Below are 72,089 nucleotides of genomic sequence, written 5' to 3'. Positions count from 1 at the left end.
AGCCACACCTCGACATCAAATAATGTTTATTATGTACACATCTAAAAACCGCTATCTTTCAAACATAATATTATTTTTATATTAATTAGGAATGCCAGAATTATTTCCCACAAAAAAGTTTGGCGATTTATAACAAACGGAGCCTTACAATAATTGATTTTTATTGACAATAACATGACTCAAAACAAACACAGGTGTTTAATATACTTTTAAAGGCGCAAACATAACTAAATCCATTTACGTCCCACTAAGGAATTAAAAAACGCTTAAGTATAAATTGCGCCGCTAAGCAGGATTTTCTATTTTCCTGGTAGAGCATTAATATTATAATAGCATTATGTTACGGTTCCGCCCAAGTCGTGTTCCTACAGGATATAAATAATTTAAAAATTTTATACATCGCGAAATATGACAAATCAAAATTCCTACAAACGTAATGAAACAACTGAACAGCCCGCCTAGCACGTGCGTCACGACAAAATTTTGTCGACTGTTTTTCTCGTGATTTTGTCATTTAACTCTATATGTCTACCGACACTATAACGTGCGTGCTCATTTTCTGGACTTGTCACGAGAAAAGTAGAGATTTTTTTTATTAATATGGTATTTTTGTCTACGAACCCGAACATGAACAAATAATGTTATCGTTTTTTAAAACACACGTAAACGAGATATTTGTCTTCCTTGATTTTGTACGAAGAGAAAAATTTAAACATTTCTCATTTCATAACGTCGATAAGTAAACGATGGCGGTACCATTTTATAATTACTCTTTATCGGTATACGACGAGCGAGAAGGGCGTAAAATTCAGAGAAGACGCATAAGGGATTTATGCGACCCCTTCGCCATGAGTAATGGTGAATTTAAATCGCTGTGGAGAATTTCAAAGCCAATGGCTTTTTATATCATGCAAAAACTGGACTCTATTTACAAAAGGTACTTATCAAGCCAACGTTGTTTTAAATTTAAACTAGGACTACAATGTTCACCTAGTTTTATAATATGACTTTTAGGCTCCTAGTCTAGTAGGTCCATTTCCCTGCCTCAGAACCAGCCCGGAAAAATGTGGCTTGTGCATTTCACGAAAAATTTAATGTACCTGGGGTATTGATTGCACCCACGTAAAGATATTTCCACCATGAGGTCCACAAGGAGCCCAATTCAACAATGGAAGGAAGGATTCTCACACTATCAATGTGCAACTGGTAATACATAATTAGTAGCCTTAATTTGCTATCCAATAGTTCAATCTCTTGCCCTTAATAAAAATAAAATTTGTTTGTGGAATAATTAGGTAGAGTGAATTACGGACTATCTAGTTATATTTTTTCTTAATTTGTGATTAAGTATAAAATATAGGCCACCTCTTTTTAGATTATAAATTTTATAATTCTTAAATAAATGTTGCAGATTGTAGATTTGAACTGCAGAATTTTAAACGTAAATGCCAGATATCCGGGAAGGGTACATAATGGCGCCATATGTACTTTCATATGGCGCCAATCCATGGTGCGAAATGAAATGAAAAGGCTGCATGACCAGAATATAGGAAATTACTTTCTCTTGGGTATGACAACTGTTTATTAATTTGCACTGACATAACACTATATATAAAAAAAAGGAAACAAATAAGTCTGTTATTTAAATATACTAATAAATCTATGTACAAGTCCACTTTCACTTATTTTTCTTTCTGTGATACACCACGCCTGTAAAAAGAAAGAAATTTTAATATTTTTTTATTTATATACAATATGTTTATTCTAGCAGGAGATTATGGTTATCCATTAGAACCATGGTTGATGACTCCAATTATACACACTCAACCAGATACGCCTGAGCAGCGTCTCTTTGGCATTGCCAAGTACGAAATGGAGTAGAACGCACAAATGGTTACTTGAAAGGTAGCCTAAGATGCTTAGGTAGTGACCGCGTTCTACATTATTGCCCCGACCAGGCTTATAGGTATATATATAGACCGAAATTATAGGCATATATGCTTGTTGCATTATTTATAATTTTATGAAACATTTTGGATATGTTGAAACAAATATTTAAAAGTTTTATACTTCTAAATTATATTAATCTTGCTATAATTCTACATTATAATTCAATTCTACAATATACTGTTGTTACATAACTATGGGTGCTGGAGTATTTTATGTTACAGTGTACTAATGGAAGAAACTACAATAAATGAGCAGCCAACAAATGATCACAGTGAAGATAAAGAATTTGCACCATTATCCATTTATACAAAAAGATCTCAAGCCAGACGGGCACATATAATATTAACAGATACTTTATTAATTAATTTTATCTGTTATGTGTGTAACGAAACACTATTTTATTAAATAAGTTTATTCAGCTTAGTAGCTGAAATCAACACTGATGCTTCACTTCTACCCATTTTAGTTGTAACTTTAATAATGAGAATCAAGTAAATGAGTATATACTCATGGGTATATATCCATACTAATACATGCCACTAATACACATATATATATATATATATATATATATATATATATATATATATATATATATATATATATATATATATATATATATATATATATATATAATTCAATTCAATATATATAATTTCAATTCCATATTACATTATACCTACATATTTATAATATAATAGTTTACACAGATTTCTACACTAAATTAGAGGTCAATAGAATATTTCAAAGTTTTTTTATACAACAAATTTACAGTAAACTACAGTAATATAAATAGTTACAAGAAACCAAGATGTTCCTTTCTTAATTCATTGCTTCGACATACTTCTGTTATTAATTCCTGGAATCATATTATGTTTTAAAAACTAATGGAATAGTAAAAATAAAGCATAATGTTGTCTCAACTATAAATAAGTACTTACTTTCAATAAATTATTTAACTCTAATTGAGCATTTAAAAATCGCTCTAGAGAGTGTTCGCCGAGCTCTCTGACCTGGTGCCAGGTGTTGGGATTGCTCAAGAACGGGTTGTTGTGGTGGGCATTGGGAAGTAGATGGTTGTGGTTCACTGGACTAAAATAAGGGAAAATGAAATTACAATATACTTCCTATTTTAGTAAACACTAATGGTAAAAAAACAATATTTACTACAAATAGGAACAACACATTGTGACTGCAAAACACAACTTAAAATATGCTAACTAGATTATTGTTTTTAACAATAAATTTACACCTATTGGCGATTCTTCAGGGCCAACATCTACTGCCATCTCCTTCCTAATTGCACCCAGAACGAGCTGTGGTTTCTGATATATTTGGCACTTAGACATTATTCCCAGTTGTGTTGTTGGCCTTTGTTATCAATGCCCCCTCGGCTCTGGCCTTCTTCGGATCGTGGCGATAATAGCCACATTTTTACTCGCCCATCATGGGTCATTTAAAATGACTCATTTTGAAGAGGAGGCATCAGAGATATTGTTAATTAAACAAGTGTTATTAGTTAGTAAGGTTTTATAGTTTCTTAAGTAAAGGACCAAAATGTTGATTATTTATTGTTAATTAAAAATGTGTGTTTAATTAGTTCTTAAGATATTATAGTTTTATGTCTTTGTTTTATACCTTTAGCATGCAAATGTGTAACAGTCATAGATCTTAAAAAAAATACTCTATAGGAGGGGACCAGTAGGCACTAAAAATATTACAGGGGATGAGTGGGTACAGGGCACGAACTTCAGGGGTCTAGTGGGTGCGGAGCCGTCAAAACCACTTTAATAAACAGATGAATCACTTACGAGTCTGTCGGGACAGAACAAGAAGTTTAAAGATTTCTTCAGATAGTTACAATTTATATTATATTTTATAATGATTTACGAGATATAAATTTTATTTAATAAACCTCGTAATAGATACTTTTAAATAATTGTTAATCTAGACTGCTTTAGAATGGCTATTCATAGGGTTCTAAAGGTAATAAATTAATAAATTAACGTGTCGTGAATACTCTGAAAATAATCCATTTTTTTTTTTTTCATATTATTCAGCACAACACCACTGAAATACAATCAAATCTTCGTAGCATTGCCTTAAGAGGGTCCGAGAGAGCCATTTATTAACTAACAAACACGTGAATAGATGGCACCACGATAGAATTTAATTGCGCTATGGTTTACACGACAGCGCGGATCTAAGTTCATGGCACGTTCTCTAAAAATGTGTCTTATTGTCACATATTATATATTATATATCTGCAGTAATAGGTACTATCTTAAAGATTATTCTTATCTTCAAGGGAATTTTTAGAAGTGACTCTCACGCTTATGCGTATGAGCCGCTCAATAATAACATAAAAATATTCCCGAAAAGATTTACTGCAAGTTGAAACTCTCGGGGTTTCATTAATCTCGTTTGGGTATTATCAATATGATGACGTTCTAAATATAAAATATTCGGAGTTAGTGTAAACTGTATTAATTTATGCTCGCGGCTAGATTATTATACTGCAAGCTAATACTTATACAAAAATCCTAGTGGCTCCTCACGAAGGAGGCCTTGCGTGTTTCGTATAAAGTGAACAAATACATAACGAGCAAAATAGGCCGGAGTTATTCTGAGGCCGGGTACGTAAAACTTCTCTTCTTGGTCGACATTATATCACAGATTTTTGTAGTCAATTAACTAGATATACTTACTAAAAAAAAAAATAGAATTTTTTAATCTATAAAAATGAATCCCTATTTCCCTTGGTAACGCCACCACGCGTAAACGGCTGGACCGATTTCACAATATTTTTTTTTGTTGAGTTTGTTATTGTCAAGAGACGGTTCTTATGAAAGAAAAAATTCAAAAAGAATCGCAGAAAATTAAAAAAATTTACGAAAATATTAATTTAATATAACTGTTAATTGTTTGAAATAATATCAGCGATTGACAGAATGCGCGCTGCAAATTCATAGTCAAGACAGGACAACGTCTATCGGGTCAGGTATTTTAACCATAAATATCGATATAAAATTTATATTATAATATCTATATTAATTACAAAGCTGTGGAGATTGAACGCGCTCATCTCATGTTCGAGAAAATTGATTTATTGTTCAGTGTTTCGAAGTATTTTCGTCCGTGAGGAAGAAATAATAATATGGCGAAATAATAATAATAATAAATAAGAATGTAAAAGCCGTAAAGAATGCAACAGGTGGCCTGCCACGTGTTTGAACTGCGCTTCTGTACCAGGACCGCATAGCAAGCAGAAAGTTCAACAACGACGCGAAACGACCTATTGCTGATCAATTAGCCACTCGAAACATATTTTTAATTTAAAGGCAAGTGTTCAACAATTAATTCATCTGTTAGGTGTGTTTTGGACTCACGAAAATCTAGATATTATGAATTATTTTATTTAAAATACTCATAATATGAAGCAGTAGTCACTTTGGTGGTATTCAAAAAGTGGGCTCACATATAAGTTTCGCCCCATCGCAATTCTTGAACAGAGCGCATGCGTATTGACGTGCATTTTTTTACAGTTGTGACGTCCACATAAAGTATTGAACGCATTCGAGCTACTCATTATTAGGAGATCATAACCTTAAGAAGTCATCTCCTTAAGGTTCTTGACGGCCTATATCATTGCTGATACCGATAGAGATTTTTAGCGATAATGAATCACTACAGTAGCTTTGGGGCTCAAAGCAATTTCCTAAGCAAAATGATAAATGATTTCTCTCAATAACTATTACTTTGTATGGTAGATGTTTATTCACGACTTTTATTCTCCCATTATTAAAAAAAAATTAACTGTTTTTTTGTAAAAAAAACTATACAAGTGATCATCACAGGAGTTTTGCCCTTGGTTTTTTAGAACTAACCTGATCTTTAAACTTCTGCCATAAATTGCCATCAGGTACAGTAAAAATAATTGAATTAAATAAATAAAACACAGTGTAGACTTTTGTATAAATATGTCTGCACATATTTTAAACGTGGCAAAATAAGTACCTTTAAATCTAGATGAAATAAAAAATCAATTCATTTAATTTTTAATACAGTATAATCCGTTTATTATGACTCTGCCTATATTGACCAACCTCTTATTATGACGTAATTACACTACAAAGTTTGGTTTTCATATAAGATTCTTTATAAAAAAGTCGAATATAATGACTTCCCTTACAGTGACATGTCGCTTATTGTGACCCTTTTTAATAAATTATGTCCGGTTATAATGACCGACATGATTCTTTACGCCCTCGGTAATGTTCCTTGATTCCCGACGACGTTCGGCACGTGGCTCGTTTTTGTTTTGAATCTCAGTGAGCAATTGACATAGCGATGTCTTCTATACACAATAGTATTAGAGACTGTTTTTACAATAAAATAAAAAAACAAAAGCAGACAAAAATTACAGATTACTTACATTAAAAAATACAACTTTTATGTAAATACATACATACATACATATGTACTTATTACGTGCAATTTTTATTTTATAAGTTACTATGTTTCTCTATTAAAGTACTTAAATACATGCATACTATTTACATAAAAAAAAAATTTTTTTCACATAACGCTTTGTATGACGTCCGCTTATTATGACGTGTTTGTCAATTCCTTTCGATGTCATTATAAACGGATTCGACTGTATTAAATTTTTTTGTTGTTTGTTTTGTTAATATTTTTTGTAATATCACTGCGAGGTTTTACCCTGATAGTAACAGTATATGTATATTTTATTATAAATATGCAGTCAGACTTTTTGTTCATACATAAATGACAAAGCCATACGAGTAAAATGTTCACAAAGCCTGGATTAAGGTTTGGGCACTATAGGAAGATAGACGTTTATCTATAATACAAATCGTCTTTAGAGACGACGAAATTCATAAGAACTGCATAACAAACAAACGACCCTTAAGTTAAAGATCTAAGACGTTACGATTTTACCGCACCACCGCAGCGTGGTTGATAAAAGGCGACAAAAAAAATGACGATTTTCAATGTTAAAAGAGCATTAGTGTTTTTGCTCGGTATCAATAAATTTTTTAGGTCCCAAATTTCTTTAGGCCTCTTTGTCGTGCCCTCAATAAAAACAATATAATATTTATTTCAAAAGGTCCGGGCGATGCAACAGGATGCGATGCAATCGAAACAACTAACAAATAGTTGTTTCGATTCGCTGTTTAACTTTCTGCTTGTTCTGTGCTGCTGGTCCAGAAGCGCAGTTCAAACACGTGGCAGGGCACCTGTTGCATCACCCGGACCTTTTGAAATAAATATTATATTGTTTTTATTGAGGGCACGACAAAGAGGCCTAAAGAAATTGTGTCTTGAGTGGATGATTATTCATCCACTCAAGACACAATTTTAGTTCAAAGACACATCCAGTGTTATTTCAAAAAATACTTTAGACGCAGTTTAAACCCATGTTTAGCTAAACAGTGTCTAATTCTAAACAACATGTTTAAAGTCTTGCCTAACTCCCTGCATTACAAAGCAATATTTTGACATTGTTTATCCAAACACCCGTTAAACTAAAAAAAAAAGTAATTGTAGCAACACTGCCAATTTTTTTATTGTCAGCTGTCAAATTAGTCTATTTTGCCTCTATGTGCCTTTCAATGTGAGTCAAAGTATTATTCGCTACTTTTATTGTGCTGCTATTGAACTCAAAAAAAAAAACAAAATTAGGTATTGTCGGGCCCAGCACCGCAATGCACATGCCACTTGTATTTGTGGATCTAGAGGTCCACCTCGGCGATTACAAGGAAGATCATTTTTATATCGAATATTTCGTTGGCAAAAGCTTTGCTGAATCTGTACTGTTTTTTTAAAGTTACATCATCTTAGTATTCGAATGGGTTCATTCTTTTATGGTTATATTAGTATCACGAAAGTTCTCCATGAAATCTAAATATTCCATAATATCAACAAAATCTATAAGATCCAATTATTACTTAAAGACTACCACCTACTGCCAGCACGAAAAGCAAAGTTTTGAGATTAAAAATGCGTTAGAACACATCGGCTTGTGCTTATATATAAACAATATGTAAACCTCGTCTAATTCTAACCAATGCTTAATCATGAATTTGTAACATGTTCATCGCGAGTTTAACTTTTTTGTAAATAACACATTGTATTCAACAATTTATTCATGCGTTGGGTGTGTTTGACTTATCAAAATCTAGATATTACTATTTATTTTATTTAAAATAGTAGCCGCATTTGTAGTATTCGACGAGTCGCATAGAAATTTCGTCTAATCCGTAGTTCTAGAAAATATAGATATTATGATGTATTTTATTTAAAATACTCATAATATCAAGCAGTAGTCACTTTGGTGGTATTCAACAAGTGGTCTCACATATAAATTTCGACCAATAGCAAATCTTGAATAGAGCGCATGCGTATTGACGTTTACTTTTTGTTCATTTGTGACGTACACATAAAGTATTGAACGTGCTCAAGCTGCTCATTACCAGGAGATCATAACCTTAAGGAGTCGCCTTCTTAAGGTTCTTGACGGCCTATGTAGCTGTAATGAAATGAAGTGAAATGTCTAAGCGGATATATAAGTAGTAATATTGTTGGTGTCAGGGTACGCCCCTCTCATTGACAAAACAAAAAGTAAATTATTCGAAATAATTGCAATATGTGAGGCACAACCTCAGAAGGATGATGAGTTGAGAAAGCTTGCTTGTTGAGAAAGAACAGCTTGAGAAACTAACCGCATCGCCTGGCTCCCTGGCGAAAATGTTGATTGTGATGCATATACGATCTTCGGGATATACAGTTCGCTTGGGCAATCATGCGATGCGCGTGATCTTCAGGTCACTCAGCTATACACCGATGCAGTAACAATGATAGTCCGAAATCCATTACATTTTGGCATCTCTCAGCTAGTAGTATCCCCGGTATTCATACAAAAACGAGTGCGTACGCTAGAGGAGCTCGCCAACGAGGGGAGACCATTGACAAATGAATATAGAGACCCGCTCTCAGAAGGCCTGCGACGTCGAAGTCCGTCTTGATGCGTTGCAACGCTCGATAACTACCAACTCTGCAAAAGAGGATCTGATGATAATGAGCTTCAACAAGCCGTTAGTAATACATCTCCCCGCCCCCTACTACATCATGACTACTAGCCTAAACGCGGTTATGGAATATCCCATTCGTATAAAATATTAGAACATAGACACGATACTACCCGACGCGCATTACAGATAGCCAAGCGCAATTTCACTGTTTCAGCTACAGATAGAGATGCGCTGTGCAGGCCCGATCTATCGCTTGCATCCGTACCAAAAAAAGCGGAAGTTCATATTTTGCCATCCCAGTTCCATGCTTGCGTAGAGCCTCTAGCGACGTAGCTTCTTAATATACGGATTATTCATATGACTCAAGTCCAATTTTACTCGCTACTAAGAACGTAAAAACAATTGAGCTTTTCGAGCGCGGAAGCTTAGTGCGCGGCAGCCTTTTTTTGGCTTTACAATCTTGCAGTTTACGCGGTGTTCGGTTAGCATAAAAACCAAGATGACGATATAGACTATAGAGACTTCTGATTATGTGATATTATGATTTGAACATTTATTCTTTCCTGGATGAGCTCGTAACCCTAACTTATATAACTAACCAAAGTTATAACGCTACGTGCATCAGAAAATGCAAGCGGTACCAGGTATTCATAAATGCACTAGAGGCATGTGTGCAATCACTAAATGCATCTACAGTTTCTGTTAGAATATATTGGAATTCTACCATCTCGTATCGCCATAAAGCAATTATATAAATACGAGCCGCACCTCGACATCAAATAGTGTTTATTTTGGGCGCATCTAATAACCGCCATCTATTGGCACAAATAATTATAAGAATTGCAGGATTATTTCCTAGAAATAAATTCTAATATTAAAAGTAACAGAGTTTTACAATTGGTTTTTTATCCACAATAACATTTCAAACCAAACACCACATTGCATTTGACAGGGTTTTGAAGGCGCAAACATTACAAGATCCTGTATTTCCTATAACCTCCTCCTTTTTTTTGAAGTCGGTTAATAAAACAGTTACCTAAAACATAATAGCCAAAGTAGCGCCCCGTAGCTGGCTATAAATATTTATTGTAGCATTGTAGGTTCCGTCAACGTCGTGTGGGGAAGGATAAGAGTTGAAAAAATATTTATGTTACATGGGAAAACTATACGCAATGTAAATACAGAGTTCGAAGTTAACATTCTTGGGACTTTATAAATGTATTAACAACGGTCCCCACACTAGGCATGCCTGTATGGGTGGGTCCCGTGTGATGAATCACTTGGCAGTTCATTCGAGCATGCTTACACAATGGTTTTTTGGTAACATAAAACAAGATCTTAACTTACTATAAATGAACGTCTCTAAATTATATAACCATATTGTGTATGTTTAATTAGCTTCGCTTAAAATAATTTTTAAACTAAATTACATACACGTCGAGTTTACGTAACTTGCGCTTTTGTTATAGCTATAAGTTATATTTTAATTATTGTAATCGTAGTTTTAAATCTACTGAAATACCTAATAAATACATATCACAGAATACTAAATAAACACTTAGTGTCCGCAGTACAAGAGTACGCTAACAAGGTTATTATGAACAATAATAAAAATTGTAACTATAACTTAAGTATTTGGAGAGTTAATAATGAAAAAGTTGGAAATTGTATTATAGGCAATATATGGTGTAAATGAAATCAGAGTGTATATAAATAAATTATAAGTAATAAATATAAACTTTTGGGCTTCGAGCCGCCCTAGTAGAGTTGCACAGTAGAATTAACGTGCTTAGCGAATAAAAGCAAACTAGGGTTTCAGTAAAATAACCACTTATGTATTTGTAATACGTGGCCCATCAGAATATAACAATAACAAGATAGCACTTAGCACTTAGTAACAACTCGATATTGTTAATCATTTTAATTTCAACAATTCATATAATAAGTATTATGCTGCCAGTCCACAAAAGATAAAGAGGCTATGTGATTGCCTATGCAACCTCAACATATACATCCGAATAGGTACATGGCTAATCAAAATCTCTTCGTATTAACACAATAAAAAAACTTAACAGACAATAAATAAATAAAAGTTCTAAGATATGGTGCAAAGTCATAATACAAGTTAGCATGTAGTAGCCAGACCAGTCAGCGTGTGGGCATTTACGTTTCAATATTAAGAGCAGTTTGAACCCTAGATCAATACATTAAGAGAGGGAGAGGACTGCGTTTGCAGGATGGTCGGGAATTCCGAGAATGTCCTGATTTTTTTGTGTGATCCCATGTGTACTAACTAATTACACTTGGCTGTCTCGATTTTTTTTGAAAGATCTTACTGATACCATGATAGCTTTACAATAAATATCTGATTAAGTAACCTGATAGAGATGCCCAGTTTTTTTTTAAATTTGATATGGCAATTTATAATTATATCAATAAAATTTTCGTGAATCAATTCGTATTTCAATTATTACTTCAATTGTGTTTGAAGTAAATACAAAATTGTCCCTGAAATCCTGTAATCCTTTACCTGGGAACCCTAGCTCACGTCGAGGCTCCGTCGTTCTTTCCCTCGGAGGCGCGCGCCTGGGCCGGACGTGTCTCCGGAGTGTCCGGCAACAATTTGTGCATTTATGCATGAGTTGTTGCTGGACATTCCTAATTAATTAAGTTTACTCCAAACATCACCCCATATGCAGAGCTATCATTAAAAATTTTAGTCTGTGTTTTTTTTTCTACTAACATGGAAAGTGGTAGCTTGAGTGATGTTAGTGGTGGTACCGTCACCTGCAGCGGTGAGACATCAGCAGTGGAATGTGGTGACATGCGTGAGTGAACAGGAATATAATAAGATTATAATATAACACAAAATACAATATATAATACAAGTCACATAAAAAAACGTATTTTTTTTTTAAATATCATTTTGGAGGAATCGATACTGCGCTTTAATATTGCGGCAGACACTCGTGGTGCGAAATTCGCAAGTGCAATGCGCATGTGCAATGTGCAGGGACGGTTGGCGATCTCAACCAGGGTCCGGAGCTAGTTTATGGGCCGTATTCCAATTTGAATAAATTTTAAAGTTACTGTTAATGCATTGAATTATTTAATAAATAATGGTTGAGCTGTCATTTAGGAGCCTGTTCTCAGCTGAATCAGCGCTTTTACAAAATAAAGTCAGGTATCAATATACGTCACATAATATTGTCATTTGAAATGTTAGTTGTTGTGATGTTAATAGTGATTTATTAAATAGCGACTATCTTAAGATTCAGCTTAATAACTTCTCAGCAGATATCGTATTTGAGAGCGAAACTTGCATTTATTAATATTGCCCTATCTGAACACGCCGATCATAATATTCATTGAATATCCGATGACCCAAAAGAATTTAAATAATAATCATGTTTCCTTAAATATTTCCTATCATTGTTACAGGTGACTCAACCTTACAAGCATTACACAATATCCGCCTGGAACACAGAAGTTCCTCCAGCAGCCAGTAGAGACGCAGTGAAGAAATACTCGTCCTCGATAACCAACGCACTCTACTGGGAAACGATCCGGCGACCTACTGCTCATTTATTGTTAGTTTTGAATCAGCCCAGAATACTGTTGACATTACAGTTATTTTTATTTAATACTAGCTTTTGCTCGCGGCTTCGCCCGCGTGAAGGTGTTTTCCAGGATAAAATTCCACTGTTTGATAAAAGTCTTGCTACATATTTTCCCGGTACTTATAGGTTCAAACTAATTTTATCCCCAATCTATAATTTCAGTTCAATCAGTCGAAAATCTAAGAACATTTATACAAACTTTCATCCCCTATTTTATCCCCTTAAGGGTAGAATTTATCAAAATCCTTTCTTAGGTGATGCCTACGTCATAGTAGCTTTATGCATGTAAAGTCTTAGCCCGATCCGTCCAATGGTTTGGGCTGTTCCTTGATATATCACTGTCAGTCACCTTTGAGTTATATATTATATTAACAACTGAAGTTAGCTAAAATTGAGTTTCTCGAAGCCGACCACTATTTATGTACTATGTATTTTGAGACTATGCAATTTTGTCGCGTTCGCGATTCACTTTCACTTTTGTTGAGTTTCAGAACGCAATATTAGATCCTCCAACGCGCACGCGAATTTGAACTTTATGCAGCGGTAATAAATTACAAATTGACTCTCCATTTTATTTAGAAAACGTTTGTATGGGAAATAGAAAAATGCTGTTTTGAGGATTTTCCCGGCAATTATTCGAATTTTTCTCACCTTTTAAACCTTCCCTAGACCTCCACGAATAATTCAAGACCAAGATAAGATAAATCCGTTCAGCCGTTCTCGAGTTTTAGCGAGACTAACGAACAGCAATTCATTTTTATATATATAGATCATCTTGATTTCGTGTTCTCGTTTGTGTTTAAGTGTCAACAGTATTCGTGTACTCTAACCGTGTATTAGTTTATCCCCGGACCGCAGGGACAGTCTGATTGTAACACTAGTCCTGGAAGCTGGCCTAAAGGAGTGAGATCTACTAGATGTGAATGTAATGGCTTTGAAGCCAACACTAACCACTGAGTCATACTTTAGCCGCAACAAAGCTTCTTCTTGTTATATTACGGTAATGCTTGTTCTATTGTAGTTTAAGATGACAGTCACGAACGCATGCAACACAACGAGGTTGTATGTAATAGTATTATAAGACCAGTTATATTCCAATCGACAACATATAATTAAAGAAGTAGTGAATTAAAGATATACCTACTCATATTATTAATGTAGAAGAATATAATCATTTTTCAAATAATGTTTTTGTGTAGAATTAATATTATGACTTTGAGTAATTAATAAATGTATGGAATGTTCCGACAAAGCACCAGATTTGGCTTCTTAATGTTTAAGTCGATAATAACAATGTAATCTCTTAGAATAATAAATAATTAAGGTAAACCAGTTGTTTTATTTCCTGATGTTTAGAAAACATTGTGGTGGTATATAATTGTCCTTCAATATGGTAACACATTATTCAGTCACAAGTAACTAAATATAAGAATGGAGCCTAGTTGAAAAAAACTTATTTAAGAAAATCTAAAAGTAAAAATTCTGGATAAAAATATATCGCAGAAAAGGAGTATGTGCTAGTGAAAAAACTGTTAGCTAATCCTTGTATAGGTAAAAAAATGTGATAATGATAGTGGATCTCTTTCTAAAGAAGTTAAAGAGGCCTCATTTTAACATTTCTGGAATCTTAATCCAAAATTTCGCCTGAGATTGGATAGCATCGCTAATGTAAAATGTTATCATTATACGCAAACGTTCGGATTCTGTAAAGCTCACTAGTACATTTAAATATCACATTAATGATACTGAAGGTGAAAGAAACGGTTTTTAGTCGCTACTCTTCATATATGGAATAAGACTATTTATGTGACGACCGCTCTTTGGAAATGTGCTAAAGAAGACTTAGAGGAAAGTGTGAACCGCCTAATAAAACAGCAAAATACTATAAAAACTCTTTTTACATTTTTAATAAAGCTACCGGCTGTTCCATCACACTATTGCAGAAAAGATTCTACCAAAGATTATCTTCTACAAGAAATTAGAAATATTGCAAATTTATACCAATTATATAAACACCATGAAGATTAGGGAACTGATGTAAGCGAAAGAATTTTGAAAAATCTACATGAAAATTCGATTATTGGTTGCCATGTCCCAAGAAAGGACAGATGTCTTAACTGCCTTCAGTTTCAAAATAACAATCAAATTGTTCAGAATATGAATTAGAAAAACAAGAACGCTGAGCCCGGTTTAAAATTCATAAAAATATTCTTAAAAAATGTATCTACTTAGTACGCACGTTTTGATTTAAAAAATATTTGAAATACACCATTTTCCCAATCCATGCTTTTGTATTATAGCAGAAAACGTGCGGTTCATAATTTTTGTATATATCATATTGAAGACTCCAGAATTGAGATGGGTACTCGAGATGGCTACGTACGAATGAACAATTAAAGACTTTAGTGGCTTTAACGATTGAAATTCAGCAGTGGTTCTTAGAAAAACCTAAAGGAGAAAGTACTTTATACTATTACTACTTTATACTTTATAAATTTCGTGTTGTTAGCGTATAATAAATCAGTGGAATTACAAAATAATTCTTTTATTTCTGCTATGAATACAGGAAACAATAGTGGACCCAGTATCGACCCCTATGGGAGACTTGATAAAATAATTAGCTGTCAAGATCGACACTAAATATCTCCGGGAATAAATTCCTGTGCCGTTATTGTTCTTATTTTTAATGTTTACATGTACTACTATACTAATTGCATTTACCCGCGTTCCGCATCTACTACATAGGGACACAAAACTAACCGCCTAAACTAAACTACTAACCGCCGATTCTAGTAGTGTTCCAGCCCCTTACTACGCGTTAAGAAATAATAAATTTATAAAAATAACTCATCTGTAAGCATGTCGAACATTGATTGTTCAATTTTCGTTACGAATCGGACGGTAGCGGTTGATATAGTTTCATTATAAGTCTCCTTAAGTTTTCCTCCGCGTATTAATTAATCGGAAGTAGAGCGGCCGGTTTTCATGAAAATTTTATTCCTGTTAATCTTATTCTCAAACTGTTCAATTACCAAAGTAAGAGCTCCAGTATAGTAGCATGGGATAAACGCGCCTGAAGTAATGAACTTTAAGCGCAAATTGCTATGTGCCGAAATCATTTTAAGAGGTAAGGGATAGATTGTTTTGGGAACGCTTTTAATAGGTCCCGTGGTGTAATACGGATAGCACACTAGACCAGTCTCTGACTGGCTAGAGGGCCGAGTTCAAGTCTCGGTGGGACAACCACATTTTTGCTTTTTATTTTCAGAACATTTATTTGTATAGTAAACTTTTCCTAAGGAGATAAATGGCAATATGCCTTAAGAGATTACTCCTGTTATAAGCACTATGAACCATCTGTCATATCATGTCATAAATGAACATGTAGGAGTTGTAACTCGAGGAACAATTGTTTCGTGCAAATCGACGTAATTAATTTGCTGTATATTATTCTCCAGATACACAAAATGGTTTATTGTATCATCAAATAGAGGGTAGAAAGGCTAATTGACTTAAGCAACATGTTATTAAAAATAACACACAAAATACAAATACTTTTAGAATTTTTCCATTTGAAATACAAAAACAAAATAAAAATATTACAATTTTGTTTTATATACTAAATAAAAAAAAGATGTTTTTTTTTTTCAAATAAAATGCTTTTATATATTAAAAGTCAAATACCATTGTTCTCTGTTGATATTACAATATCGGGTATAAATTGTTAACCTGAACAGAATCGGTGTATTCTTGGGATTCATATATATTTTTTTCACGATTTTGGAATCTAATTCAGAACTTAGTATAATTTGACCTGATAAGGGAGGATAATTAATGAATAAAATTACTATTCTTTATATCCATTTATAATTAAACAAAGGGTGTGGCGAATTACGCCTCTCAATTCATGGTACAGGTGGCGCTACTGATCACGCTTGGGACCTAGATCAATACATTACGCCTAAAGTTTGCCAGATAGCCAAAAACCCTGGAAGTTCTCGAAATTTATCCTTGTTGTTACGTATTTAGTAATTAGAATGTATTGTCTCAAAATTCACGTAGGCAAGTTATTTTATATAATGTAACGTTTTACACGTTACTTCTAGAAAAAATACTGCCCTACATAATTCTTTTTTTGAACACTTAGTTAAATAAAGTTTCTTAATGTTGGTTTCACAAGATACAGCCCACGTCTGGTTCGGGAACCCTTAGTGTATTTTGTATTTAATAATGATTATTTTGATAATATTCATTTTAATGTAATATTGCGTAGTCTTACTACAAATAATCTATTAAAACTGTATTTCCATTAAAATAATGTTAAATGAAAATAACGCTCGCAAATAAAAGCAGGTATGTCCAGGAAATAATACTCTCAGACCTGGGAACCCTAGAGAGCACGCATTTAGACTCCGTCGTCCTTTCCCTCGGAGACGCGCGCCTGGGCCGGACGTGTCTCCGGAATGTCCAGCAACAATTTGTACCACCCTGCATGAATTGTTGCTGGACATTTCTAATTATTTAAGTTTACTCCAATCATCACCCCATGTGCAGCGCTATCATTAAAAAGGTCAGTTCGTGTGTCTGTTTCAAATAATAGTGAACAGGAAGCGTCAGTGGTATGTGTGCTGGGGCAGTCACCTGCAGCAGTGAGACTGGAGCATCGGGTGATGTGATGACACGCGTGAGTAGAGGAAATAAAGGGATTGGTAGTCATTTGAGATAGTCTGTAATCATTTCAGCTTGCAAGAAAATTATAGTTATCTAACATCTCAAATGGTGGACCCCTTCAACTTTATCTGTGGTGCTTTACATCTGACTTTTGCAGTTGTAAATGTCTCTATGATGAAGGTGGAAAAAATACCTTTTGCAGTTCATAATTTCGTACCACCGATGTTTAAATTATTTCCACCGTATATTTTGTATTTTAATATATATGGCGTAAAATACATTTTTAAGTCAATGAATAAATAAATAATTTTGTGTCCCGCTTTGCTATGGAGGGAAGTGGAAAAATGTATTATCAAGTCCTCCCTGTTCTTCCATTGGACTAATTTCGTCGCGGGCTTAGACTAAATAGTGCTGCTATACGAAATTCACCGCGCTTCATTACTCGGTGTCATAAAATGCTTGCCACTGCCAATCCTGAATTACAGTACTTGCAGTGGTAGGTGCAAGGCCGGGATAGTATCGTATATGACGAAGTAGCCATATTTGTTAGTGAGCGATCGATACGACACTTATCATGGCGCTCGGAGTTAGTAGTGCGCATGTGCACTATGTAACAACGCCCCGTGAACTGACTCAGCAACTTTGATTCTTAGCTCGATGGACTTTTGATACGGTTAATGAGATGAGTAAACGAATACGGTTTCTTACATTATTCCTAATATCGTTACAGGTTACTCTCAACCTTACACGCAATACACAACATTCGCCTGAAATAAAGATGTCGCTCCTGCAGCCAGTAGAGACGCAGTGAAAAATACTTGTCCTCGAGTAACCAACGCGTTCTACTGGGAACGACCCAGCGGCGGACACCCGGCGAAACAAATACCAGCTGCTGTGAACATACTGCTGTTTTATAATTTGGATACTTTGTTTTAAAACGGCCCAAAATACTGTTGACATTTCAGTATTTTTATCATTTTATATATGAATGTTTAGTGATGCTTCTTAATGTTATTTTTGATATTGTGTTCAAGTTTTATATTTTAGATATAATTTAATCCGGCACAGCGTTTTTTTTGTTGTTGTGTTGTGCCAACAGTATTCGTGTATTCTACCCGTGTATTAGTTTATCCCCGGACCGCAGAGACAGTCTGATTGTAACACTAGTCCTGGAAGCTGGCCTAAAGGAGTGGGATCTACTAGATGTGAATGTAATGGCTTTGAAGCCAACACTAACCACTGAGTCATTGTTTAGCCGCAACAAAGCTTCTTCTTGTTATATTACGATAATGCTTGTTCTAATGTAATTTATGATGACAGTCACGAACGCATGCAACACAACGAGGTTGTCTGAAATAGTATTATAAGACCAGTTATATTCCAATCGATAAAATATAAATGGTGTAATATGTAAATCTATACTTCAAGCTAATAAAATAACTGTTAGGCATGTGGAAGTAGTGAATTAATATAAGAATCATATTATCAATTTGTTAGAATATATTCCACAAATCAAATCTCGATGTCTGTAGGATTCAATGTATCGTATTTAATCCCTAATAGTATACGTAAGAGATCAACAATACATCAAGAGCAACATCATAAACTATTCACAAGCGGGCAACTAGTTTAAGTTTTAGTGGGTAAGAACTAAATTATTAATCAGTTTTATTAAATAGGTTAAGTAGCAACCATGTGTTTTATTGAAATTCATTCAAATTATATATAAACACCCTAAATATATATAACACGAAATTACCTTTTATTTTAACAAAAGTACAATTATACTCACCATCTATCCATCTTCACATACAAGTACTATTCTATATGTAAACCTTATGAAACGAAAAATAACTCTACTGAATTATTTTATAATTCAATAATTTGTCACAGGAGCAAATTACTGGGATAATAAGTATCCTAAGTGACTGTCTGGGGCATGGTCTATCCGTATGCAAAATTTTATCCAAATCCGATCAGCTGTTTCTGTGTTTAAAACATACAAACATCGTAACATTTCCACAAACTTTAGCAATAACAACATTAGTTTGAGAAATAAGATAATATACGGATGTATTCAAAATACACAAACTTTAAAAAAGTAAAATATAAAAATTGCCCATAATATTTAAATAGTGGTGATAATTTTGGGTGCCTGATGATGAATGACAAATTACTGATTACATAGATGATTACGTAATGGTTCTTTAAAATGGGTATATTTTCAATGTATTACATAATATGTTATTATATAATGTATGGAGAATTATGCTCTTTAATTAACAATTTTTTTCGAGCAAGAGAGAAAATTATTACAAATAGGTAAAATATTAATTCAAGGTAAGAACAAATAGAAATATATAAAAGCTAAGAAATTATATTAATTAAATATGATAGACCGGTAAAATTAGATCAAAAACTCAGAGTGAAGGTATATAAATGTACTACATCAAGCTAAAAATTAGTAAAATCGTTCAAAACAATCAAAAATAACATTTCAAATTATCCCATCATTCCGGCACTTGAAAAAAAATTACTCGAGGTCAAAGGTAAAAAAAATGGATTTTTGCGATTTTCACCGAAACAGTAACTTTTATCATAAAATTACCTTAGTTGTCTGAGGTTATAATTGTAGATCGTATAATTATAGATAAAAAGGATATCAATACTTTTTTTGCTCAGAACCACCGGTTCTTAAATGTAATGATTCTTAAAGTTTGAATCATCATAATATGCATAACTACACCACGTATATACATCTCTGACGCTGTTAATATAAGTAAAAATATTTTTCTATCGGTCATTGTAATTTCTCTTAAAATATTAAATATACATAAGTATAACTATAAGAACATTAGGTACAATGAAACCCAGTCCCTTAATTTATAAATATTCACAATTCAATTCAAGAACACAGTGTAAATATTTCTCATCGTCAGATATAAGATGAATTAATTTTTTTTTTTTTTGAATACCATAATACACCTTAGCCACTGGAGTTACACCAGCAAAATTAATGTTTGTCCGAATATTAAGATTTAGGTTGGATATGGTATTACGACAACAAAATGAAAAGTACAAGAAACCCGTTAACAATTAACGGAAGATCAAATGGACGATATTGGGGCTCTTGAGCGGACACTAGTGGCGAAGCGTCCTTACAAATCCACTTTCTACGGACTTCCCTTTTAGGTTCATTAACGTTTGTCTTAGTTTTGTTTTCTGTTAAATTGGCCGCGATATGTTAACTAAGGCAATTGCTTTTTTGCCTCGGGTTACAAATTCGTGTTTACAATACGGGTGAAAAATTTTACCCTTCGCCACTGACGGACACTTAGACCAAGGCGAAATGTAGATTATAAGAAATTTTATTAGTATTTTTTTTTGTTTATGATCTTAGAGTACTAAGATTAATGAGGGAGGAAAGTGGTATTGATTTTACAAAGAAATTGGAATCTTTATGTTATAAACCGTTTTAGTGTTCTGTGCTATAAAGAAAAGATGTGAATTATTATGAATTAGGAAATGTCTTTTTCCTTGCGTAATTAATAATTAAAATATTACGGAACGCCTAATAAATGAAATACTCTAGTAGTAGTCTTGTGCGCCACTCCATAGTGAACTTATTTCATGAACTTATGAAATTCTTACCAGTCAACATAAATTTCTTGCAAATACTAACAACAAGTCTCGGTTCATTTGAAAGTTGAAAAAAAAGTTTACTGAAGCGAATATATTGGTTAAACAAGCTTATAATGCCGATCAATCATAGCAAATATGGCAATCATCAATATAGCAACTTAATTTGACAATTAATGCAACTATTGTTGTTGTTGGTACGGCGACTTACTAGTATTACTCACTGCTTAAAGTCCAACTGGAAAAACTATTTTCTTCTTAAAACCAGGAAAAGCTCAACATCAAACGGAAATATATTTATCAGAAAGTACTATTTTTACACGCAATAGCTGGCTGCGATGCGACGTCTGTTAAGTTGTTAACATAGTTGAACCACGGGGTCGTGCGGTCCATGGCACTGTACGGTAGACCAAGCTGGGCTGACGCCCTGGGGGAGCGTACTGTCGCTCTCTTGCGGGGTCCGCAGCGGGTTGTGACGCAGCGGGCCATACGGGCGCCGCGCGGTCTCGTATGAGGTGTCTTTTAGCTGGATGCCTTATCTCTCTCCGATACCTTTCATTGGAGAGAGAGATTGGAGAGAGGAGGCGCTCGGCAAGGTGCAGTGTCGGGCCCTGTATGAGGTGGAGGCCATGAGGGCCTCCTTACGGCGAGCCGACGGGGAGGAGTGGCGTCTCAGGCCCGAGGCCCCGTCAGCGGGGCTTCGGGCCATCGCGGCAGTGCGACCTGTCTTTGCACAGTAGCGGGACCAGCGCCACGGCGCGGCATCTTTTCGTCTGACGCAGGTACTCACTGGGCATGGTTACTTTGATGAGTATCTATGCCGGATCGTAGGTACGGAGATGTCAGCCGTGTGTCACCGTTGTGACAACTATCTACAAGATACGGCCCAACACACATTGCAGGTTTGCTCAGCCTGGGACGAAGAGCGGAGTGCTCTCGTTTCAGTCATCGGACGAGATATCTCGTTGCCGGCCGTGGTCGCTTCCACTACTGTGCCCCCCCCCCCCCCTCCTATAGGAGACAGACCGCTAGGCGGCACCGCGCAGGGGCGGCTGCGGACGAAGAGTCAGACACCATACGTCAGAGGAAGCCCGCAGCCGTCTCCAATGCACCGAAGAGTTTAAATTGTTATGCCATGCGTTGTATATAGGTTAGGGACTCGACCCGGCGGTCACCCGAAAGTCAACATCAAATCCGGGTGGCCCAACGCCGGGTCCTATAGCACAATGACCCCAACATAACTGCTCAAGTGTCCACCGCAAAGTATGCCACATGTATAAAAAACCGGCCAAGTGCGAGTAGGACTCGCGCACTGAGGGTTCCGTACAAATCTGTAGGTAAGTAAAAGTTCACTCATCGCGACAATGGAGTCATAGTTATGGTATTTTTATTGCAAAATGAAATCCATAACATTACAATATAGAAAAGTGGAGGAGCATAAATTAAAGACATGGGTCTAAAAATTCAAGGATTTCAGAATTTTTCCTTTATATGTGCTATAAAACCTCGCTTCATGCCAAGTTTCAAAATTCTAGGTCGACTGGAAGTACCCTTTAGGTTTCGATTCCTTTGCGAGTAGTTGCGAGTTTGAAAATATGCGGCTTAAATTGCTGTTTCTCTTGATTGCGTTGACAAAGAAGTTTGATTTTTTCACAAGTCCAAGGGACAGTAGACCTGAGTATTTGATATAAATTTCAGCTGAATACCTCCACGCGTTCCTGACAAAAAGGGTCTTGACAAACAGACGGACAACAAAGTGATTCTATAAGGGTTCCGTTTTTCCCTTTTGAGGTACGGTTTTAAAAAGTAATTGGACTAGGTAGAATTACTCTTAGTTACTATAATAATCATAATCTATACTTATAATAAATCTGTAGCGAGGTTAATTCTGTACATGAAACATATTTCCAAAATAACTATCAGGGGGTGATTAGGGATCGATACTGATGCCAAAAATGCAATTAGTAAAATTTTTGTCTGTCTGTCTGTATAACCGTTATAGAAACAAAAACTACTCGACGGATTTTAACGAAACTTGGTACAATTATTTTTCATACTCCTGAGCTGGTTACAGTATACTTTTCATCACGCTACAATTAATAGGAGCAGAGCAGTGAAGGGAAATGTTGGGAAAACGGGATAAGTTACTCCATTTTTTAAGCTTCCGTCGCGTGTGCAACCTTAATGGTTAAAGCTACACAGAAATCATGTATGACGGAAATGTTCTCCGTAAAATTATATAAAAAATATCCCACGACAGCATATGTCTATCTTTTATGGTTGACTCACAATAACAGGTGTAACTCCCGATAACTTAGCAGTTCGAAGCTTTCTCATTATAGTTGTCTACTCTTACGTTTATAACACTCTCAGTCATCCCTAATTAAAAAAAAATACATTATTAAATATTCCATAAAAAAGAATCATAGAAATCGGTATAGAAACACCAAAGTTATACATGAAATACGGTAATAATAAGCCATAACGCGTGAATACTGAATCATGCTATATGCTTCCTTCGATTTCACCAGGATCCCATCATCAGACCCTGACTGGACAATCGGACCACCTGCATACCACCATACATTAAAAAAACATCCCGACAAATTGAGCACCTCCTCCATTTTTGTAGTCCGATATCCACGCGGGCGAAGCTGCGGGCGGAAGCTAGTAAATGAATAATAATGATGTATGGCATCTTTCGTTTTAAAAATCGATTCAACTATTATAGGAACAGTTTTTTGCGGCTGTGAAGGATTTGGTTTATTATACGTTAATTTAATACAAATTTAAACTACAATGATACTGATGTTTATAGTATGTTTTATCGTCTAAATCTCGTTTTATAAAATTTTATATTAATAATCGGCTCAAAAGACCATCTTTCGGCACCAAAAATGTAGGATGCATTCAATTACGCCGTAAAACCCTTAGAAGTCAGTAAAGCGGCTGCAGCGCTGCAGTGGCGACGGATTAGCTAATAAGATTTTTTTGAATAAATTTAATTTATATTATCGAAGCCTGTACAATATATTCTAATACAAAAACTTTATTTTCTATATCTGCCTTCTTAGAAAAATTATAAATCCATATTATTATATTTAAAAACAAAACACTTACTATCCCTGAATATACCAAAGACTAGAAACATTTTAATAACTTTTTGTTATAATTAAAGTAAATCAACATTAGAAAATTGTGTTTATTTTCTTAAATTGAGAGATAATCGCTAAATAATATATACGAAAGGCCAAAGATGTGAGCATAAGGTTTGAACCTGCAGACATTATAATAATGTAATACATTTGCTCTGATTTCAATTCTGGAGAAGCTTGTTAATTTTTAAAACATTAAACTAGCTGTGAACTTATACAAGAAGTTCCAAAAACATGTTTGCGTCATAAACACTCAAAAATACTGTTTGGATATTTGTTTGTTTATTTTAATACTCCGATGTCAATATATTTTAGTTTCGTACAAAAATTGACAAATCTATTTAAAATTATGCGCTACAGCTGCGCTTTTGCAGCATGAATTTCAGCCGCTGTTATAAATGCGCCCTCACGTTCCCAGAATTAATTTATCAAAGTTGGTACACATCTGTGCGCATGATAGATTGCCGCCAAAGTAGTGAACGGTTAGCGTCAGGGGAGTAGTGCCATCGTAACGCGCGAAACTGGCATGCGCAATACGCGCCATCCCCAGTTCTTTCTCTTGAACAAGTATGTCGTCCTGGTAGCGTTTTCTTTGGAAGGTCCAATTTGTATAACTTCCGCTATTTTTTCTATGCGCAGTAGTGACCAATCAACAACAGTCATCAAGGCCCTGTGCGAGCTGGGACGCTAAATCTCCGTAAGTTTCATAATTTGCATTAGCATTTGAGCTAGCACTTTTCCTCCTTTTGTTCGTTCTATTTATACTATTGTACAAATAAAGTATCATAAATTCATAAAAGTAACAACAATAGAATTTCCTATCTGTATTCAGTATTTATAGAGTACACAATAACAATTCCTAAACTATTCCCATATTCAATAATTACCAAGTCTTTCAACTCTTGTGTAACTTATGGGCTCAATATGGATCAATACTTTATATCAATCAAATTAATGTTACTATTTGATGTGAACTGCATGCTCGTTGTGAAACAAGTAGTTAGACATCTCGACAAACAATGCTCCGCTGATTAATAGTTGAATACCTCAGAACTAAAAAAAATATAACTAATAAATTCTAACTAAAAATAGCTGGAATTTGAACTTAAATATATAATATGTTTTACCGCAATAGTAGGTACCAGGAGATCATTTTCAGTGAGAGGTTAAAGCCAAGAAATGAACTAATACGCTTTGTGAAATACATCTAGTTGACTTGTATACTTGTATAACTACACAACGTTTCAGAATTGTGGTTTTAGTCGATATTATAAATTAGAAATATCCATCATTTGCCTTTTGCAAATTGGTAGTTAATCAAAAAACTCAAGCAAAATACATTATATTATTAAATATAAGTCAAAACGGTACCGTGTTTTTTATTTTTATAAATGGGGGTGATGTTTGATTAAAATTCGCAGCTTTTTGTGTTTTGAATGTCTAAATACATTCAAAACTTTCCATCAGGTCTTTAGACGCAATAGTGTGTTTAGTTAAAAGTATTGATCGTACGTTAATGCAAATGGACGTCAAGGGTCATCCCCAACCCGTTAATGTTGCAAGAACTATAGGTGGCAGCACAAACACAAGTCACAGTGTGGTGAAGGAAACTCTCCAGACGTATAGTTTGTGAAATATTTTTTTATATGACAAATATTATAAAAAAAGGTTTCCTTCCGATTATTGTTGTTAGACTGCGTGCCAGAATATATTATATATTTCGTATACTTGTAAAATGCAGGTAGATATTATATATTTGACTTTTTGGACGACCAATAACTGGGCCCGCCACAGGACTATGAAGGCTTCAATGTCTTCAAAACGTCGGGATAAAAATAAAATACAAAGAAACCGCGATGAAAGCTGAAAACTAGTTTTATTCCGATCTCTTATATTCGAATAAAAAAAGAAATAGTACCAAATCAGTGATAAAATATAAAATATACATGAATAGTTTCTAATTAACAAAAACATGACGGAAAAATATGCGGTCAGATTTTTTTAAATGACACAGCTAGTATAAATATTTCATAAGACCTGAATAAAATTATAGATACAACATGGAGTATGTGATAAATACTATACAGATCACACGACTGATTGACGTTCATCAATGAATACTAAATGTGCGTAAGAAACGACTATTTAATGAATGACAATAAGACATGGTACTTATACATTATCGAGTTTTGTGAATTGACCACTAGATGCTAGAATTATGAATCAATTGAAATGTTTGCCAAAAATTACCTTTTTTAATGATAATTTTATGACTACGTACGTTTGTTCAGTACGGACAATGAATAACACTATTTTTGTATTTTTTAAAAACTAATAGTATATAAAAGAAAGAATCGAAATACGAATTCGACTAACCTTTAAGTGCTGAATTACGCCGGAGAGTTCTATACGTAGAAAGAAGGGACCGGCACGGCAGGAGTGGTGTTACGAAAGTAGGCTCGACATCGCATCTGTGCTATACAGTTTCGCAAGGTCAATGACATTGGCGGAGGCCCAATAATCCCCTCCATATATCTTAATTCAAAGTCGTCAACGTACGCACATTCCTTTGGAAATGCCCATGTTAATAGGCAGTCATTGGCTTACATTTGGGTAACTTACGTTATTAGTCTATTCGTAGAATAGAATATATACAAGGTGTGAAAGATAATCTCACCGACTTGCGTTAGAAAAGGATGAAACGATAAATTAGGGATGACGCAATACTTCTTGTCACTAAGTAAATTCGGTCATTGCTTTACAAAATCGGCAACAAACTAAAAAGCACCTTCTGGACTGGGCATAGAGGTTTGTTTTGATAAAGCTTTTACAACATTCAGAAATTTCCCTATGCAGTCTTTGTCTTTCTCCACTTGTGACCACATAACGCTAACCCCTACTCTCTATGAAGCATTGCTAGAAATATAAGTTAAAATCAAGGTTGAGAATATTATAAGGCATGATAGGTAGACGAATACAGGCTGGGCGACTCTCACAAAATCTTGTTATTTCAATGTGATGAAAATAAATTTGTGCTGCAAAAGTATTTTTTGGCAATAAACAATATTTCTTACTAAAAACAGCCTATTAATACGTGTGTTCCCTAAAGTTTCAGTTTATAATACATTATTTTTTTTTATTATAGTAAATGTAACCGTAGTGTATAAAATTATGTGATTATCATCATAATAAATTCAAAAAGCCACTTTATAATAGAGAACATTATACTATAGAATTCTGTTCTAAACAAAATAAACATCAAAATCACCTAGATATTTTTTATATGTACCTTATTTAAATTTTTACTGGCAAAAGGGGTAAAACATCTAATACTGATTACACAAGTGGAATAAGCACGAAAACGCAATATAAACGTTTAATGTTTTCTCCCAGAAATAATGAGGGAGTGGCAAATTTTAATAATAACTACTAAAACATTGGCACAAATTTAAATTGCCCAAGCATTTTGAGTATATATGTTACTCCCCAAAACCTAATACAAATAATTAAAGCATATAAATATAATATTCTAACTTTGTTATTATGATGAGGGAATCATTTTATTTTGAGGGACACACCTAAAATGACGAACGTCTATTTTTTTATGTATATAAGTAATTTAAACCAATACAAATATCCTTATATTTGAGATAAAAAACAATTTTATCTACGATTTTTTAACTTGGGACAAGGTAAGTTAATGATCATCAGGACATTGTATTAACCGCTTTTCTTTTCTTCTTGACAATATCTGGGTGTGTCCTTCGTACTATACTGACTTAGGTAATTTTCTATGAAAATAAATAAATAAATGGATACCAAAAACATTCATTTCTGGACAAATTTCTAGATTTTGTGAGAATTGCCCACCTGTAGTATAAAATGTGTCCGATCTTTATTGACTAATAATCTTGAATTTAAATAATGAACAAACGTAATCCCTGCCTTTAATATACTTACTTGAATAAAAAATGCTTTTTGGCAGTGCATCTTGTCACTTCAAGTAAAAAGTAGTTACTAGTTCGAAAATAGATGGCGTAGCGAAAATTCAAAATTGTAGTCATAGATGGAGCTAGCGTTCCGCTTGAAACCTAGATCAATACATCCTGGGATGTGGAAGTCCGCCGGCTCCGACAAGCTGTCCTCCAAAACTATGAACAATTTATGCTATTTTGAGTGAATTGTTGCTGAGTATTACTTATCAATTAAATATTATTGATAGTATTAACCGAAGTTCTGTGCTATCAAAAGAAAAAAATAGTTCGTGTGTCAATTTCCACTAACAGTCAATTCGTACACCGTGGGTTGTTTGAGTGGTGGGAAAACCATTTGCAACGGCGATACTGGAGCACGTGAATGCGGTGATATGTGTTTGTAGTAAGTGAATTTAAATGAATAAGTTAAAAATGTGGAATTAGGATAGATAATTGTGACTTGAGCGATGAGCCCGATGATAGCATGCAGTAAATTTATGAAAGAAGCGTGGTTTATATATTTTCTCATTGTGTGTTATAATGTTTCGGTTTATGTAAACGACATAGCCACGGATTCAAGGAATATGTCGTCCGTGCGTCGTGGGCGAGCGATCAATACTTCACAGTAACACAATGGCAGGGGTTAGTGACGCGCATGTCCAAATTGCAGAGACGCCGGACGAGCGATATAAGTTAACACAACACAATATATCATGATATACGAAATTAGACGAATCAAATGTACATAATTGTTCCATAACGGGTAAACACTTAAAATCGAAATGCTGGTCAAATGACGGACTTAAAACAAAGTTTTATTTTACGCAGTTAATTTTCTATGAAGGTATCATGAATTATTTTAAAAGAGTTTAAAAGGATACCTTACCTTACATGAGTTTAGGTAGTGCGTCCATAAATGTATTGTTGATGTTGAGTTTCGTTAAAAGTTATTGTTGATTACTTATTTTCGCGCTGAAAGTGCTTAACAAAAGACATGAAAATTGGAAAATGGTTTATAATCCCCATAGTCTTTACTTTAATTCAGCGTTGATCGTACGGATTACTGTGCTCAAAATGCCGTAAAATTAGATACACTGTGCTTCTAGTGAAAACACATGAGGGTTCGATATTTACTGTAAATATAAATGCATGATAATTTTTCCCTCAGAGACGCAGTATTTTATTTAAACACGAATTAATTAACAAAAATATTTACGAAGACGAGTAATAGCAACATAAATAAAATAATCTATTTACTACACCAGCTACAAGGAAATATACATTTTGTTCTTACATTTGCTTAGATTACAATGAAAAAAATTAAGTTCAATGATTCTATGAACTCTTTTTAATTATGTTTACCCGTAACACGTCATATAATATGAATATGTCATATGATATGAAAACAAGACATATAAAATTTCAGGTGACTAAGAGGTTAATGGGTATTCTTACGATACCCCTATTTCAGAATAGCCATGAATATTAGTGGAATGGTGGTGTCAGATTTTTACTAAAATCAAAATTAATTAAAGTTACTCGTAAACACTCAAATCTAAATATTTTCTTAAAAAAAACTATTTTTTTTCCAATAAGTACTACTATGGACTTGTGTTTTAATGGGGGTTCAAAAACAAATTTTAATGTTAATTTATTTTTCAATACATATTCGTTCTGCAATATTCGAAATGTTTGTAATCCGACCAGCAAGTGCAGCTTCCGTTTAGCGTCATACATTGGCATTGAACGCATACGTGATATTAACGCCGCATGTCAATACCCGCGACGTGAATATCACACCCAGCTCTGCTCCATGTGTAGCGAGGCCTTTAAGTAGCACTTATGTATCCCAATCCGTCAGAAGTCCTTAATATTTAGCGTTTTAAACCTAAGTTTCGTCTCAGTATTGCTGACTCACTATCACAAGTTCCCATGTTAATTTATATTAATGTTGCAAAAATGAAGTCTTTAAAATATTTAAAAGTAAGGGAACAGCGAATGCCAAAACTATCTAAAATACAATTAATATTCCGGCGTAGGTATACTTTTTAAATATATCGTTATCTTACTTAGTTATCTCTCTTTTGCAGGTAATTCCTTACTTTCCCAACGTCAATCAAACTGGGAGTCTAAAGCACAACTGAGCATCAGAGCTTATATGAGATAAAATGGACGAAAACAGTGTGAAAAATAATAACAATGAATCACCTTTCACTGTTGGTATTAAAAAAATTAAATTAAACGACGGTACTTCGCGGGTGGTTGTAAAAGAGGATAATTCTAGCGACCACCGAGCTGATAACACCACCACAAGTTTAAATGCTTGTGACCAACATATACACTTAGCTGACGTACAAAATGATTCAACGGCTCTGCAAATCGATTTAAATAAATACCATGGCGAGTCGTCCGAACAATTAATAAATTCTGATGGCCATTCACTTGATACAACCGACCAACAAATCGATATACCCATGCAAAAGACCGATTGTATTGATTTACAGAACGAGTTAAACGATAACGAATCTAAATCAGTTCAACGGCAGATTAATTCAGCTGAAGCCCAGACAAGTTCAGTTGATAAAAGTAATGAATCATTCGATAAACAGTACGGCATCAACTCGCAACAAATCGTTTTTGCTGGCGAATTAAACAGTTTTACAGACTTGCAGAATACCACAGAAAATCAAACAAATTCGGATGAATGTTTGCCTGACTCTGGTCCAAAATCAAATTCATCGGACCAAATGATGAGTTCCGCGCCAAACGACGATATAAATAATAAAGTTGAAGACAACGCATCTGATACCAGTAGTGGACTGGGAATCAATTTAGAGATACCTGCGGAAAACGTGTCAATAGTGGGTCCTTCCACTAGTCGCGTCCACGCCACATTACTCAACATCGACTCACAACCATCAACATCACGTCACTCGACGGAGAGACCTTCGCACGAATCAAATTCCTCAATTGACTCTGATGATGAATATTCTAATCATAGATCAGTTCCACGAATATCGTTAAATGTCGGAAGGCTAGATGATAGTCAAGCCCCTTCGCCTTTGTCTTCGCCTTCGCACAGCATAGTCATTGAAGAAGATGACTACGAACCTCAGGAGCAAAATGTTGAGGAAGCAGAGGCCTTGGCCGTCAACGCGCACTTAAGAGACGGAGCCTTCGAGCGCTATGTACCCACAGAAGTAAATCAAGAAAAGCCTAAGCACAACTACTATATACTAAAAGAGGTACATAATCGCGAGCTTGGGATCTCGCCGCCTCGTGATAAAACCACAAAGGAAGATGTAACATTCCAACAACGTTTCTACAGATCCCTGCACGCAGCATATAGGATGGAAAAGTTACATGTACTTAATAAGCATACACGAAGCGTCCATTCCATAGATTTCCATCCGGAAGGTCGACTGCTAGCAACAGGCTCAGAAGACACTAACGTTATAGTCTGGGATTGGTTATCAAGAAAACCGGTGCATACCATCGAAGCCGTTCATAGCAACAGAGTTTACCAAGCCAAATTTCTATATATGAACTCCGGCAGTCAACTCGACATAGTCACGAGCGCCAAGGATGGGCGTATAAATTTGATACAATGCGGTAGTGCGGGCGGCTATTGGTTTCGAAGACGTCTGGCGACCCATTCTAAAGCGGCAGTTAAAGTGCACGTCACGCCCCAAGAGCCGCAATCCGTATTGTCTGCCGGTCAAGATGGATTAATATTGCACAGTGACCTCAGAACCAATGTTGTTAACAGAGTTGTGCATGTGAAGCAACATGGTACACCCATGCCTGTCCAGAGTGTGCATGGCCATCCACTGAATCCCATGCAAATCGTGGTAGCCCCACTGGATGTGTTTATCAGGCTGTACGATAGGCGCAAGACAAACAAGCCCCTGGCATTGTACTGTCCAACTGTATTCACAGAAGAACGGAACATAATCAGGAGGTCTATACGCCTGCCTAAATTAAGCTTAACTTCTGCGGTGTACAACTATAACGGCAATGAGATCCTCGGCTCTTACAGCTATGATCATTTATACTTGTTCAATACAAAAAATGATGTTCATGATCCAAGCCTTCCACCCACCAATGGAGGGAAAGGCTACACTCACCGGTATAGAGGCCACCGAAATAGCTACCCCTTGAAGAGCGTTTCATTCTATGGTCCTCAGAGCGAGTACGTAATGTCCGGATCCGATTGTGGCCATTTCTTTATGTGGGAGAAGAACAGTGAGTCCATCGTGCAGTTTCGCCCAGCCGACAATCACGGAGTGGTTAATGTTGTAGAGCCGCACCCGCGTTATCCGATTTTGGCGTCCTGTGGTGTGGACAAGGAAGTGAAGATCTGGGCGCCGTACAGCAACGAGGACCCTACATTTTTGGGGCTAGCGAATACCATACGCATGAACGCCACGTCAGATTGGCAAAGCCCGTTATTCGACGATTTCTTGCCGACAATGCACAGGCCGTGGGACGATGATAGTCGCTTTGATATTGAAGATTGAAGACGTGGGATATTCCAACATCGAGATTGGATCCTACGTCTGTACCACATTTAAAAGCGGTACCTGCCTCAAACTAAACTAACTGCTGCTGAAGCAGTTATATGTGGTCTATTTATTATTTTTGTATTATTGACATTTTATAGTGCTCACGGAAAGACTCTGCTAGTCATAAGTTTCATATTCTATTTGTTGAGATTTAGGCTACATAAAATAATAATAAAATAATAAATAATAATAATAATATAAGGCTTTCCATAATTTGTTTTGGAAAGCCTTGTTCCTTTTGTTGGTTCCTTAATTAAGCACAAAACAAACAACATTCATGCTACGTGGTTACTCATCTTTAATGTGGTTATTAAGTATTTAGATTTGTAATTACATCAATAAATATTTTATGTAGTCTTTATTGACGTATCGACATCGTATAAATTAATAAATATAGAAGAATAAAACAACGCACAGCTGGATCTATGTAATTATAGTTTGTATTATGTTGTACTTACTAACTGTCCAGTCGTATTTAAAATATAAGCACTAGATGGTAAAATGCTTAGATATGTTTGCAATAATAGCAATCGAAATATGAATTTTGTGTCTGTACTTTTTGACGGATAAGTGTGTAACTAATAATTGTTATTTAAGTAGTCATTTATTCATTATAAAAACGCCAAATGCGTTGCCACTCTGTATTGAATTAATGTATCAGAAATATAATATAGCCATTGTGTGTTTAAATGAATTACACGTATTACGAACTCTGATAGTTGTAATTTAATAATAATGTAATTTATAATTTAATGAAACCTTCAATATTAGATACATAAACTAATTATGTATCATAAGTGAATACCCACGTTTAACATAATCTACCCCACTAAACTACTGGGGTTTTTAGGTCGCTACCCTTTTTATGTGGGTCAGGCGGCTTTAAGGGCAGATTGGCCTATTTAGTATACCTAGTTACTATTTTACGTGCCACTTTCATAAATGATGCACACAAAATATCTGTAAATCTCGATGTGTTTAAAAACGTACATATTATTAAGTAAACATGTGACTGACTGTGTAGTTAGGACTGGGCGAGGTGAAATCCCGCTCGGTGTTGTGTATTAAGAATTAATGTTAGTGCTAAGCAATTATCAGTATTGAAATAAATAAGATAGCGGAGTTTGTGTTTTATTTATAAACTTAATCAAAATTTGGAAATTCATTCACTTCATTAATATTTGAAAATAAATTTACTTCAATAGACTGTACATTAGTCAGCTTTTTAACTCGTCAGAGTTATTTCAATTGTCATTTTTTGCTCAATTGTAAACTGACCCAGTAGACAGAATACTGTCCGAAAAGAAATAATAATAATAAATCTTTATTTGGAATAAATAATACCGTTTTTTTTTAAATACAATGTTTATATTATGTGTATTAAATTAATTTACATTTGTATTAGGTGTTCCATAAATAATTTCAGATTTAAAATGAAATAAAAAATATATTCGATTACTTTAAAATTTGTATATTGTGGTATTAAAATAGACTGGAAAATTAAACATATTAATATTTTCTAAATGCGTATCGTTTCTCTTTTTCACTTTTCTAAAAGGACGCGATGTCTGTACTCAACGTACTCAATAATTTTATATTGTGTATTAACATTCAATATGAATTTAAATATTCGCACAAAGCGAATGAAGAAATGATGTATCATTTCTAGAATTCGTTCCGAATTATATTACTATTAAATTATGCGGTTTTAGTCATCTAAAAAAAGTACGATAATCTAAGGAAGAATCTAAGAAAGAATGGATGGGTATCTCAAGCTTAATCATTTGAGGACTTGGTACATCTAATAATCGTGTAAGTCATAGTGGTTTCCACTATCTATCTACTATACTAACTATATAATATATACTATACTAACTATCGTTGAAATATGTGTATCGGATGAAAGGTACTATTTGAACCCGTGACAACGTATACATATACAAATTTTCAGGATCATCAGTTAGAATACCAAAGGCATGAAGAATGTTAGCTCCCTGTCTTTCTCTTCTTTGCATTGAAGAGAAGAGGAGGCGTGGGCATTTCTATTTTACGCAACAGCGTGGCGTGACAACAAATACTTTAAGAACCTCTGTTCTACAGCGAACATTTTTCTGAGTGCTGACCTATCGTATGATATGACTGGCTCTCATGTGCGTCCTTTTTATGCAATAGACAGAACCAAAAAATATACCGCCTATTACATTGTTAGGCATGTTTGTGCAGATTTTTGATAGATATACTACCCCCAGTTAAAGAAGTAAGAGGAGTAGAAATTAGCTTGACTTTAGAGAACTAGAATAAAGTATTGTTTTCCGATGAAGCTAAGGTATTTTTGTATGTTGAGGGCCGACGCCGGAGAATGCTGCGAAAATCAGAAGAATCCTATGCAAGTGTTTTTCGAAGAAATCACTCTTTACAAAGGAGGCTCAATTACGTTTTAGGCAGCAATTAATTCAACGGATCATAAGGAGTTAATTTTCAAAAAAAGCTGAATACTAAATGCACTGCAGTACATCATGGAAGTCCTTATTCTATATCAATGACCTGCATTAACAGCTCTTGGAGCAAAGACAGTTTTCTGGAAGACCATGCTCGAGCTTGCCGCACTGGCGACGTAGAATTGTATATGCTAGAATTTGGGATCTGTCGTTTGGATTAGCGAGCTCGAAGTTCTGACTTCAAACCGATTGAGCATGTCTCACATGTTCTAAAGTGTAATCTGTTCCACGAAAACATCAAGGAGCTTAAAAGATTAATCGCAGTAGAGTTGGGAACGTACTCCACAAGACGTTGGTAAAAATATCGTGGAAAGTATTCCCAGAAGGATGCAAGTTGTGATTTTAACGAAAGGTCACTCTATTTATTAGGAGTATAGATTTATAACGTTTTTATTAAAAAATAATCTAAATAAAATAATTTTGTCTTTGTTTTGTTGAGCTAACTACTTATTATTCAGTTTACTTTTATTCTGTTGAATTCATCGAAAATGTATGAAAAAAATGCCAGATTTAACTTCACGCATAATATATCAATTTACAAGATTATAAGTAAACATACAAACTACATCAAACATTTATATTCAATTTAATCAATTGCAATCGGCATTGAAATAAACTTCTTTTGGTGTCCGTTCTTTTGCAAAGCATTTTATATGTGTTTACTTACATAGCTAGCAAGGGTCCATAGCTACATAATACTAGTACAAATAAATTATTATATCGCTGGGCATACACAAAGACGCAAAAAGTCGCAGTTAGCAGCAATACGGTAGTTAAGCGACGTTGGGTCTTATATTCGTAATAATAACAGTGAAATCATTTTGCCAAACCACGATTTCAGGTATTCAATTCAATTATTTTTAAAAAAATATCTAGTAAATTAGGTAATTACACTGCAGTTAAAATAACATGAACCGAATAGAAAAGATATACTTGTAATTATTAAAATTTCAATATGGTTTATTCTGCACTATGAAATATATTTATTTTAAAAAACAATTGACTTCCAACTTATAGTATTACACTTCAAAGATGTGCATGCCTATATTTTTATCTTATTAACATGATCCAAAATCAATTATCAGCAGGCACCTTCATAAATATGTACAATAGTACATCGAATATAAATAAAAACCAGTTCACGAGTTTCTTATTGTTGTGTTTGGCTGTATTATTCAGGGTTATTTTGAAATCGCTTTATAAATTAAACGGCATACTGATCTTTTGCAAATTAACACTTTACAATAAGTAATTTGAATCATAGATGTAAATTTAAAACCAAATAAACATTAATAAAAAGCAACTTATTTTACGCGCCTTAGTCGCCACTACTACTGCTCTAAGAGAACTCATCGTAGCAACAACGTCACATTTATAGTCAGAAATACATTAACGTACACCTCATATTTAAAATTATTAAAAAATCAGAAAGTCATAACACTGGGAGTTTTGGTGCTTCATTATTCATGGATGATTTTGACACAATATTAGCGGAAGTGACGAGTATGTGGTTAAATTTATTAACGCAATATCAAAATGTATTTGATAGATTTGTAATTCATGATTTAACAAAATGCATTCCAAAAAGCACACGCATATTTTATTTATTAAGTTTTAATAGATCATAATTAAGCCAGACACTTATTTAACCCAGCATTGTGCTGCTACTGTCATTGAGACCAATGTAAGATTTTAATTACTGGTTATATATGTTAGTGACGGAAGATATTCTATAGAACTTTGAATGTAGCACACATTTGCAAATTATTTCTGCACAACACTTATGTCTACACGGTGATAAGTGCTGTCTTCAGTAAAAAAATCATTAGGGCTGAGTTCTAGCCACGATCGGTTAGCTCAACTCGTCATGAAATGAAATAAAACTACTTTACGCATTTCTTCGGGATAAATTTAAGTTTTAATTTAGATTAATAATTAAACAAATTTATCGCGAAAAAACCTGTAAGGAAGTTTTATTTTGAATACAATCATTCCTCATTCAGTGTTAAAAAAAAACTAAATACATATTCAAAACTGGCTTTTAGATAAACTTCACAAAAAATATATTATTTAGTCTGATCAAGTCTTTCTGTAAAATGCATAGCCTTTCGCATGGGCATGGTGACGTCACTGTAGCAATCGATAACAGCTGTCGCTCGTGCAGTTTCACTCGGTACGTACTTGTAGATCGAAGAACAGAAACCCGCACATCTGTAATGAATGATTCCAATATTATTAAAATGAAATGCAATGACTTGCGTCAAGGGCGAAACATAGCAAGAACAACACACAGGTCTATGCATTTTTAACCGACTTAAAAAAGGAGGAGGTTCTTAATTCTACTGTATTTATGGCAAAGAAGTTACGAATTCAAGGACTTTATAGGCTAGACTTATCTAACTAAAACTAAAAATTATTAATATTAAATTGCAAAATAATTTATTTGTTGGTGCCAACTAAGATAAAATATCATCTGTTTGCTTATCGCTTTAAAATATTATTTCACTATTCATGCTAATTTAATCGGGACTATTAAAAACTCCCGTTAGCTGGCCTCTCAAATCACCGATAAGTGAAATGAATGACTAAAAAATGACCCTTCAATAACACTAGGAACATTATAGGGACATTATAAGTAGTTCGGTGGAATAGTTATAGGTAATAGTGTTTTTGCGACCTATAATTTGATATAAAATATCACAATCGCTTCTTTGAGTTACCCCGTTTTATGTCTTTCAAATAAGTCCCGTTACAGGAGTTAATATTTATTTTTTTGGTACTCATTACCCTTCTATGTTTTTAATAGTACGTTTGGTCATGTTATAACACAAGAAAAAAAACATAGGTAACATGTTATCAAGGAATCACCTAAAGCTAAACCATATAAAAAATATGTATTTTACTCAATAAATAAAATCCTATTTTAAATATTTTAACAGCTCTTAATAGACATGGATTAATAGTGTTTGGTAGTAGTGTGCGACTGTGGTAATGCTCTACGAAGCCGAAATTAGCCGATTATCTCTCTCCAAAGGTCGATTTGCAATATTTATCGCTGGACTTGATAAAGTAAAAACAGATGATAAAACAGAAGATCCCATCCAATTTTAGAGAGTTTTATGAGAATCTACCTCACAACTAATAATTATTATTGAATAGGTACTACTTACTTATTCATTGAATCAATTCTACCGTTCTTAGAGATATATATGGGTTTAATTCAAATAATTTTTCACCTTATTTTAGGTATCTAGTTTGTCCACGAAGGTAATAAAAAAGGTAATAGGAACTGCCAAGAGTGAAAATAATTATTGCCTTAAAAAAGGATCGTCTCAACGTAGAATTTACAGTCAAATAAACAAAAACACGTATGCCTAGTACTTGTTATATAGATTCTACAATGAGCGATATTGAAAATGCAGGTGAAAACGTTTATAGCAACAACGCTCAACGTCATTCAAATTATCTTTCTCGACCTCTTTGAGTTCATATTCACCAAGGTCTTCGGAACCTCATATATTTTCATCAGCTATGGACGATACTGGTCTATAAAATGAAGAGTCAGACTGTGAAAACCCAACTTGTCTCATAAATTCACCAAAACATGGAACGTTTGAAGCGAATATAATAGAACGCAGAATACGCAAAAATAAGTATGGCCAATTACAATATCATTCCTATTTACACTGATCAGTGTAGCATTGATTTCAGTGATAAAGATCCTAGCTTACATAAGGTGCTAGCTTAGCATACCTAGACTAAGACACCAATTTTCCTATTCGAACAACCATAGTAACATATTGACGAATTACCTTTGTACTTTAGCTTAAGACTATTGTAAATCGAAACATTGTAAATAATAATAATAAATTGAACAACACTCTCTCGGCAACAAACCCACATACACACACATTTACACACATGGAACAACTAAACCGAACACTCTCCAGGGGGCCTGCGGGGTGACGGGCCCAGACATGAAAATGCTGAGGCTCGTTACTTCCTGCAGACTCCCCGACACTACACACTTTACCACAACCCATGAAACACACGCCACACTTCACAGTTACACCAACCATAACGATCAGATAAACACAAGGTTATCCTTCCCCCCTCCTTCCCCTTTTCCCAATCCCACCTTCCTTCACCTCCCTTTCCCCTATTACATGGGGGGAGCGGGCTACGTATCAAATCGCGGAAACCCACTCCCCCCTGAAACCCACAGTGTACCACAAATTTAAGCCATCACTAGGCAATGCGTCACCTAGCTGATGGCACAAAATAAAATCGGGGGGAGCGGGCTACGTATCAAATCGCGGAAACCCACTCCCCCCCGACACCCACAGTGTACCACAAATTTACGTTGTGAAACATTAAGTATAGAAAAAAAAAAAAAAAAAAAAAAGCTTAGCATACCAAAATTAAAAACTTGCTATTTGAATACTCTATTGCAACTTCGACTGTAGTACTGATCAAAATCGTCGTAAAGGTCACAAACGAACACAAAATGTTTATAAATGGAAGGAAAATAAATGATAACGGCTTAGAAATTAAGGCAAATCGTACGTTTCATGTCGAAACCTTATAGAAAAGTGTAGAATAAAATGTAAAGAATTGACAATTTTGACGAAGTCTTTACGGATGAAGGCACCAGAAATAAGGAAGACGGTGGTAGGCTGCTATTTTATCCACACACATTTATTACAATTTTAGGTGGTCCCTGTACTAGTTACCTATTACTTTGGCAATAAAAAGTGTGTATTGTGTGTGCGTATTATGTGAAGTCTGATTAAACCGCATAAATGTTTAAGAAATTGTTAGTGGTATTTTGAGAAAAAAAAAATTGGATATGATATAGGTATCATAAATCGTAATAAGCTGATGTCTGTGACTATCCCTGAGTGTATGTAACTATATCTACCCCATGGCATGACAATTGGCAAGCCTTTAATAATAATACAAATTTGTTATTACTTATTATTAAAAATGTTAGGATAAACAAGAACAAGATCATACTAATATAATCCAAGCATCGTCTACAGAAGTCATTGTTAATAAAGAAAACATTGAAGAAACATGTTGTGAGAAATCTTTAAAGACTTTTGCTAAAGTAAAAATCGACATAGAATTAGAGAAGGTATATTATTAAACAATTTAGAACCATTAATATTTGCGTCTTAATTCTAAGCCTTTAATTTTATAATAATGATTGTAATTATATTTGAGATGGAAGACATTAAGGCAACGTATCCCACAAAACGACATGTCTAACAATATTATACAAAAAATGTTATCTTACACTCTTAACACTTAGAATCTCTCAGCGGTGAAATGCACCTAACAATAAAATATGTAATATCTGATAAATGGATTTTTTTAGGAAATATTTGAAAGAAAATAATTCTGAAGACACCACCATTCATCAACATTCCACTTAGTGATGGGATTGTAAATAAGAAATCTGAACGTACTTAGTCAAATAAAGAAATACTATATTGTTTTTTATCTGAAGAAGAAAATTTCGTATGGGACTCCGCTTCTTGGAAAGGCACTGAGGATGATGGAACTTCAAGCGAACCTAATAAAAGAACAAAGAAATTTAAAAACCTCAAGATTAGGTCAGAAATAGGACAAATTGGTAATGTTGGACTTGAAGAAATAATATTAACAAAACGAAAGGCACTGAAGAATGCACGAAGTATAGGCAAAGAATATACAAGAAAAGATAGGATTCTCGTGCAGCCCAGATCGATGAAGGCGGCCGATCGATGAATCCATGTGTCGGCATGTAGCGGAGCAACTTTGATTTAGCAAGTATAAAATTACATAAAAAAACCTTAGTCTAAATCACGTCGGGGTCACCAATGTAGGGAAGTGTGAGATCGTAAATTCTTTTTCCTACCACCTCAGGATGAGCCATACGACATGACGGACTATGCAGGTCGTTTGCGTTCGACGGTAAGTAGGGGGAACAACTCCTCCAGCGTCACGTCACAACAACCAACAATCTCCATTTCTGTTGAAGGACCTAGCTACATCTTCCCACGTCTTCCTTCACGATGATACTGTAGCCGGTTCCCTAAAACCTGCTTACACAGGACCCTATGAAGTCCTACAGCGAAGTGATAAGTTGTTTAAGATCGTATTAAACGGCAAGACTGTCACAGTGTCTATAGATAGGCTAAAACCTGCTTATCCGTTGCGCGATACACAAACACAAACACATACCGATAACACACAACCTAACACTAACACCTCACAAACAAAGGTCACTGACAGTAACACATCACACACAAACAGTGACACTCCCACATGCACCCCACATCAACGGAACTCCGGTACCGAAGACAACATCAAAACTATGAGGTCGGGACGAAGAGTAAGATTATGGGCAACGCAAATTATGGGCTTCTGAAAGATTAAGAGGAGAAAAATTATACCCAAAAATAAAACTCCGCAGGAAGTAAAAGTTAACCGCAATTCCGTCCCATTGGCGTCGAAAAAAAGTACGAGTTTATATCTTCCTACTAAATTAAAGAACATTACAAATCTTTATAAGCTTTATAAAGAATCAAAGGTCATCAATCGATGTCATTGGTGGAAGTTTTTCGTGAAGTTTTCAATGTGGATTTCAATATCGATTTTCTCATCCCGGAAAAGGACAAATGCGTTAAATCTTAAAATAAATCTATGTAGTATCAAGGGATAAATGCGAATGAGAGTCCAGTAATGATAAATCATACAAATAAAAGAAGCTCCAAGGATTTTTGTAATTTTAGTTTAATTATAAAATTTAAAACATGGAAGTATAGTAATGATATCAGACGATCTAAGACACGACGCTGCTACATTCAATACCTTTAAAATGAACATCAACAGCAAAAAAAACATAATTATATTATAAAAAAATATTTTTATATTACTGACGCTACATCACATTTCAAAAACAGATTAAATTTTATTAACTTGTCTATTACAAATATACAAATAGAATTTTTGTGAAGATGCAGAGTTCTATTTTCATACTATTATACATGGCAAAGGGCCAAGTGGTAACCTGAAATGCCAAATGACACGAGCTAGTTTAAATTACGCGTCAATCAAAACCATCACGACACCCGTGCGCTTTACTCTACACAGGCTAGAACGTCAATGCCTAAAACACATATTTATTATGCTGGAAAAGAGGACATCGAAGACCATATACGATTTCGCGAAATGAGATTTGAGTCGTCGTTGACAACCACATGCACAAAGAAATATTCTTCATTCCAACTACGGAAGGCATAATGATAAAACGTACAAGTCGCAGTGAGCATTACAAAATTGTAAAGATAAGTAAAAAAGAATCTAAATTCTAGTCTTTTTAGATCTTTACTTACCTACCTTAATCATAAATAGGTACGAATAAATTAATTAACAAAATTAGGTAAGCACAATATTGCACTGAAAGTTCCTATTGGTTCCCACATTAGGGCGGCCGCCACACTTCGGCTCTGTAGGGGAGCGCAGAGTAATGAGAGCCATCGGATAATGGGAGCGATGGTGATGGAATAGAAAGTTGGCACATTCGCGTGATCGTAAACATTCGGCTGTTTCCGACTACCATTGAATAACTTCGCCTGAAGTGTATGAGTCAACTCATGAGGGACGGTTGTATATTTTTCACCTCAAACTTATAAAAAACTTCCATTAACAGCGCCAAGGTAAACATAAAACTGTGTTCATATTTTATTTTGTAATAAATCCAATGGTTTTAAATTATGATTAAAAGTGTAACTGCATATTGATGTTATTACTTTTCATGTATGATGAACCTAAATGATGGTCAGCGAGAAATGGCGGCTTACCATGGCTCTCACTACCTGACATAGATCCTATTAACTTTCATATTATATTTTAATGTAATTTTAGATACAAATATCTTCTTTTTTTTAGATGCTACGGAAAAGAAATCTGACAACCACAAATACTTCTTGGAAGGTTGATTCAGTAGAAAATTCACTGTAAAGAAAAGGTACAATTTAGCGGTTTCTAACAATAGCTACATAAAGTGTCCAAAGCTGGGAAGACGTACTGTAAAGTCAATAACTGTTTAATCGTTAAATTAATACAATTAATTTAACGATTAAACAGTTATTGACTTTAAAATTAAAATATTTTTCGGATTTTATCGCGATTTTAATATTTAGCTTTCCGATGTTCTTAGATCATGTTTTAAGGATAATAGTTTAATTTTAATGTCTAACGTTCGTGGAAACATAAGAAATCATTATTAGTTATTGACTTTGCTAATGTTGTCTCCATTTTGAGTTCACTACCACAACAACTTATCTATAAAAAAGGCAGAACGTTGAAGAACAAAACAGCATTCTGAAACCTTAACAAACAAACCAATGAAAACAGTATTTGAAGAAAAGAACTGAAAAAGAGAATAAGACAAAGACGATTAAGTAAAATAACGGAAACTGTAATAAAGAAAACTGTGCCAAAGAAAAATCAAAATATAACAAATTGAAACTTACTAAAGATATAGGGGTTAAAGGCAAGAAGATTACAACCAGAAACGAAGGGCTGAAGAGGCAGAAAGAAAATTATATAAAAGTGGTGATGATTATTCATTTACTGATCAAGTACACGAAAATGAAATTTGCGACTATCAGATCAGATGAGGCAGCATCATTTGCGGTTTATTTAAATACGGAAAAAAGCAAGACATGTGGTTCCGATGCAGAAGTTGTGGATACCAGGGCTCATGAAAATATTCTGGCAGTGATAGCCTAGATTCGTATATTTGTGCTTTTTCTTTGGAGCCGTAAAAATTTACTGACTTAAAAAGAACATTTACAAGTATTGTTTTTTAATATTTGTTTGGGACAACACGGCAAGCATTAGCTTTCGAACAAAAAAATAATTATCAAATCGAGTCACACAGTCAAAGTTTCTGAGGTAACAAACAAAAAATACAGTCGCATCGATGCCACTACGTTATTCGGTTTAAAGGAGTTCCCCTCTGCATCTTCGAAGTTCAATGTCATATTATGCCATTGAAACGAATAGGACCATTCCGAAGCTAAACGAAATCCAACGAAAAAATAATTATTTACATCGGACTAAGAAGTAAAAAAAACTATTGCTTAACATACTAAAAATATAACTATAATATAAAATAATATATTAAGTGAAAAAAATATGAAGCATCAATTTCACCGCGGTCACATACGCGGCGATATCCCAGCTGGTCAAGGGCTATACCGTAGAGAGAGCCGCAACGACGTGACACTGAATAAGTGACCTATACATAACGTTTCAAAAAAAAAAGGACAAAGAAAAAAACTATCGCTCAACATTATAAAAACACGACGAATACAATTTACCCCAATTCAAAGTTTGGGACCTAACGAAACGAAAATTATATTCTATATTAAATTAATCCAAAATTATCAAGCACAAATTTCACCGGTTGGCCGCGTGGTGATATCCTAAGTGGCTCAAGGCTATACCGTAGGGAGAGCCGCAACAACTTGGCACTGAATAAAAGTACTTTGTGTGTAGGGATTCAAAAAGCTGTAACTTTTTAGTTTCTTAAAACAAACGAAAGAAATTATGTATACTTCATCTTCAATATACAGGCTTTATAGTTGTGATGATTTATTGATGTAATTAAGTTTACATAAAATTAAATTTTGGAACAAAAAAGTAAGTAAATAAAAGATAAAAAGCCGAACATTTATATTATGAATGAAAGAAAATAAATGTGTGTTCCTTGCATATTTAATCGAATTATGACTACCTTCCATAAATTAAAATTATTTCAGTAAGTCTCCCCAAATTTCTTATTTATGGGTTTATTACTACGTGTATAAACTCTAATAAAACGCAGCGCGTTTACATAATTTGCCAAAGACCTTGAGGATTTCTTGTCATTATTAAACCGGCAGTTGTTGTTCTTCTTTGCATTTTTTATGCATTTTTAAAAAGATTAGCTTATAGTAAAACTTCTTTAAATGGCTTATTAATTATATTATCTCTTACGTTAGTAATATAAATAAGAATAATTTTTAATCAATGTTTGAGTGTTTGAAATAAATTAATTACCGCTAAACAGTTTTGGTTGAAATTTGGCTCACGGACAGACCATGTCCTTCATGAACATAATACAATGTAGGTACTTTTTATTTCAATAATTTACTCTCGTGGAAAATATGTAAACTTTGGCAAGGTTCGCTAGCCTTCAAAAGTTTATACGAAAATAAGAAGAATATATATGTATATGTTTTGTAATGTGTTTTTCTGCGAAGTAAACGTGCTTTTTATATTTTATGTATTTAGTTTAAAATATTAACTTTCTGTTAATATTTTATACACCTACGTTTGGTAAAGAAAATACAAAGAAATAACGCCGTGTACTTTTGATCCTTACAATATCCGGGTGACAAATATCAATATCAGTTGCGTTTGCGTATATTCTAAGAAATAATGCGTAGCTTTAATTTTTGAAGGCACAAAATAATTAAGGGATTCGTTAAAATATCCTTATTAAAAATATAAGTAAAATAGTACTTTTGTTCTGAGCATTTAAGAGACAATACGGGCAGTTTCGTCTTTAAAAATGTCAATCAACTTGTTCAAGATTTATTTTGGGAATTAAGGAACTACTAATAATATATGTTACCAATGTAAATAAAATGGTAAATGCTGATTTAAATTAAATAAAAAAGCATAAAAAAAAGATCCGATAGAAACAAGACAATTTCATATTGAAATACTGAGATTGCGACATAGCGTGTGATTTGCATGCGTGGTACCAAGCATTTTAACATATATCAATTTTATCACAATGTGGATGTAAGTTAAATTAGATACACATAGATATTTCCAAGAATGAGTCTCCGGACACAACGAGCGTTAAGCGTTTTATTGTAGGGTTTAAAGTTACAAATATTCTCGTATTTTATGAAATAATAAAGTCTGCGAAAGTCATAATTTGAAATTATCTTCATTATGAATATTATAATGGAGTCACGCAGTGACTCGACCAACAAAAATCTACAAGCTTTTCCTCTGAACAGTTCCTGGTATAGCACCACTCTATTTGTAGTATATTTCATTCGTTTACGGGAAATGATGTAGAAAAATCGAGTAACAATACTCAGATGATGAAAAAAAACACAGAGTATTCCGATGTATTATATCGATGATTTAATGAGTTTCTAATTATTGACATGCACGACATGTAGATTGAGAAATTTTATTGAATAATTAATATGTTTTATTTAACGGCTAATATTAGTTTGCTAGACTATGACAAGTGGCCAGCATAAGAAAGGTCATGGGGAAGGTGAGGTAGGTAGAAACATGAATTGAAGTGAAGAGGAATTTAAAAAAACTAATCAATAGTATGTCAACCATTGAGCAGCAACGATATACCCTCGTGCATAATCAGATTCCCTACGCACGCAAGAATGTTTTTCCGAGGCAATTTGCCCTAGCAAAGATTTTAAAAAAAATGAAATTTCTGGTGTCATCATTAGCCATATAAAGTCCACTGCTGAACATAGCCCTCCCCCAAAGATTTCCAAACGGACCTGTCGAAAACGGCCTGCATCCAGCGTATTCCTGCGACCTTTATTAATTTGTGTGTCAATTTCAAGTGTGTTAAAGGTAAAAAATGCTAAGCCATATAAATTGAGTATTATTAAACATTGAGTCTGCGAAGTGTGCTGAAACATTTGCAGATAAAGTAAGTATTTTCGCAAATGTATTGAAGAAGGCAGAACATTTCCGATGTAGACTTGTCTTTCGGTTTTGTAATGTTTTATTAGTATTAGCAAGTAGGTTTATCGGTAGTTTTATTTTTAATGTTCTTTATTTATAATGGGTTGTCATGTTTTTTATTAGTCACTAAATTAATAAACTAATATGAGATTCATTTGGTACTAAAGATATTTTATTGGCGATGAGGATGGAATAGCGTTATCATGACGGTCGGCATAATTAAAGAGTTCAATTTGGAGACAGGTAATTGGACCATGTACTGCGAGCGAGTAGACATGTATTTTGTTGCTAACGGCGTGGAAGAGAAATTAAAGTTGCCGACTCTAATCTCTATAGTCGGAGAAGAGGTGTATGAGTTAATGGTCACATTAGCTAGTCCTAAAAAAACCGACAGCTACAACCGCGGCCATCAGTATGGGCCGATCGTTACTGTTTTCGCCAGAAAAAACAGAGCGCTAATGAAAATGTAATGCAGTTCGTGGTGTTGTGAGAAGAGTACTTATTCGACAGCGTTTATTTGCGAAATCGGAGAGTGTCATTTTCTGAAGCTGTAACTCTTGTGACTTCTTTGGAAGCGGCGGAGCGCAATGCTGTGGCCGTTGTGATGCCGTTGACACCGGCAGCTACAGTTGATTTTCAAGCGTTGAATGCTACTTCGTTGCGTAGCAGGAAACCTTTTATGAGTGGAGGGAGTAGCAGGGATGCCGGTGAAAGTACTGACGTCAAAATAATGAATGATTCGTGTACTGCCTGTGGTGGGCGACATCAAATACAGGAGTGCAGATATTCAAATTTTGTATGCGCTCTGTGTAAGAATAGGGGTCATGTAAAGAAGATTTGCCCATTTAAGTATTCAGAGAAGCAAAACAACGGAGGACAGAGGCAGCTTAGATTAGATCGCAGGCATACCCACAGCACTAGTGAGCAAAAGGCTTAGAATCTGCAAACTCTGAGTGCGACGAGGAAGAACCAATGCTTCGATTAAATGTAGGTGATTATAGTCCAGTTAAATTAACGTTGTTGTGTTAGTTGAATACCAAGTTGACGATAGACATTGACACTGGTTCAGCCTGCTCGTGTATAAGTAAAAGGACGTACAACGAGTTGTTCAAGGATCTGAAGTTAGACGTTTGCGACTTAGTGTCCAAGTTTTATGACGGATCTAAAACAAATTAAACACCAAACACCACGAACAAATGTATTAAGGTTTGCGCCCTTGTCACGGGTCATACGATTGCTTAATACTATATCCCAGAGCTTGGATATTATATTTATATGTAACCTGTCAGAATTCACAGAAATGGCTCATAGATGTATTGAAACCAATTGGTCCTAATGATGGAATCCCTACGATGGCCGCAAGTCGCATGCAGCGTTGGGCGCTTATAGTCGCGGCATATGAATTTAACATAGAGTACATAGGTTCCAGTAATAATAGCGCGGATATTTTTTCGCGTTTACAGGTGGATGACTATGATAAGTACGAACCTCTGGAACAAACTTATTAACATTTTGCTACGAATGCAATACTTCTCGATAACAACACAATCAAGAAAGAGACAGCACGCGATCCGATATTAAGTCGTGTTTGTAATTATGTAGAAAACGGTTGGCCTGAAGAAGTTGGCATAGTGCAATTAAAACCTTTTATAACTAGAAAACCCAAGTTGTATATTGAGCTGGGTTGTTTAATGTGAGGTCATCGTCTGGTAGTACCCAGCTCATGTAGACCGCGAGTCTTGCAAGAGTCGCATGAACCTCACATGGGTATCGTTAGAATCAAGTCGTATGCTCGGAGTTATGTATGGTGGCTGGAGATCGACGAGGCGGTGGAGGCAGTATGCCGTGCGTGTGTTAAGTGCGCTTCGGTCGCGTTCACCCCACCGGCGGCACCTCCGGAACCGTGGGGTTAGCCTCAACGTCCGTATGAGAGGATACATTTACTTTTTAGGGCCTATCGGTGGATATACTTACCTAGTTTTTGTTGATGTGCGAGATCGAAATGGATTGAGGTTTTTAAAATGGCGCGTATAACAGCTGAAGCTACAATCCGTAAGCTACGTGAGTCATGGTCGCGGTGGGGGCTTCCCAAGCAAGTCGTCTCCAATAATGGTCCTCCTTTTTATAGTAATGATTTTAGAAGTTTCCTCTCTAATAATGGTATTGAACAAATGTTCACGGCTCCTTATCATCCAGCCTCCAATGGAGCCGCAGAGAGTGCAGTTAAAATTGTTAAAGGGGTTATCAAAAAGGCTTTACATGAGGGGATAAACGTCGAGTTGGCCATATACAGGTTTTTGTTGGTTATCATAACACTCCTCATTTTACTACTGGTGTGACTCCTGCACAGTCATTGCAGGGTAGAAAGTTAAGAACAAGACTTGATTCCTTAAAGCCCGTTGTAACGAAGCTTGCGAAATCATGGGGGCCTACAAATGAAAGGTTCCGGTTAGCGAGAGAGTTCAAGCCTGGGGATCTGGTTTGGTATAAAGACTTCGCGCGGGGTTTTAAATGGTGGCAGGCGCAGGTATTAGAATGTCTTGGTAGAAGAGATTACACTCGAGTGACTTGTGATGGGTCCCATTTACATCGGCCAGTTGAAAAGTTCATGCGTGTTCCCAAAAGGTATCGAGTATTCCTAGCCAAAGTGTTGGATCTGAAAGGTCAGCGCCCGTTGTAGAAGCAAATGAGACTATGCCTGCAGTGGGAACGTCGACAGTAGTGGGCAAAGCGTCTCAATCGCAGAAGTTCAAATGGTTGGACTCCAAGTTTTTTTTTTAGATTTGGATTTGATCGACCTACACTACCTAGATATATGTCTATTTATATGAGTTGAGGATAAAGGTCGAACATCGATGGTACTACGTTATTCGGTTTATAGGAGTTCCCTTCTGCATCTTCGAATTCCAACGTCATATCTTTTATGTTTATATATACGAGTATATCGCTTTTAACTTGATAAATTTTATTTTTTTGTCATACATTTGCTTTTTTATTATTCTCATTGTGTATGTTTTTATTTTTTATTATGCATCTGTCTCCATCTTCTCTACACTTCCAGTGTACAAGGTGTAAAATAAAATAAATATTATGCCATTGCAATGAATATCCGACCATTTCAAAGCTACACGAAATCCAACGCAAAAATAATTATTTAAAACGGACCAAGAAGTAATAAACTATTGCTCAACATAATAAAAATACGCAAATAGTTTATCGTAAATCCAAGTTTGGGACCTTACGAAATGAAAATTATATTCTAAACTATTTTAAAACAAAATCAAATAGCATCAATTTCGCCGCGTTCGTCCGCGCGGCGATATCCTAACTGGCTAAGGACTATACCGTAGAGAGAGCCGCAAGGACATGGCACTGAATAGAACTGATCTGACGTAGCGTTTGAATAATATGTAACTTTTTAGTTCCCTAAAATAAACAAATGAAATTATGTATAGTTCCTCTTCAATATTTGCTGCTATTATCTGCTTTATAGTGATGATTATTGGTTGATATATTTAAGTTTTATTACATAAAATTATATTTTATAACTAACAAGTAGAATTACATTGTATCCAGTCTTAGTAATATAAATGCAAATATTTAATACACGTGCTTTGCATATTTTATTTATTTAGTTTAAAGTATTGGATATGGACTCATTTACTTCCGCTGTAGTTTATCACCAAGACGATATTATTGTTATCTATCATTAAAATGTATTAGCTCAATTTTAGTGGATTAAAGCCAGTTTACTTGTGATATTTAAGTTATTTATTAATTTATTCCACTAATATCTTTCTACCATATCAGTTGCAAAGAAAGCTGAAACTGCCTTATCATGTTATCTTCGCCCAGAGTTTAAAGGACGAACCGAATGCAGCGGCTTCAGATTTGAAATGGAAAACCATATGAATTCACTAGGATTCCTTTTGGAGTAACAATACGTTGCTGCATTTCAGCGTGCAATGAACACTTACAGGATGTTCAAGAACACTTACAGGATGTTTTCACTTATCTTGACGACGTTACCGTTTGTAGGAAGACCAAACAAGGACACGATGACAATTTATCAAAATTTACGGAAGCAGTTAGTAAATATAACCGTACATTGTACGAACAAAAATGTGTATAAAATGAAATGACAACAAGCCTTCTCGGTCACACGGTACAAAACAACAAGATCAAACCAGATGAAAATTGACTAAAGCCATTAATAACCTGCCCACGCCTGAAAATGCTGCAGCATTAAAAAGAGCAAATGGATACAAAACTTTTCGGAAAGAATTAAACCACTCCTTTCTGTAAATTCTTTTCCTTTTCTAATATAGCTACTATTATATTTAGTGATCTAAAAAAAGATATAGCTAAAACTATCTTATTTGCCATTGACGAAAAGGTTACGTTTATTGTAGAAACAGATGCTTCCAGAAACGTGCTCGCGGCTACTCTAACTCAAAAAGGCCAACGTGCATTTTTTTCTCGAACTTTAACTGATTCCGAAAAACGGCAATCTTCGATTGAGAAGGAAGCTACTGCTAAAGTTGAAGCTCTACGCAAAGGGCGTTACAATCTTACTAGGAAACATTTTCTATTAAAAATAGATCATTAATCAGTTTCGTTCATGTTTTCCCAAATTAACTCAAGCAAATTAAAAAATGAGAAGACTGAACGTTGGAAGTTCGAATTATCTAGTTTTAAGTATGATGTAATTTATCGCCTGGGTAAAGATAATAAAGCTGCTGACGCTCTGTCTCGAGTATGCACGCACATTAACACAAGCAACCTAAAATAGCATGAAAATCTATGTCATTTCGGAAAAATACAAATGAATCACTGGGTACGTTCGAAGAATCTTCTATATTCAATCAGTGATATTTGTCAAATGACTGCTAATTGCCGTGTTGCTCTGAACTCAAACCGAGGTACAACTCGTCAAATGGTCAGCTTATCAAAGCGACAGCTTGATTTGAAAGACTTAACATTGATTTCAAGGACGGACTTTTAGGTCAAGGTTAGAGAAGAGAAGACGTACATCATGTTTTGTCGGAGTGGGTGCGGAGTAGAGTTAAAACTTTGGGTGTCAATGTGAGCATTATTAATAGCTTTTTCCGTTCCTCGTCGGAAGAGGCTGGAGTTTTTGTAAAAAAAAGTATTTTGAAATCGTGAAAAGTGACTGAACACCTGTGAAAACGGACGCACGGAGCGACATGGTGGATAAATTATGACCAATCTACTTCAATGCAGATTTAAAAAATATATATTTCTAATGCATATTTATTATATGAATATATAAGCTGTCTGAACTTCTTCTCAATCAAACTTTAATTGTTCCAAAATTTCATACATTGAATAAAAGTAGAAATTCGATTTACCTTCTGACTGTTCTATGAAACCACGTTGATGATCCGTGTGCAGCAAGAATCAGCACGAAACAGCTTCTGAAATTTACAGAAAGTTATTTGAATCTTGAGTTCATTTTGTATTTTCATAAGAACTACAGCATTTAGAATCGGGCTGAGAAAGAATAATTAAAATCTGCCAAAAACATGTTTAAAATTTGGTGAAAGGAATAGTAAATATCAAATAATTCGAAAGTGACGTCATAGGGCATGCCTCATTTCCTGTTGTATTTGTATTTCCATAAGAACTACAGCATTTAGAATCGGGCAGAGAAAGAATAATCAAAATCTGCCAAAAACATGTTTAAAATTTGGTGAAAAGAGTAGTAAATATACAATAATTTTATAATCACAGAGTGACGACTTAAGGCAATATGGCGCGGATATAAAAGAAAGGGAAAACCATTATCGCACATTTAAACTTGCCGGCTAGATATGATACCATTTTTATAAAACAGCTTCAATATTTCATCCAATCAGTGCGAAATGGGGACTTTTCTTTGAATACTTACTTACCTACTTTTGTAAACTTATGTAATTATATTCTATCTATATTTATAACTGACATGTTTTCGATATTTGCGAGAGAGTATGCTTGCAGCATGCGTATATAATGAACCCATTTTATTGTTTTGTGCTTTTGAGTTTATAGAAGATAAGTTACAGCACTGATCAGTATGGTTAATCGTAACTGGTAATTCACCGAGTTGATCTCACGATATATTCGTTTCTCTAAAATTTGTTAAAACCACCCCCTCGTTCATTTTGATATTTCATTTTTCCTTGGCTAAACAGATTTTGTTGGTTTCTTAACTTTTTACAAGTTTATTACTGTTTCTTTAAACAAATATGTATATTATAGTTTGTCATAGATTTGCTATGCCTCGACTTTAGAAATAAAAATCATTACGTGAAACGAAATACTCCGCAGAATACATACAAGAGGCTGTACAAAAAATGAGAAATAATGTACTCACTACACACGTCAAAAATATACGTAATCCCAACATCGACTGTACATGAAAGGGTTAGGTTAGGTTAAAAACTTGGGCAGACCGACAACGATTCCCTTAGAAAAGGAACAAGAACTTGCATAACATCTCCGCTGAATTGAAAAATGCAGTTGAGGTTTGTCCAGAAGGAAGGCTTTAGCAAACTGCTAAATATATCAAAAATAATAATATAAAAACACCTTTTAATCGGGTCAAACCAGGTCTTGACTAGTTCATTTCTTTCCGAGAGCGACATAACATCTCAATAAAACAACCTCAACCTGTAAAGTATCACCGTAAAGAAATTTTCGATCTATATTATGTATCCAAAGAGTATTTTATTCTATTAACATACTCTAATGGAGTTAAATAATAAACATTACTTATCCTCCAGGAATATGGAATTTAGGCGAAACCTCGATAGTGTTTGATCCAACAAAGACTAAAGTTGTTGATGGAGTTGTTTCACCATGCACTGGAACGACGACTGGGTCAGCAAAAGACAACATAAAGGTATTAAGTACATTTACTATTACCTAATTGTAATACTAAAAGACGTCTTCATGATATTAACAGAAGCAGGTGTTAAGATATATTTTATATCTGTCCGAAAAGAGACCACCGCTATATATATTTCTCCCGCCTAGCAAGTGTTCCCGTTTGAAGAACATTGTAGTTAGCATATGTATTAGGCATATGATACAAAGGGCCTGTGTCACAATTTTAGATGCTAATTGTTTCATAAATATATAATACGGTTAAATAAATTATAATAAAATAAGAACTATTTACATTAATTGTTTAAGAGGATAACTCAAATAAGATTAACTTGAAATTTGTGAAACAGACTCTTAACATCTTAGTTATAGGTCATATTATAGGTTAACATCAGGTGCAGTGAAGCCACTTTGCCGAGCTTCAATAAAAGTGAAGAGCGCAGTGCCGTGCAACTTGCAAAAATCCAGGGCAGGGCTGCCACTGTTTATGAATGCGTGCTAACTTTTTTTTTAGTTGAAAATTGGTGAATTGTCGTACCTTCTGACTGTTGTTTAGACATGTGGACGATCTGTATGCAGCAAGAATCAGCACAAAACAGCTTCTGAAATAATTTATAAAAGGGTATTTGACTCTTTTGTTCATTAAGTATTTTCTTCAGAATTACATCATATAAAATCCAACACAGAAATAACAAAAATTACACCGCTCCAAAAACAACTAAAAACCAAAAAAATATTTAACATTACTTATATATATTACTAATTTTGGAGCCGGTTTACTAAAATTAAACATTGTTTTCGTAAATTTGTTCATGTATTTATCTTGGTTTTTAGTGCTTTTTGTAGGCGGTAAATATTTTTAAAAAAAGTTTTTCGTATTTACTTTTTTGTGTTAGTAAAAATCAGTTGAGGACATCATAGTTGACCACATTATTTTAACAGTTTTGTAATGTATCTCCGAAGTTAAGGGTCCAACAACAATGCAATTTTTGTGGGACTACACGGAAGCATTAGCTTTCAAATAAAAAAGAATTATCAAAATCGGTCCACCCAGTCAAAAGTTCAGAGGTAACAAACAAAAAAAAATACAGTCGCATTGAGAACCTCCTCCCTTTTTTGAAGTGGGTGCTTGTAGAACATCGATGCCACTACGTTAATCAGTTTAAAGGAATTCTCTCTGCATCCTCGAAGATCAACGTCATGTTATGCCATTGAAATAAATAGGACCATTCCTAAGCTAAACGAAATCTAACGATAAATAATTATTATTTACAACGGACTAAGAAGTAAAAAACTCAATATACTAAAAATATGACTATAATATAAAATAATATTTTGTAAAAACAAAATTATGAAGCATCAATTTCACCGCGGTCACCTGCGCGGCGATATCCCAACTGTCCAAGGGCTATACCGTAGAGAGAGCCGCAACGACATGGCTCGTGATCTGTGTAATACAAGTGATCTGTGCGTAGCGTTTCAATATGTTATCGATTTTCTCATAATCTACTGAACAGATTTTTATGAAATTTGTTATATAGATAGTTTAAAACCCTGGAAAGGTTATAGACTACTTTCTATCCTACTGCAAATGCGAATAGCAAAGTTTTAAGATTAAACATGCGTAAGATCACCGTCGTTGTGTTTAAATATCAATAATGTCTAAAAGTTATCTAACTCTAACCAATGCTTAAACATGAATTTGTAATAGAAGAGTTTTTAGTCACGTGTTCATCGCGTGTTTATCTTTTTTGTAAACATCTATTTACGACATTGGCAGTGCAGTGACGTTCACTTTGAAAACAAAAGTTCTGGATGGAGTTGCTACTCTTTATGGATGTGTGCTTACTGGTTCCAACCTAAAATCTTTCTATTCAGTTAAATAATTATAGTAATGAATTATTTTACCTTCTGGTTTTTTCTTTAAACACTTTGACGATCTGTTTGCAGAACGAATCACCGCGAAACAGCTTCTGAAATTTATAATAGGGTACTTTACTCTTCTGTTCATTAAAAACTTTCCATCAAAACTACTTCGTATGAAATCCATCACGGAAAGAAAAATCAAAATCTGTCAAAATACATTTTTATCATTTGGTGTAAGGAGAACCAAATATTGAATAATTCGATTCACGCCGAGACGTCACCAGGCATTATGGCGCTGGTATAGGAGAATGCGAAAAGACACAATAACGCACCCAAACTTCTAGAAGTAATCAATAAAAATGTCCCATTTTATTTATTTATTCTGTTTATTACACTATATAAAAAAAGTATTAAGGAGCACTCAGTATCAATGGCATTTTCTAGCAGTCAACCTTTAGGTGGTGCAGAGATAATACGAGGTAGGTAGACATGTCACTGAGCGAGCCCGACCTACGGTAGCGCGGATCGGCTTCGCCGCACGCGCTTCGTTGTGTTCCTAAATGACATGAATAGAGAGCATATATAAATGCTAGATAATAAAAAAACATCAACTCACGACATATTCCCCTATTGGTTAGGCAGAAACGCAAGCGGTACACGTAAATTTTGCCTAACCTTATAGAAAATGTGATGTATTAGGAGGGAGCTGATCCATATCTCTACCCGTAAAATTTCGTTTACGGGAAAATGTCCACAGTAATTAGGTATAATGTACTTTCATTTTATTGAAAGGTTTTCCTTTAATCGAACCTATTACTCTGATTCTAAAACTTCTTTCATGCGTTCAAATATCAATATTTTTAGTTCCCAGACCGGCTTTTCGTGTCTGCATAAGGGACGATAACGCGTGTTGCAACGAAAGCACATTCCAGTGGGATAATAAAAGATGGAATGAGATACAGTCCATAGTGAATTTTTAAATAAACATGCAGCACATTTACCGGAAGCGTGAGCTAGATCCTCGATTGCCGGTGCATCGTTGATGCCGCAGCATCTCTCCAACGGGATGTATCAACCTGATGATGATCTGTCTATAAAGGTAGATTGGATTCCGGCAAATCGGCATTACTTAATACGACGATGGTGTTACTGGAAAAACACGTATACTCTAAGTTAGCCATTATACATTTATTCAAGAAATAATTTTATATAAAAATAAACTGAAACATGAAAAGGCCTTTTAATGGTGGTAGAATATATTATATACTCGCGCGGATAGCGACTACTGCACACAAGGTGTTAAACCCGCCATAGTGTAGTTCACGTAACTGTGTCACGTTCCGGGATCAGCATTTCTATATCCGGTTCCAACAGGCCGACATAATTGTATTGACTACCGAGAGGTAACCATCTCTCGTCAGCCAATATTCGATTGGACCCCACTCCACTTACCATCAGATGCAGGAGGGGTCACTTTGTCACTCCCGTATACATTGCCCGTATACAAGAACAAGCATTTCCATCTATATAAAAACTTTGATAAAAAATCATTTTTTCTATTGGACCGAATTACCAGGATAGATAGCCTCTGTAATCCACGACTCGAGTACAAAACTTCATCCAAACCCATTCAGCTGTTTCTCTGATTACTTCTAACAAACATCCAACATATTCACAATCTCACATTTACAATATTAGTAAGAAGTAAAAAGAGTAAGATAAAATGTCTGTCAATTATTGACATGTTTTCGTTCCATTTAATTTCCGTACAAATCCTTACTTGTCATATGAGAATAGTCGGTACGTGTATAAAATGTAGGTAGGCTTTGGATTACCACTTCTGGACTATTTTCTACCTACCAATGAATATGCTGCCCAAATTATCAGCAGTTTTTGAGAATAATGGACAAACTAATTTACTAACAAAAAAACCTAAACGACGTCAATGCCAGCGCATATCGTAAAGCATTCAGTTTTGAGGCGATGACATGAAAATAAATAAGTTTTTGATGAAGTGAGGTAATGTTATTAATGTGTTAAATCGATCGAAACATGTTCATAAATTATATCGATTACTATAAAACAATAGAATCGGTAACCTGTTAGCACATCACTGATTGATTAATACCTGAACTGTCAAAAGCAAAAAAAGGTTATACGAAGTATAAATGCTAAAATTCCTGTAGAAAACAAAGATCGTGTATTTGTATATATTCGCGATGAGCATTGACCACAAAATTCCCTACTTAAACAGGTCCCTAGACTAAACTTACAAAATGTATAACTTAGCCGCTACTTAATTCATAGAGCATGCGCAACGCGTTGTGAACTATAGCGGGTTTTGAACTTCTATCAGCCTATATTTTTAAACTTTATTATACGAGAAACATATAACAAGGCGAATAAACAAGAATGTCAACAGTAATACGCTCCATCCTTGACTTTCAAACCAAAATTAACTTAATGTCAAAGTCCTAACGTTAATTTTAGACTCACCTGATTTTGCAGCTGCAATGTTCCTGCTGTATTCGTCCACACTTACTAAAACCGCTTTAAGTAAAGCTTAAACTAACTCCAATCACTCAAAACGCATATTCTTGATTGGTTTTGGTTCACACAAATAAATTTGAAGGTTACGCGTAACATGTCGACGTCGGGCATAATACGTCCGAAGCACGCACGAGTCACTGAGCGAGGGAAGCCGAGAGTGCAGCCGAGCCTATTTACCCCGCCCCTTGTATTGATCTTCCTTTTATCATAAGAAAACGCCATCTGCCGCTTATTACCATAAAATCTTCCTAAAACATAGTACGCGATGTAAATTTTTATGGAGGGTCGGGAATAAAAAAAACTTATAATTTATTATCGCGGTACACGTAATGGTTAAAAAAAATGCTTAAAACATATTCCATGCCCCAATTACTAAAACTAGGTGGACGTTTCAGCATAAGCTGTGTTATGGCAACCAAAACACAGCACTGGTTTTCAGTGGCTACCTGTCACTTCAGCCTTCCTCTAAACTTCTTTTTGACATTTATCCGCTAAATACAAGACTTGAACCGCTTTTGTTAGATAGTTTTACACAGGCCATAAAGATTGACGCTAACAAAACAGGAAAAGCCACAAATCGTTTTACCCAGTATAGTAAATAAGAAATTACGAGCGTTCAGAAATCCAACAGAAATAATATTTACTTACAATAACCTGATAACATTGTGACGCACAATTTTTCTAAGACTAATAGTTTTACCTATTTTAAATAGCTTTTAGTTAATTCTTAACAAAATGCCTTAGGGCATAAGTATCTAAGACGATTCGTTTTTTTGTGTTATGATATCATGAATCCTCATCTACAGTACTAGGTAATTGTGCTGGTTACAGTTTTGTTTCAATATTTAGTTGTGTATATCATGATAATTCAAGTTTTCGCGTTCTAAATATCAACCTAATATATTATTAAAGTAAATTACCGCGACTTAATAAAAGAAAAAGAAGTAATTATTAAGCTGATAAATACATTTTGTAAGCGATTTCAATCATACGAAGTATAAGACTTGCACCCAAATCAATTAAGTGCTTTTAAGGGTTCTGTACCTCAAAAGGAAAAACGGAACCCTTATAGGATCACTTTGTGGTCCGTCCGTCCGTCTGTCTATAAAGACCCTTTTTCTCAAGAACGCGTGGAGATATTAAGCTGAAATTTATATCAAATATCAGGTCTACTGTCCCTAAGAGCTGTGAAAAAATCAAACTTCTAAGCCAACGCAATCAAAAGATATAGCCGTTAATGTCACAAATTTTCGAAACTCGCAAGGGAATTAAAACCTACAGAATCTTGAAACTTGGTACGAAGCAACGTCTTATAATACAGATAAAGGAAAAATTGCGAAAACCGTAACTTTGTAGTTTCATCATATAATTAAAATATTTTTAATAATTTTATTACTGCCCTTTTCCTCATGAACGCGTAGAGGTATTAAATTGAAATTCATATCAAATACTCAGGTCTATAATACCTTTAAGCTGTAACAAAATCAAACTTCTATGTCAACGCAATCAAAAGAAACACCAATTTAAGCCGCATATTTTCAATCTCGCAACTAAACGCGAAGGGATCAAAACTTAAAGGGTACTTCCAGTCGACCTAGAATCTTGAAACTTGGCGTAAAGCAAGGTTTTATAGCACATATAAAGGAAAAATACCGGTAACCTTTAATTTTTAGACCTATGTCGTTTTGCAATATAAAATACCATAACTATGGCTCGATTGTCGCGATGAGTGAACTTTTACTTACCTACAGGTTTGTACGGAACCCTCGGTGCGAGAGTCCGACTCGCATTTAGCCGGTTTTTTTAAATCCATACTATTATATAAAGCTAAAGAGTTTGTTTGTTTGAAGGCGCTAATCTCAGGAACTAATTTCGAACTAAATTTTTTTTTGTGTTGGATAGCCCTTTGTTCGTGGAAGGCTATAGGCTATATATCATCACGATATAACCCATAGAAGCGGTGCAGTATAAAAAATGTTGCAAAACGGGGAAAATTTATTACTTTTGAGAGCTTCCATTGCGTGCGCTACGTAAACAGGTAAAGTTATGCAACTATTATGAAAGACGGGATTGGTGCTCTTAAAAAATAAATAAAAGCACTAAACCCCAGCCACATAAGTCTTGCTCACTGAACGCGGTTAACTCAAAAACTACCCAACGGCTTTCGATTAAATTTGGTATGGAGACAATTTGAGACCCTGGAAAGGACATAGGCCACTTCCTATTCAGGGACAATATAGCGGGTTTTTTCCCCGTAATCTATACTATTATATAAAGCTAAAGAAAATGTTTGTTTTTTGTTTATTCAAACGCTCTAATCTCAGGAATTATAGGTTCGAATAGAAAAAAATATTTTAGTGTTGGAAAGTTCATTTACCGGGTAAGGCTATAGGGTGTATATCATCACGCTATGACCATTAGGAGCAAAGCAGTAATAAAATTGTTGCAAGAACGGGGAAAAATTATTCCTCTTGAGGGCTTCCGTTGTGTGCGCTGAGTAAACGGTTAAAGTTATAAGATATACAGAGTGTCCCAAAAAATAGTGTCAAGCGGAGCTCCAGAGATAGAGCACCCGTTGGGGTATCCGAATCACCCCCATTTATGATCCGATTTTTCATAGTTTTCGACTTAAGAAGAATTTTCTGAATTTCTGAAAATTGTCGATTTGAATAATTAAATATTTATTTTTTAAAAAATAGAAAATTTCTTCGATAATCTTTTATTGCGGCAAAATTTTCATTGGTTGTACGTTTTTACTAATAACAATCAGCTTTGTAACTCTAATGAAAATTATGAAAATGTTGGTGTAAAGTTAAAAACTTATGTTCTATGAAGTATGCTGTATGACTTAAATTTTCTACTTTAAATTAAAAATCTAAACAGGACAAACAGAAACAGCTATTTGGATCAATGTTACAAATAAAGAAAAAAGAACAAATTTGTTACACAGTATAATCGAACTTAAATCCCTCGGTTTCACAAACCTGCACCACTAAACCACAGAGCAATGGGTGTGGCTCGGCCCGGGCAGTCTAGCTGCATGTGGCGCTAGTTCTGCTCGGAAGTTCGATCAATACGCGTTTCGCGCAGCTTTGCAGCCGCCCTCAACCTTTATTCTGTCGTTAACCGTCGCGCGGACCGGTCCATCATGCCCGGAACACTTATGCCCAAGATGGAGTGCGCTTTGTGCAGCATTATTATTACCGGCGGGGCTCAATGCGGCGCCTGCAAGAAATATCTTGACTACGATTGTGCCAGCATTCCTGAAGAGGAATGGATCAAACTTGAAGATGAAGAGAAAGCAGCTTGGAAGTGCCCAACTTGCCTGATACCTTCATCGGGCTACCATCAGATTTCGCTGCAAGCTGTACTCGACGAAATCCGCGAATTGAAAATGCAACTGAGGATCTTGCCAACTCTGACTGAGGCTGTGAGCGTTATTAAAGAGGAACTGGAGGATTTGAGGAATTGCTGCGGTCACAATGTGGCAATGGTGAATGATATGTCCAACCAGCTCTCTGCCTTAGAGAAGCAGGTGACCGACTTGGAGAGACTGAAGGCTGTGGTGTACACGCTGCAGTCCTACGTGGAAAGGATTAGGTATGTACGTAATCCATTATTACTCATTTTTTCAAAGTAAAGTGGGGGGAGGGGTTTGCATCCATTAAATAAGATCATAAAAAAATTTGTTTTCATATGTGTATCAATCAATACTTTGCTCATATTGCAATCTTGGAGGACGCCGTGCGCATGTGCAAGCTGAAAAGGGCGTAGCATCATATGATATTCTAACAGTAGATAGATATCTATTAATAGTTCTTAGAGTAATTATTAGATTAAGCAAATAGAATAAACAAGGCCCGCAAGGTGATGTGTAAGGACAGGCAGCCTACACGATATAAGTTATTGCCAGCTAGCGGATGCTGCTCTCAGCGCATGTGCAAACTGCAAGGGCGTGTTCTATGATTTGTATCAATACCTTTTCCGGTTTCTTAGTGAGTGCATTTCTGTTCCACATCGACCGATATATATTGTGTATGCATAGTATCTTAAAATGGAAACTGATGCGAGTAAGCAAATTATATTCTTCTTCCTTTATATTATGGCTGCTATAGTTTATTTACCGGTGATTTTGCCAGACTCGAGTAATTATAGCAAACAAAAAGATACTATAAAATCAGGTCGCCATTTTGCCCAATTTAGTATTCAAATGATATTCTCAAAAAGGTGCATTGCGCCATAAAATGGCGGATGATGCTCTTAGTGCGCATGTGCAAACTCCACGACCCCGGGCATCATCAATAATGTTTTAAAATACATTGTAAATTATAACAGTAAGTGAATATTTGCGTGGATATGCAAACTATAGGTATATAACACGGTATCACAATACTATTACATTGTTTTGGGTTTTCAGGCACAAGCCACAATAATGAATTCGTGATAATTTATCAACATCATTTATTGTAACGGTCATTAATGCGTGATAATTGAGGGAGTATTTCTACTTCTTTTGTTTATAGGCATTATTGAGTGTGAGACGTTTAATTTATACCTACTGGTACATCGATTTAAATGCAATAATTAGATGGCAGAGGACATTTAATGCTAGCATATACAAATTGGAGTGCCATCACAGTGGGTATAAAATTGTAGGTGGGGCTCTCGGTATATTTTACTAAAACTTCTGTAGTGACCGGCATGGGCGCCATTTTGTTGCGTCGATCAATATAGGGCGTTACTTAATGAAGCACGATATGCGCATGTGCAAACTGCACAGGTCATTGACACCGCGGAGCTAGTGAAAGACAAAGGAACAGATTCCGTACAATGATACACATATTAGATGGAATCATTTACTTATGTAAATGATTACTCATTTTTTTCTTGATAGTTGCAATTCATTCTACATTTTTAGGCGGACAGTTTACCCCATAGCGAAACATGTCAGAAGTCTGTGTCATTTTAGTTTTTATTGGCGAGGACCATATTCAGTTTTAAACTGCTTAGGACTTATTATTTTGCATTTCAGATAAAATAATAGCCACTGATTTTACATATTATACTTATACGCTTTCTTAAAAGATATAATTATTCCAGTTATTTTAGTTTAAAAACCAAACTACTAAATCGATATTGAAAAAATGTAGAACCAAATCTGGAAATATATTTTTTGAACCGAAAAAATCCATATCGATTAATAAACGATTGAGTTCTAAGGTAACAAACATAAAAAAGACACATCGAATTAAGAACTTCCTTCTTTAAGTCGGTTAAAAAGTAATATTGTTTCAGATTTTTGACAACTAAGAGCGGACCTGTGCGCGCTCGCCACTACGACAAGGCTATGAGGAAGCTGATCACATTCATCCGCGTCTAAACAACATGCGGATGAAGGATTTTTTTAGTATACGTATTTAAATAAGTAGTTTCTCATAAACTTGGTATAAACTGAACGGATTCTTCTTATATTTAGACATTTCAACTTCAAGATAGTTTATTGGAATACAGTGAGTAATAAAAACAATGATGGGTTTATTAGAGCTATTCATGGTCCCAGGATTGCTATAATAGATAGCCGTTAAGAAGGGTTACAACTACATGCACCAACAAACACCCCAGAATTCTCACTGATACTTCAAATGACAGTAAGACAGAAGTAATCAAAAAAGCGCTCACGCAAAAGAGCTACTTCGAGTTGCGCCATCGTCGCAAATCCAGCGCAAACGCATTTAGAATGCGCGAACTGTCCAGCTGTTACCAGCAGTCAACGTCCTCAATGTGCAGCGTCAATAACAAGCCGACTTCAATTGCAGAACAAAATTAGTGATTGATTCTTTTGGAACGGATCCTATGATGAACATCAGATTTAGAACCGTAAATCTACGAGATTATACGTAACTGCCACGCATCTACATAAATCGTGCAATACTAGCTTTGCTTCTCCGTGGTTCGGCGCCTGAACCACGTGCAAAGGTAAGAACATTTACACGGCAATATAGTTGATTATTAGGACCAACTTAAAAAAAATACCTATTTTAAACTCATTTTCATCAAATAAATTCTATTATAATTTTAGGATAACTATAAATCACTAGCTATTATTGAAAAAGATTTTAATTTTGGTATTTGAAAAATATTTGTAGTTATGATCATATGACAATGTGCCCTACTTATTTCATTCAGACTAGGTATGCAGCATAGAACCTATCCTTAGTGCTATCATTACTTTCAGAAGCCGCTAGCAACTGAACCAGGAACCGGAAATTGGAACATCACCGTTGAAGTACATCATCCACCCGGACTATGATAAGGGTTTCGTTGTTCAGAATCAATGTGACTAATACTAAGTAGTCATCAGGCAAAAATTGGCGCGCAACATTATACTCTAGGATTTTGACGTGCTCTGTTTTCCGCAATATTGTTTACCTTGATCAGTAATTAACTATACAATTGTTTCCTACTGAGTACACACTAGGATACTTTTCAAGGCTTCTTCATTTCCTTTCTCTATTAGTAAGTATGATATCATATCTTTAGTATTTAATGATTCCATTATATACGCAACATGTTTAGATTACTGTAGTTTCCCCGGACAATAGGAATTGTTGTAAGAGACCATCAGTCCTGGGAGAGCGTACCTACTGAACTGTATGTCGAGGCAAAATGCCGGTCATGAGAAATGATACGTCTTTCTTAGTTAGTTTTGAAGTATTATTCGTGTTAAGTGTCTATTTAATCAAGTTCTAATTACGTGCGATGCACTATCAATGCAATCAGGTAGAATTACATATAATTATTGGAATTATAACTTATTGGAATTAAAATAAAGAAACGGTACCGTTCATTATTTTGTATTATTTGGTAACCTATTATAATTTGTGTGTCAAGGTGTAAATATGACTGATTCTATACATTAAGCATCATGATCAGATCCTTCATGCACTCAGCTAGCATAACATACGTTATAGGCATCTGTTTGTTATAGTAATTGTCCTTGTCAAAATATTGTCCATTGACTCTTAAATTACGTTGTATAGAAGATAGTGATAAACCAATGACATAATATCTTATTTTTATTATTTAAGATGAAAAATAGCTGAACAAATAAAAAATCAAAAGAAAAATTATTATGATAGTCACTAGAGTTGCAGTTGCTCATATATTTGCTAACTTGTTATTGGAAATCTCAGTCTGTAAACCTTGACGTAACAGCTGAATATATTTCCGAATTATTTTTACATATTTCTATAATATGTGAATAAAATATGCACTATTACCGGTGCATAATTTTTTAAGCCGAGCTATCTCCCTCTTCAAATGATTAAATTTATTGAATGAGACAAAAATAATTAGTTCAATTGATTACGACAACCGGCCGAAGACTGAGGTGCGGGACATCTCTAACTGCAGCTGTTCTGCGCGTGCGCCGCATTCGATGCCACAAGCTGCAGGTAAATTACTGTTTCCCAAAATCTTAGGTTACCTAGAAATGCAATGGCTTAACATCAATAATTTTCAATTTTCAATAACTACCGTAAAAATCTTTAAAAATCAAATTTTAGTTTTATGTCGCCGCGAATATCAATTTGTTGTACGTAGTGACGCTCCAGTAAATGTCTATTCTAGCGGTAGCAAAAAATCAATTTACATAAAAAAAAAATACAAATATACCGTATTCAGAATTTAAAACCTAAATGTTAACAATGAATTTTCTTCAGGTGTGTTCATTTCTTTTTCGTTCTATGAATATGGTATATCATGATAGCGCTCTAAACATACAAACCGTGCGTATTAACTGTTGTCTACCACTCCCGTTTCGGTCAGTGATATCCCCTACCATCAGGCAAGCGGTACGCACGTCTGGCAATTCAATTGAAATAAAAAAATGTAAAATAATAAAAATGCGATTTAAACTTTTTTAAGAAATCGGCGAGGAATACAGTTGAGTTACAGGGGTTATACATTTCAGATGGCGTTTGGATCTTTACACCAAGGCCACACGTCGCGACAGCACTTCTGATGTACATATAAAATTCATAAAGGTATTTTACATAAATACAGAATTATTGCTAGGAATACTTTTTAATGTTATAGAACAAATCAATTGGTGTTAATGTAGCTCAAGCGAGTGATCACCTCTGCCCATAAACGATTTACGTATTGATTGTGTTCGTTCACTGTAGAGATTTTTTCTTTGAGCTAATTCTGCATAAATCTTAGAAAACTAGTAAAAAATATGGACTACTGCAAAATATAGAATTTATTTAATACAAACCATTAGTACCGTAGGTTTTGAACAACGTTTTACGCTAAATAAATTGTCTTTACTTCCTTATTTTAAGGTTCATTCAGTCAATATATTTTCAACACTATTTAGCAATAGTTAGTTATTACCGCCATTGATATTAGCATGATAAAATGAAACAGTAAATTTCAGTACTGTTTCCTGTTAGATACTGCTGGCTGCAGCCTGCGGATGCTCCGTCTTCGCGCCTTCGAAGACCAGTTGAAGGTTCGTAAATTTGCTGAAGCGACTTATTATAATATCCTTACTGGCCGATGACTTCAACCAATAATATTGAATAATGACTCTGAAGTTGTACACCGACGAAGGCGCATGCAGCGATGTTGCTCCCAAACCTTCTTTTATTATATTTGATAACTACAGAGCAAGTAAACGTTCCGTAGAATCAATAAGCCTATTTTGATTACAGATTTAAAGATGATTCTAAGGTGCAAAAACATAATTTTATGAACTATTCTTTGCAAGTGATTGTGAATCGATTTTTCTCTCGCGAATGGCTATGTATAACTGGAAGACTTGAAGATTATGAACATAAATAAAATAATATATTGCGATGTAAATTAATTATGACATACAAATGCTTTTCTGTGCGAATTGTTGGAATATTCTTTCCTGCTAATGTCGAAATCCTGTATAAGTGATATTGTGAGAATATTTTGTGTAATAATATCCAAATAATATATATCTTGGTGAAAACTGACTACAATTATTGAACCTGCGTTCCAATTTCCGTATAAATTTAAATAGTATGGCTGTTCGTTTTTTTCATAACCTTTTATTTTTACTAAAACCAAGTTTCAAACATGCTACAAAACATATTCAAATTTTCATTTCTAAAATATTTGCCATTATAGTTAGACCCATTTTAAATGAAAAAAAATATATATTTCAAACTTCAAATGCTTGATATAAATGTCAAAATTGACGGAGATTTATCCTTGATATTTATCGATATTTAACAGCATTAGGATCGAGATAATACTTTTTTGTACTATTTTTAATAATTAACCATTAATACCCACTTCAGAATCACAGCATACGCAGTACAGTAGGTATATTGAATTGGGAAACTCAGTCCGATACACTATATCTAAAACATAGCGAATTTAGGATATATATTTCGTATAATCTACTAATCGCAATGCTAAAGTGTCAGACAACTTTATTAGAAAAATAATATATTATACAATAATATGTAGTTAATCTACTTTCGGATGAGCTCGATACATTATATTTCCTCGCTTCCAAAAACCTATTGTCATGTAAATTTATCGCGCCTGCAGTGTGAGGACTACACTGCCGTGCTAAGCCCAAAAAAAAACAATATCGTGATTTTTATGTCGTCAGACAGCTTAAAGAAATACCCATCCAATGAACTTACCTAAATAATCTAAATGTATATAAGAACTTGTTAAAATAAAAACCTTAAAAGTCTTACATACAAAACTATAAAACTATATTAACAAAACTTCGATTATCTCAAAATAAGGTTTCCCTGGCATACCGCTTTTGCGCTTAGCACGGCAGTATAGAGTATTCAAAATCGTTTTTAACATGCATACGTAACTTTATAAACGAGCTCACTGTGCTACAAATAAACATCAAAGTGCTTGTATTGCATTCCATTAGGACTTATATCGATCTTGTTGCAAACAATTTGTTAATAAAACGCAGTGTGCGAAGTTATAAAGTATTCTGTCAATGTTTTGCTTAGGTATGTGTCAGCGAGGCTCAATTTATGTAGTCGCTGGCGATGCTCTTCCTTCGTTGTGGTCAGGGTCGGATCTCAACTCCCACTCCCACCCAGTCACTCACTCACTCCCAGTCTACTATTAACCGCTAAAAAGTCTGATCTCACTTTACCAATAAATACCTCTACTTCTAAATCTGCCGAACTTCGACTCGGGTAAAACGTCGTTCGCATGCCGCTCTTTTTGCCAAAAAGAGTGAGTGATTGAAATTGCAGGTAAAAGAGTTGCACTCACTTTTACAACCCTTAAACCAGGAGAACGAATCATGCAAAATTAGTTGATATTAAACATAAAAATATGTCAAATTTTTACCTCATAGGTTTCTTCCAGCCATTTTCTATTAGTTAACAATCTAATGAACCTTAGGAATGATGAAACGCCAAAAAAATAATTGTAATCTAATAGCAAAATTTAAGAATTTTCCACCTTGCTGTCTTTTAAGGCTGATTTTAGCCAAAATAGCCCCCATGAAGGACTATGTTTTTTTAATGAATATGTAAGTCGAGACTCTGGAGAAGTTTTCGACCTACCTTAGAACCACGAAGTCACCTGTTTAGATTTTTAATTTAAAGTAGAAAATTTAAGTCATAATTCATAGAACATAAGTTTTTCACTGTACACCAACATTTTCATAATTTTCATTAAAGTTACGAAGCTGATTGTTTTCAACAAAAATGTACAACCGATGAAAATTTAGTTGCAACAAAAAAATCACGAAGATATTTTCTACTTTTTAAGATTTAATAAAATAAATATTTCATTGTTCAAATCGACAATTCTCAAAAAATCAGAAAAATATTCATAACTCGAAAACTATAAAATATCGCGGCACATACATGGGGGTGATTCGAATACCCCAAGGGGTGCTCTATCTCTGGACCTCCGCTTGAGAATATTTTTGGGACATTCTGTGTATATATAATATAATAATATAATATTAGCCCTATATTATATACTGTCCCACTGTTGGGCACGGGCCTTCTCTACCACTGAGAGGGATTAGGCCTTAGTCCACCACGCTGGGCTAGTGCGGATTGGTAGACTTCACACGCCTTCGAAAATTCCTATAGAGAATTTCTCAGGTATGCATGTTTCCTAACGATGTTTTCCTTCACCATTAAAGCAAGCGATAATTCACAAAGAATACACACATATTTTTTTAGAAAAGTCAGAGTTGTGTGCCCTTGGGATTAGAACCTGCGGATATTCGTCTCGGCAGTCCGTTCGACAACCAACTAGGCTATCGCCGCTTTAATACTGTATATACATATAAGTAAATATAGGACCTTGTAATAGTAACCCAGCTTAATTTCAGCACGAAATTATTATGTAAGTTATTATTTAGTCTGGTCAAAATAAGCTAAAAAAATTCACATAAATCTGAAAATTGCTAAATATATTGAGAACATATTTATTTATATTGAGAACTATTGTAAAAAAAATGTCCAAAATCCCTATCCATCCTACATATGCCAAAAAACGTCTAAGATCAAAGTCGTCTAAGGTCGTAAGTATGGGTTTCTTAAATATTTCAGCAAAACGATCGGTTTAACAAAAAAAACAACAAACAAGTGCGATTTGGCCTCGCACATCGAGGGTTCAATACAAACTTATAGGTAAGGTATCTGAGCATATAAGTTCAAACATGACAATCTTAATTTTGCCGTTCGGTTCCTTAAACCAACCGAAAATAATAAGTTTGTAAATCGTTTGTTTGTTATGAACTATTTACGTTCTACGATTTTTTCGTTTACATCAGCTGAATTTAACGATTCTGTACTAACGGGAAGTACGTCATGATTTTGATTCCCTTGTGAACTCGTAAAATATGCGATATACATTGGTCATATTTTCATTTGAATCGCATTGACTAACGATCATAAGTAAAAGAGACCAGACACGCGAGTATTTGATATAAATTTCAATTTGATGCCTCTACGTGTTGAGGAAAGAAGGTTTGACAGTCAGATACGCGGACGACAATGTGATCCTATAAGCGTTCTTTTTGAGGCACGGAACTATAAAAAATATGTTAGAAAAATTGTAGCACATATACTTTTATTTATAAAAATATTTTAAAAACCCTGTTTCCTAAGAATCACATTTTAACTGACGTCAAAATAAAGGAGGTTATCAATTTGACATGTGTGTTTTTATTCATGTCTGTTTCCTTAGAACTCAGTTATTTATTAACCGATTTGAAAAATTCTTACCCTCCAAAGTTGATTATCAATATAATATAAGTACCTGTTATGTTATTTTTTTTTTGGTTTTTGAAGGTGGTTTAACGTTTTGTTAAAAGTTTACAATCATTGTATCTTACAATAGATAATATTTGGGAAAAAATATTGTTAGAATATTTTTATAATAATTTCGTAAGTAAATCCTATCTTAAGTAATTCCCTGAAAGTAGACACTAATTATATAAACTATTCCTTATATGAACCAACTTTGAGCTTCTTTTACTGACCCTGGATAAGGTTCAAAAAAGGCACAATTTATTCCGCGGTTTGCGCTGTATTTTTTCCTTTATAATAATCTTAGAATCGAATTTCTTTCTATTGAATTCCTTCTTCTTCTTTTTTTATTATTTTATGGCTGCCACCGTTTATTTATCGGTGATTTTGCCAATGTCGAATAGTTATAATAGTAGAAGATACAAAACAAAAAGAGACTATAAAATCAGATCGCTATTTCTATCTCGAATTTCTTCCTTGGATTCACTTATTTTAACAGAAAAGAAAAATACATGAAAAATAAATTAGTAAAAAGTTGTTTTACAGCTAGTAAACAACTTTTTACTAATTTATTTCTTTTTTTGAAATGTAACCTTTTTAATTTCATCCAAACCAATCAGATACAAATAAAAGCCAAAGAGATTTTATGACAACTTTATATACATACTATATATAGTATGTTTAAAGACTTTTTCCCGCACTATAATTATACACAGGAAGGAATTTTTGACAAATAAAAAATAAATAAACGTGGAATTAAGAACCTTCTTTTTTTAAGTCGGTTAAAAAAACGGTTCAATTGCACATGGGTACAATTTGTAAGATTTTTTTAGGATCTTTGTCGTATGTTACGACTACTTCGCTCTATACGTCCACTTTGATCTGTGTCTCTCTGTCTATACTTTCCCTTCATACTTTTAAAATATTAAATACATAATAAATCATAATATAAATTAAACAATCCGACAAATGTTACTAGGAAAACATGAATCGGCCGAAGAGTTTCCGGGGAAATTCTCGAGTTAAATATAACAAATGTATAGTAGAATCCGGCAAATGTACCAGGAATACATGATTGCTGAGGAGACTTTCCGGGAGAAATCCTCGAGTTATAACGACGCAATAGTCAATGTATAGTAGTAGTAGTAGAATCCGGCAAATGCTACTAGGAAAACATGAATGCATAAAAGATTTTCCCGAGAAATCCTCGTGTTTAACGACACAAATGTATAGTAGGTTCCGACAAATATACTAGGAATACATGACTGTCGAGACAATTTTCTAGTGAAATCTTCGGGTACCTTAAATATTCAAATAATGAAGATAATAAAAATATTACCTATACTGCACCGGGGCTAATTAGGGTAATCGTTAGAAAATAATCTATAATTAATTAGTATTTTGTTACTTGTGCGTTTGATTAAAATCTGTATTGGGTTCCGCTAACAACCAAATAAATAAATTGAGTGTCTTTCAAATTTTACAAAAGGAAACCTTACACATAATATGCATAAATGCGGTCTGTAAATCTTTCTAATCTAATTAGATTTTACATAAGTTACGTAAGGGAACTCGGCAGGAATC

The 72,089-nt window shown here is 34.6% G+C and overlaps 2 protein-coding genes and 2 long non-coding RNA genes across 6 annotated transcripts; 3 read left to right on the top strand and 1 right to left on the bottom strand.

Annotated features, from left to right (window-relative positions):
* Nucleotides 1-17,057: 17,057 nt before the first annotated feature.
* Nucleotides 17,058-18,987, top strand: LOC115451162. The gene is made up of 2 exons (XR_003939347.2): nucleotides 17,058-17,195; nucleotides 18,027-18,987. It is a non-coding gene; the product is annotated as an uncharacterized LOC115451162 (long non-coding RNA).
* A 9,230-nt stretch (nucleotides 18,988-28,217) lies between these two features.
* Nucleotides 28,218-33,751, top strand: LOC115451163 (DDB1- and CUL4-associated factor 8-like). The gene is made up of 2 exons (XM_037443762.1): nucleotides 28,218-28,467; nucleotides 30,155-33,751. Exon 2 carries the CDS (start codon nucleotides 30,233-30,235, stop codon nucleotides 32,582-32,584), a length of 2,352 nt encoding a protein of 783 aa, XP_037299659.1. The 5' UTR covers nucleotides 28,218-28,467; nucleotides 30,155-30,232; the 3' UTR covers nucleotides 32,585-33,751.
* A 536-nt stretch (nucleotides 33,752-34,287) lies between these two features.
* Nucleotides 34,288-56,800, bottom strand: LOC115451165. The gene is made up of 5 exons (XR_005113161.1): nucleotides 56,661-56,800; nucleotides 55,702-55,766; nucleotides 54,332-54,395; nucleotides 52,278-52,343; nucleotides 34,288-37,338 (listed from the first exon to the last, which is right to left on the bottom strand). It is a non-coding gene; the product is annotated as an uncharacterized LOC115451165 (long non-coding RNA).
* A 4,473-nt stretch (nucleotides 56,801-61,273) lies between these two features.
* LOC115451166 lies at nucleotides 61,274-65,056 on the top strand. Of its 3 annotated transcripts, none has more exons than XM_030179381.2 (3): nucleotides 61,274-61,813; nucleotides 63,505-64,185; nucleotides 64,445-65,056. In XM_030179381.2, the coding sequence occupies exons 1-2, from the start codon at nucleotides 61,358-61,360 to the stop codon at nucleotides 63,517-63,519; spliced, it is 471 nt and encodes a 156-aa protein (XP_030035241.2). In that variant the 5' UTR covers nucleotides 61,274-61,357; the 3' UTR covers nucleotides 63,520-64,185; nucleotides 64,445-65,056. The 3 variants fall into 3 exon arrangements, with proteins under 3 accessions (XP_030035241.2, XP_030035240.2, XP_030035239.2); XM_030179380.2 differs by having other exon boundaries at nucleotides 61,289-61,809; nucleotides 64,448-65,056; XM_030179379.2 differs by having other exon boundaries at nucleotides 61,289-61,809.
* Nucleotides 65,057-72,089: the final 7,033 nt, after the last annotated feature.

Source organism: Manduca sexta, chromosome 27 (assembly GCF_014839805.1).
Source record: "Manduca sexta isolate Smith_Timp_Sample1 chromosome 27, JHU_Msex_v1.0, whole genome shotgun sequence".
Lineage (NCBI taxonomy): Eukaryota > Metazoa > Arthropoda > Insecta > Lepidoptera > Sphingidae > Manduca > Manduca sexta.
Note: the sequence above shows the minus strand (reverse complement) of the source record. Positions and strands in the feature narration are given on the sequence as shown.

Coding starts and splice junctions, on each gene's coding strand:
- LOC115451166 (XM_030179380.2), top strand. CDS start 61,358: ATGCCCGGAACACTTATGCCCAAGATGGAGTGCGCTTTGTGCAGCATT. Junction 61,810..63,504: donor TCCTACGTGGAAAGGATTAG/GTATGTACGTAA, acceptor ATATTGTTTCAG/ATTTTTGACAACTAAGAGCG.
- LOC115451163 (XM_037443762.1), top strand. CDS start 30,233: ATGGACGAAAACAGTGTGAAAAATAATAACAATGAATCACCTTTCACT.